This window comes from Ricinus communis, chromosome 4, assembly GCF_019578655.1.
Source record: "Ricinus communis isolate WT05 ecotype wild-type chromosome 4, ASM1957865v1, whole genome shotgun sequence".
Lineage (NCBI taxonomy): Eukaryota > Viridiplantae > Streptophyta > Magnoliopsida > Malpighiales > Euphorbiaceae > Ricinus > Ricinus communis.
Window position 1 is genome coordinate 1,975,973 of NC_063259.1, and position 72,089 is coordinate 2,048,061.

At 34.0% G+C, this 72,089-nt stretch overlaps 1 long non-coding RNA gene and 2 other non-coding genes across 3 annotated transcripts; 2 read left to right on the top strand and 1 right to left on the bottom strand.

Moving 5' to 3' along the window:
- The first annotated feature begins 4,869 nt into the window (after window positions 1-4,869).
- On the top strand, window positions 4,870-8,611 carry LOC125369755. The gene is made up of 2 exons (XR_007215456.1): window positions 4,870-5,004; window positions 8,254-8,611. It is a non-coding gene; the product is annotated as an uncharacterized LOC125369755 (long non-coding RNA).
- Window positions 8,612-24,687: 16,076 nt separating this feature from the next.
- LOC112536517 lies at window positions 24,688-24,794 on the top strand. The gene has a single exon (XR_003080509.1). It is a non-coding gene; the product is annotated as a small nucleolar RNA R71 (small nucleolar RNA).
- A 10,870-nt stretch (window positions 24,795-35,664) lies between these two features.
- Window positions 35,665-35,771, bottom strand: LOC112536516. The gene has a single exon (XR_003080508.1). It is a non-coding gene; the product is annotated as a small nucleolar RNA R71 (small nucleolar RNA).
- Window positions 35,772-72,089: the final 36,318 nt, after the last annotated feature.

Genomic DNA, 72,089 nt, shown 5'->3' on the forward strand with positions numbered 1-72,089 from the left:
TCCATCTTATGAGGTTGTTTTCTCATACTCATAAATATACTCCTCTTACGGGATTATTTTTCATATTCACAAATATACCCCTCTTACAGGGATGTTTTCACACTCACAAATATACTACTCTTACGATGTTGTTTTCTCATATTAATAAATATACCCCCACTTATGGGGTTGTTTTCTTACACTCATAAACATACCTCTTTTGCGGGGTTGTTTTCTAATATTTAAAATGTGCCCCTCCTACCGGGTTATTTTCTCATACTCACAAATATACTCCTATTATTAGGTTGTTTTCTAACATTTACAAATATACCCTCTTATTGTTTCTAATATTTATAAATATACACCTCTTATTATGTTTTTCTATTATTTACAAATATACCCCTCCTACCAGGTCATTTTCTCATACTCATAAATATACTCCTCTTAAGGGGTTGTTTTCTAATATTTACAAATATACACCTTTTACTAGGTTGCTTTCTCACACTTATAAATATACCCCTCCTATGAGGTTGTTTTATAATATTTATAAATATACCCCTCTTATGGGGTGTTTTTCTAATATTCATAAATATATCCTTCTTACCGGTTGTTTTCTCAAATTTACAACTATACTTGTTTTCTCATACTCACAAATATACCCCCTCTTTTAGGATTATTTTCTCATAGTCACAAATATACCCATCTATTATCATTTGGAATTTAGAGTTATATAAAACATGATGATGAGAAGGTTTGAATGGTTGAAAGTCAAAAAAGGAAAGGACATTTTGGTCCTCAAAACCCTAGAAAGATTACTCATAGAATCAATAAATAGGAAAGGGAAAAGATAGGAGAGAGTCAGAAGCCCCCCAATTTGAAGCTTGAGCTCGCGCGGAACAAAGGTAATCTTACGCGGGTTCCCCATGAACTTACTCGAGTCCTCCTAGACCTCGCACTGTTAGAGTGTTGCCATGAGAGCATGGGCCTCTAGCCCTAGCCTCTCACGGGTCCAAGGATTGCATAGGTTCACGATGAACTTGCGCGAGTCTGCCTAGACCCTATGCAACTAGAGTGTTGTCTTGGGAGCATGGATCTTAGGCCCTAGCCTCACGTGGATCCACACTGAGCCTACGCGAGTCCACCTTCACCTCGTGCGAGGATAGAGTAATGAAATGCTCTAACCCTATGCGTGTTTAGCCAGCGAGGAGGTTAATTTTGGATGATGTGTCAATTATCCATTAAAGAATATTTAGGTAGAAGAATTCCATCCAATCACAATTTGCTAGATGTTAAACTCCCTCTATAAATAGTTGACCTCCTCTATTATGTCAAAGGTTGGTGGGTTATTAAAGAAATTAATATATTTCTAAAGGTAAATATTTATTAAGAAAAAGGAAAAAAAAGAGTAAAACAAGAAAGCACTTTTGATTTTTTGCTTAAGGCAATCAATCTAGGGTTTTCAGAAACACCAATTTTCCTTTTTCTTTTTTCTTTATTCACAAAAACCCATTTGCTTTGGACTCAAAGTCATAAAGATAGCCACTTGAGGGCTCAAATTTAGGCTTAGTTTTTCATTTTTCTCATATTATTCACATTAATTGCATTTACCTTTATTTATTTTATGTTCATTTATTTTTTTATTTTGATTCATATTTATTTTCTATCAATTTTACATAATTGTTTCTTTAATATTTTTAGGCTTGTTGACTCGCACAAGTGGAACCTATACCCATGCGAGATGATCTCATTCCCTTATATTCATATCATTTTAAGCATTTACACCTCGATTTGATTAACACAGTGTCATTTAAAGCTACTGGGACTTGTACCACTGAGCACGTGCGAGGTCAGGGTGCCTGAGGCTTGAAGGGGCGTCATTCTTGCTTGAAATGGTGTTGTTTTGTGTGTTCTAGGCTCTAGACCTTTGAGCTCGCGTGGGGTAACCCTTTACTTGCACAGGTTCATAAGCCACATGAACCCAAATGGCAGGCTTTAGGCAAAAATGACATTGTTCCTCCTACTACTTATGATTTAGGGACTGACCTCGCGCTACTGTACACTATACTCGCGCGAATTCAGTCTTTCACCTCCAAAATGAAAGGCTAGTATTCCAGACGATGTTGTGTGCCTTATGTGTCCTCAAGGGACTATCCTCGTGCAGGTGGACCCTGTACTTGCGCGAAATTAGCCGTAGTAATAAAAATAAAAATTATTTATTTATTTTTAATATTACTTAATTCTATGCCTTACTTAAGTTCTATCAAATTTTAGTTTTGCCATGTTATTTACTTTATTTAAGTTTTGCATTATTTAATTTTTTAAATGCCTCCATTATTTGTGTTATGTCTAATGCTAAGCCGAAAATGCATAGTTGACCATTTTTACAGGATCCCTTCTAAGGACCGGATAGCTTCCTTTTAAGAGAAATCATTATTTATTTTGGTTGTATTAACTTTTATTAAGACCCCTAAGGCCACTTGCATATTTAGGCCCCCAGATTTATCCTTGGTTTCCTTAATCCTTTATGGTTTCTATTATGCTTCCCCCTTTCTGTGGATGTTTAATTATGCCTAGGATATCATCTCACATGTAATAAAAGGGTAAAACTGGACTTAGTAATTGTTATGATCACCTCACATGTGCAAAAATATGTAAAATAAGTTAAGGTTTATGATAGTAAGTTCTTGCGCTTCATTATGTGCTCACCTTAAATACTAAGGCTAAATATGAACCCGATACTTCGAATAGGATCGAATCACAAAACGTTGTCGACACTTTGGCATGATAAGATAGAAATCTAAGGCACCAAAGTGCCTCTTGGCTAAGACTAGTAAAAGCACCAATGTGAATCCTTTTAGGAAATAGTCAAGGTACTCAAGTACCGCACTTAGATTAGCCGTTCGATTGCCCACCTCACATGCTAAATAAGATGAAAAAGGTTGATGTGTAAAATAAATAAAGGGTAAAATAGGCTAGGGCAATGTTATTATGAGAGGCAAAGGCTCATTTATTAAAGTGGAGGTTGGGCTTCACAGCCTAGGTGGATAGGGGTGCTTTCATAAACCTCCCCTATTCGTACCTAGTTTTCAAACCTAGAATCTCTAATCTTAGGGAGGGAAAACTTAGGCTCTTACAGGGGATAGAAAGTCGTCATCCAATTGGTCTTAAGGCCTTTTGTAATCCTTTAGGACCCTTAACTAAATGACTCATTTTAAAATGGGCCTAGTACGAAGAATGATACCTTAACATAATGGCGACATCACGCATCACTTTAGGTAGGCCCCAAAAACCCATGCTCACAGTGGCAACTATTAAGGACTCGAGAAGTTCATTCTGAGGAGTGGATGAATTTTTGCCTTTCCTAACATTATTAGCTTATGTTAAAGTATGCCCTAAAGATAAGAAGTTGTCAAATGATTTGTGTTAATTTATACATCATATTGATGGCCTACAATTATACCAAAGGTACTATTCAACTCTTAGTGGTACGAGTACTCATGGTATTATCAAAGAATAATCCACACCATTAGCGATGGACACCATGGAATATAAACGCAAAGTAAGAGAACTTATAAAGCAAGTTTATAATGATAAGATTCTCATTACATACGTTCCTAAATTTTGTTAATAGTCGTTGTTTGATAAAGAATTAGATATTACACATTGGATATTGATCAAATGTTTAAACTACCATAATATGTTATCACTTACTTATGAAGTAAGCAATATGTCTCATAAGATTTAAGCAATAGGGATTCTGGGATAAGTATGTGGGTGCTTGTTATAAGAACAAGTTCATTGAACATGACCCTACTGAGTGGTCCATATGAAAATTACCCAAAGTGTTTATGGACAATACTCTTGTCACAATCATGTAAGGCATGATCCATAGACTTGAGATAATAGTATATTATCTTATATCATGATTACTATACTTTGATACTATCTTATGTCTTCTTATCCATGGAGTGCTTAAGGGATCATCTTTGGGTGTAGTAAGAGTGATATGGAGATAATAAGTTATCAATAAAGAATTTATTGCCTAAGGTAATATGTCATGGGACATTATCCCAATGATTCTTGATATGATTTACATGAAAATCCTTGGCCAAGGTTTGTACAAATGAAGATTATGAAAAAGTGTTTCATAAATCTTATTCAAAATATTTTATGCAAATATCAAGAACAAATATGGTTAGTTCAATTATAGAGTTGATACTTGTATCCATACTCTATGAATCAGTTAGGATGAAAGTACAATGAAAGGATTGAATTATATTATAATATTATTCACTACAAAGGTTGATTAAAGCACTTTAACTATTCCTACACATTTTAATGGTCATGATGCATTACTAAATACCAATTTTGATTTATGAATATATGTAGTTAAATTAGAGAATTAAAATTGAATTAAAGTAGTTTAATTCATAACCCATATTTATTACCAACATGTTAGGAACCTTTTAGGTCATATATAGATAGTGTTTAATTGAGGCTTTAAGCATTGGGCTTAAGCTCATATATGTTGGGCCTAATTGAAGGTTAATTGATTAAAAGTTAATGGAACTTTTATAATGGGCCTATGATGAGTCTATTATCCATAGATTAGATTTTAATTAATCTAAGTCCAATTAGGAAAACAAAAGCCTAACTTAATATAAGTTAGGGTTGTGTGAAAATTCTAACCCTTTAAGGACTTTGATTAGAAGGTCATATATATAGAAAGAGATGCTAAGGGCAATAACAAATTGATGAGAAACATGTTTTTTGGAGAAGAATACCCTACATGAATCAATTAGTAAGATTAATTGATTCATCCCCTTACTTGGAACTAACAATTAATCTCCTACATCTCTTCTCAATCTCATAAAAGTTTTTTAGTGAGATCTTTGCTTAGAAGCTTATGTGGATTACCAAAAGAGGATGGTTAATTGAGTGGCTTTGAAGTGCATCAATCATCCTTGAAGAATTAAGTATCAACAAAGCTAGAGCACTCATTGGAATTGGCGGCATACTCCCTTTGTAAGCCTTCTCCATCTTTTGCTTGTTTTATGTTTTATGACCATTTTACATCAATGAGATCTTTGGTGGGAATTGAAATTTTTTTGTTTTGTTTCCGTTGCACCTTTCCTTATGTTTTAATATCAATTTCCAATAATGGTATCAAAGCCTCCTTCGATTAATTAGTCATAATGTTTGCATAATGTTAATTGATCATAGGCTGTTTTAGAGTCGCCTTAGTTTCCATAGCTATAATTCAAATGTTTTGGTGATTCTTGTTGCATATGAGCCCTAACGGATATAAATTATGATATGTAAGTCCTTATAATTTTTGGATCTCGTTTGATTATGATTTGGGTGTTGGGAGTCCATACCATGCGCATAGACAGCTTTGATGTGATCAATACACCCTATCTCTAATCAAATCTGGATTGGCAAATTAATTGCAATAAATGCATGGGAAATTGTTATAACATATTTTATTATATATTTGATGTTCAATATTAATTCAAAATAAATTTAAAATAATTTAGAATTGGATTCTTTATGAGTAAAGCAAAACTATGCACATACTATAAATCTTAGGGTTTTGGTATGTGCATGTTTGTATGGGTTTTGATTTTATTTTATTTTGGACAGCAATGAATATGATTCAAAAGATGAATAATGAACATTTAGATTTCTGAAAATTTAAGGTTTATCTTCATGAACACTATATATCCACACAACATTCAAATCAAGTGTTGATTTGATGAGTTATACACATTGTGTGGGTTTGCTTGATGAATTCAGCATATGCATGTGTTCTTAGTATAATGGCAAGCCTTTTAAGGAAGAACATCTAGATCATGCATAAGATGAGTTCATAATGCAATCTTGAAGGTTGATTTAAGTCTTGATCATGTTACTTGCATAGTTGCCTTGTTTCTTGATGATTACCTTCTGAATCTTGATTATCTTTGTTTAATAGAAAATTTGATTTTCTTGATGATGGATCTTTATGAGTCATGATTAACTTAGTTAATTCTGGAAGTAATATGATTAATTAGCCTTGTTAGATTTTTAAATCTTGTTAAATAAGGAGTTTCCTTGTTTGTGGAGATTTCTAAATAAGATATCCTAGTTAGCATGTGACTCCTCGTCTTAAAGACATATCCTAGTTGTCTTAGGAATATAATTACTTGTCCTAATATGATTAGGAGATTAATTAAAATTTATTTTAATTAATACAAGTATTATTAGTCCTTTAGGATATAGACATATAATTTTAGAATTCTAGTTGGACTAGGTAATTGTCTAGATTAAGACAAGAGTTAGACCCTTATCCAAATCCTAGAAATGTCAGAAATTATGTAAATTATTAGAATTCTTATTTTTTAAATTTGATTCAATTAATTTAACTTTCATTAATTTATGTTATCGTAGGGCTTATGTCTTAGTATCCTAGTATGACTAGGTTGTTTTCTCTTAATTAAGAAATAAGTTTAACTTTATGTCTTAATATTTGACTTTGTATCCTAAAAGGAAATTCAATTAAAATTTAGGTATTTTATAAGAAATTAGTTATTAATTAAATTTGATTTAATTAATTTTAATTCTCTACAACTTTCCTCAACTAAGATCAGATCTTGGTTTTCTAGTGTGACTAGGATTAGTAAAGTTTGTTTGGGCAAACGTTGACTTTATGTCCTAATTTTTATTTTGGCTGAAAATTACACTTTAAAATAAAGATAAACTTTATTTTTTAATATGATTCAATTATTTTAATTCTCCATACCCATTGAGTCATAATTTCATGTAATGATAAAATAACTTGAATTATGTTTTGTTGATTTTTTTTTATACTTTATATAATACGATTATATTTGACATGATGGATGGTTACAGACTATGAAGACAATGTGATTATGTTGAATGATTGAATCTTTTGATTTAGTATTTTGAAAATAAAGACTATATTCCTTGCCTTTCTCTAATTTTATCTGGTTGTAAAATTCTTTTCTCGTATAATTTTCTACAAATCCAACACAAGGTTTCTCTAAATCTTATTTAATTGTTATATAGTTTTAGAATAGTTAGATAGAATTTTAATTTGTAATCTGGATGGAGATATGGCGCCAAATAGAGATGAAGGGGATATTGCTTCAAGACTTAGAGATCATGAAGGTAATACCTAGGTTTTGACCATCTAGTTATCTTTGGTGGCTCGAGATAACTAGTTTAGAAAGTCCATAATAATGCATAGTAGTTTGGCATGCTTAGCTTATATAATGTATGATCTTATAATATATGCAAGATCAAGCCAAAATATGAAACCCTTATATTTGATATTTGCATGTTCATGCAAAAGCATGACACCTTAATCATCATTTAAAAACAATCCCTCCAATATTAAGTCACATATTAATAATATGATTAAGTTGCCTTCCATAATTAATATAGGAACAAAAGCCTTGTTCATAGGTCAATTTGTTGAGTGACGCAAGATTGCCTATTACTTGGGCATGTTCTCTATATTAATTAATAGGTCTTACTTAACTATCTTATATAAATTAGATGAGGCACTCATGTATATATGAAGCTAGAGGCATAAATTAGGTAAAACATATATGATGTTTGAAACATCATAAAATATATTTAGAAAAATTTCATTATTGCCTAATTGATCTATAAGTTGTATAGAGATACAGTTGACAAATAGTTGTCTATCTAATTTATTTTAATATAGTTTGTTCAGTCATTCAAGTGTTAGATGTATGTCCTAAAAGCCAATTGGACTTTTGCTTTTTAGTTCATACATTGTGATATTATTATGCAATAAATATGTTTTTATTTAATGGTAGTTGTTTATCATTCATTTTTGTAGTAATATAATTATTGAATGAGTCCATTCTCAAGAGTTGAGAATATGAGTGACAGATAATCCTTAGAATAAATATTATAAAATAGTTCTTGGTCGTAGGATTAAATATTGGACATCTTTAATTCAGAAGACCAACATAATGTATTTAATCCTATGATTAGTATGAGATACTAATATATATATAAAATAGTGAGTCTCATGCCATTTAGTATGAGTTACTAAGTTAATCATTATGGGTCACTTGTAAGACGAGTGGACTGAACATGACTTCAAGAAATAATAAATTACATGGATGATTTATTTAAGTCACTGATTCATTATTAAGTTGTGAAGGTGTAACTAATCCTCAGACCTGAGGTGACAGAGTTGTCTTATGAATATGTAATTGGAATTTGCTTATGCTTTAGGTATCTGTTCATACCTATAATGGGTACTTGCAAATAGTGGCTCCAGTTGCATATGTATGGAGGCAGGTGTTCATCAATAAGCAATCCATTGCCTTGAGTAAAGAAGGAGAATATCTTATGCGATTCGATAGCATCTTGATTAAGAAATTCTTGGCCGAGGTAATTATAATTAATGAAAAAAGGGTTTTCGCATTAATCATATTTAGTCGAGATGTATCTTGGATTTGGTCATAGAATTAAGTTAATGGATTTTACTATTCCATGATCCTAATTTCATCGGGATATTGTTCAATGGAAGGACTTAATTACACAATGATCATAAATAAAGGGTTCATGGATGATCAATGCCTTTATTATTAATTGGGTAATTATAATATGTTGCTAGACGTCACTTATAATTTATGGGAACGATTGAGTGACAAATTATTTAATTATTCCCTTAGCTGATTAAAGTGTTTTAATTAATATTAAAAAGTTTAATATTAAATTTTCATTGCCAATTAATAATGAACCTAAAAAGTTACACACGTTAAGATCAACTAAAGCATGACAATGGACTTGACTTGTACCTCGAGTAGGAATACTAGCATCTTCCGAAGTTAAAGTTTGTAAATGTCTAATTAATGATAATGTATAATATATAAGTGTTATATATTGAAAGAGCTTAATACATGTCATCACAAAAGAGTTTGTAATGACATGTATTTGTACAGCAGCTAGACACTTGTCATCACAAAAGAATTTTGATGACATGTGTTAGGAAAGCAGCTTGACATGTGTCATCACAACAGAGTCTTATGATGACATATGTCAATACTGCTTGACACATTCATCACAAAAGAGCTTTGTAATGACATGTGTTTATATAATTGTATTAAGGATTATGAATCCTTAACACTATATAAGGGAGTTTCTTACTCCTATTATCATGAGAAGAAAAGAGATAATCGACATACTTACTATCATAACAACCTTATCACAGTAGGAAACTTGAGAGGAGAAGGAGTTCTTCATCTTCAAAGATTGAATAGCATTGCTTGAGGTTGGTTGCGTGAGATAATCTAGAGGATTTGCAATTGCGAATTTCTATTTGATTCTCTAACAGAAACATCATCAACAATCAAGAATCAGATTCTACTCCTCAAAGGCTGTAATCTTTTTCTTTGTGTTCTTCACGTTCATAAAAGAAAAGTTATTTTCTTTTCTCAACTTAAATCCTCAATTACAACTTGTAACCTTAATTTCCATGAGATGTGAAATGTTTAGAGCTTCCGTTATGCCACTTCATGTGTTTTTCCAACATCAAGGTCATATTAAAATCAATGGGCTTCTAGACAACTAGGATAGCTCAATTGTTAGCATTTTGAATTGATAATGAGGGCTATTAATTTGTATCGAAAAATAATTTGGGTTAAGTAACTAGTTGCAGACTTTTACTACTTACTTGTATAAATTAACTTGTACTCATTTATCTTTATATTGGAAGGTTGTAAGAAAAGATGAGTGACAATCTATCTTTGCATAGTATCCTTAACACTAACAAGCTTACTAGGCTAGATTTTTTTTATTGGCATCGCATTGCGTCCCCTTGTCGCATATGCACTTGAGGAGGTGGTAAAAAAGTATAAAAGGCGTCAAGAAGACTATGACCAAGTTGTTTGTGTAATATTAGGAAGTTTGACTTCTGAACTATAAAGACAACATGAGAATATGGATGCTCAAACTATCATCTTATATTTGAAGGAAGTGTTTGATGAGCAGTCAAGGATTGGAAGGTATAAGACCTCAAAGAAATTATTCTAATGCAAGATGGCCAAAGGTGCATCTGTAAAAATGCACATAGATTAAAGATGCTTGGATATATTGAACATCTAAGGTATCTTGGTTTTGTGATGGACCATGACTTAAGTATAGACTTAATTTTGCAATCTTTACTTTATAGTTTTTCACAGTTTCTTATGAGCTTTCATATGAATAAGTTAGATACTATAATACTTGAGCTTATTAATATAATAAAGACTACGGAGGACATTATAAAGGAGAGAGTTGTTCTAATGGTAGAATCTTCTAAAGCTACTAAGAGTAAGTCTAAGAAGAAAAAGGGAAAGAAAGTCTATAACTCCAAGAAAGCCTTAAAGGTTATTAGAGGTGTCAACGAGGATAAAGGAAAGTGTCACCATTATGTGAAGGATGGACATTGGAGAAGGAATTGCAAGTTTATCCCGCTACTTTGAAGGATAAAAAGTAAGAACAAGCTTCTAACTTTTTAGAAGAAGGAATAGACTAGCTTGAAGGCAATTATTGTCATTTAGTTTATTTATTAGTTTTTCTATTCTTATTTAGAATTTGATAATTGTTATTTAATTCTTTATCTAGAACAATTGTTGGTTTATTTCATTTAATAATATTTGGCATTGTTGCCTTATCTAGTTAAATGATTTATGTTTCTATAATATCATATAAAGGGTTATATGAAAGCAAGAAAATACAATCCTATTGCACAAAACCTAAAATAATCCTAAATTGGCATAAGGATTATATTATTGATATCAAGATAAATAACATAAAAAAGTCATGTAACTTATAACCTTATGAAATTAATATTATAATCAAGTTTTTTTCAGAAAGACATATATGTCGAATTCCTAATCTATACATAAGATGTATGCTTACTTTTAGGAAGAGTTATGATAAAGTATCATAGCAAGATTAGATTGTGATATGAAATACTTGAATAATCACTAGAATGTCTAAAACTTACAATTACTCAAATTGATAAAGTTTCATAAGATGATAAAACTTGACTTTGTGAAACATAGCTAGATTAAGAAAGTTGCAAGCCTTCTCATAGGATGTATACTCTTATAACCATTAACTCTAATATGTTCCATTTATGATATGATCATAATAAAGTCTATATAAGATATAGACTACTTTGTGATGTTTAAGAGAAACATGCACAATTAGATAATCAAGAAAGCTTAATCTAATAAATGTAAGTTTGCACAACACTATCATACTCTTGAAATAAAAGTGTTTATTTGGGATATGTTGTCTTTCTAGAAAAGGAGTTTTCTCAAAGAAATAGTGGGAGTTTGATAAATCTAGATAGAGATCAAGATAAACAAACTAACATTAAAATGGAACAAAGTGTCAAGGTGCTTAACATAAGATGCATAACCCTAAGCTAATCATATACACAATTTCAGATATTTTAGTAGGGTTCAACATATTTATAAGAAATGGAAATCTTTTATGGAATATGCAATTATATCTCATTGTTGGTAAAATTACTACATTAAAAACTAATATTTAACATTAATTCTTAAAGTTGGCATCAAGCCATAAAATTCTATTGCAGATACCATATTGTTTAACCAAGTAAAAACTATGATGGACCCATCTAAATGGATAAGATCCATTAAGGTGCAAGTGAATTTTTTGAGAAAAACTAATATAAAAGTTTTGGCACAAAACCTGAGCAAAGATGACTTAATAAGTTACATACTTAATCAAATGGTTGATTAATGATGTAGTTATAAATATCAATCCAAATAGAATAAACAAGTGTAAATGAAATGGTTAGTAGGAGTATAATAATGTTTTCTAATATTGTATATTGTAGACATATAGATAAAAGAAAAGTGACAAATCATTTATCATGAGTCTACCAAGACTTATAAATCCATAAAGAGTTAGAGTATGCAGTTTACTTTCTAGGATTAGGATCTATAGACATATATGCTTTCAACTACATGAATGTTCTACATTTCGAATACATAGACATATATGTTAAAAGGTTTAACATGGAAGAATTAAAGAAAGATTCTTGGCGATGTCTTATGACATATCTCTTTCTAAAAATGTGTTGTCATAAATACTCATTGAGAAAGAGGTTATTCATAGAATGATTTATGTGAAAGCATAATATTCTATAATGTATATATATATCATGTTATGTACTATAATTTATGGTTATTTTAGATGTTGATTGTGAATTACAGAGATTAAACTCACAAGATAGATTCAATTCATTTTAAAAGGAAAGCATGAGTTTTAGAACGAGTTCTAAAAAGGTCATTCTTACAACTTAAGCTCAATACATCTTAATATATTTGAAACAATATATGAGAGATATTTGGATCTTTTTCAAGAATAAGGTGTGGGTTCTTAAGTATTTTCGATCTAAAGAATTAGGCAGATAATAGAGCCATTTTCAAAGAACTACGATCTCATATGCAATCCAAAATATTATATTGGAGCATTACCAATAAATGACTTATTAGAAAATATAAAAATAAAATAAATGCCCATTGAGGATAACAAACTTGATCCTCCAACAAAGCCATTTGACCTAGCAAGAACAAGATCATCATAAGAAAGAGTTCGGTATTGGATACCATCATGAGTGGCTTTGATAGTGCTTTAGTGCAAGTGGAAGATTGTTAGAGTATGCCCTAAAGACAAGGAGTTGTTAGATAATTTGTCTTAATTTATACATCACAATTGATGGCATACAATTATACCAAAGGCATTATTCAACTCTTAATAGTATGAGTAGTCGTGGAATTATCAAAGAATGATCCAAACTGTTAGAGATGAACACTATGGAATGTAAAATCAAAGTAAAAGAAATTATAAAGTGAGTTTTTAATGATGAGGCTCTTAATACATATGTTCCTAAACTTTTTTCATAGTCGATGTTTGATCAAGAATTAGATATTGATTGTTGAATATTAATCAAATGCTCGAGACTACCATAATTTGTTATCATTTACTTATGAAGTAAGAAATATGTCTCAAAAGGGTGAGGAATAAGGATACTGAGATAAGCATATGGGTGTTTGTTATAAGAACAAGTTCATTGAACACGACCCCACTGAGTTGTCCATTTGGGATTTACCTTAAGCATCTATGGACAATACTCTTATGATAATCATGTAAGACATGATCCTTAAACTTGAGATAATAGTATAATACCTTATATGAGGATTACTATACTTTGATACTATTTTTTGTATCCTCAGATCTATGGAGTACTTAAGGATAGTCATTAGATGTAGTAAGAGTCATATGAAGATAATAAGTTATCAATAAAAAATTCATTGCCCAAGGAAATATGTCATGGGACCTTATCCTAATAATTCTTGAAATGATTTAACATGAGAATCCTTGGCCAAGGTTTGCATGCATGATGATTATGAAAAGTGTTTCATAGATCGTATTCAAAATGTTATATGTAATTATTAAGAGCAAATACGATTGGTTCAATTATAGAGTTGACACATGCATCCATACTCTATGAATCAATTAGGGTAAAAGTACAATAATAGGATTGAATTACACTATAATATTGTTCACCATAAAGGTTGATTAAAGCACTTTAATCATAGTTAAATATTTTAGTGGTCATGATGCATTGTTAGATACCAATTTTGATCTACGAATATATGTATTAAGTTAAATTACAAAATTAACATTGAATCAAAGGAATTTAAATTGTAATCCATTTTCATTGACAACATGTTAGGAATCTTTTGGGTCATATATAAATAGGCTTTAAGTGAGGAATAAGGCTTCAAGCATTAGGCTTGAGCTAATATATATTGGGCCTAATTAAAAGTTAATTAATTAGAAGGTAATAAGACTTGTATAATGGGCCTATGATGTGTTTATTATTCATGGATTATATCTTAATTAATCAAATTCCTATTAGGAGAACAAAAGCACAACTTAATGTAAGTTAGGTTTTTTAGTAATCTTAAACTTTTAAGGATTTTGATTAAAAGGCCATATATATATATATATTGATATGCATGGGGTGGCATGGATTGATGTCTTCGATTGGGAGAATTTTTTTCTTGAGAAGATTACCCTAGGTGAATCGATCAGTAAGATTAATTGATTCATCCACCTTACTTGGAAATAGTATTCAATCTTCTACATCTCTTTTCAATCTCTAAAAATTGTTTAAGAGATCTTTGCTTAAAATCTTGTATGGATCACCCAAAAGAGGCTGGTCAATTGAGTAGCTTTGATGTACATTAATCATCCTTATAGAATTAATAATCAACAAAGATAGGAGCACTCCTTAGAATTGGTGGCAAACTCCTGTTGTAAGCCATCTCTATATTTTGCTTGTTTTATGTGTTATGGCTACTTTACATCAATGAGATCCTTGGTGGGAATTGAAATTTTTTTGTTTTGCTTCTATTGTGCCTTTTCTTATGTTTTAATATCATTTTCCAATATTAGCCACATATCCACCTACTTTACGATATTATTCTTTAAGTTTACCCATCGAAGATGTCAATTTAGGATCGTTCTAGAACCAAAGATTCTTATTGTCAGCATCTACAAATTCATACAAGCTATTTGCAGATTGCTTCTCTTTCTCAACCGTTCGGGCAGCAAAATACAAAGTAACGGGCAATGCTAGCACCATTCCCCAGCACTGTCCTACTACTTATAACATGCTTAGAATTCAGCATGGGCAATAACAGCTTTAGCAACTTTCTCTACTGCTTGACTGTTTCCATTAGGTCCTGAACCTGACTTCTCATGGTGGTAACCTCTTCTTATAAGGCTTGAACTTCCGACTGCTGCTCTTCAATCTCGGCCATTTCTTTGACTATTCTTTATCCTCACCTAACCGAAGCAATGATGGAATGGTTGCATCTATACAAGGGGTTAGAAATCTGTGTATGCAAAATTTAGATGCATGCATGTATGCTATCTTCTTGACCTAATAATTATCGAGATGATGCAAAAGAGGATACTCTTTATTACGAAGCAAGTAGTTGCATTGCCATCAACATTCACCTAATGAGAGACTATTAGAATGTTCTCTATTAGAAAATCAATTAGAGTTTGGTGTTGATGGTAGCAATTACAAAAGAAAGGTCACCGTGGCTGCTTAATCAAAATACTCTGGTGCCTTCCCCTGAAAGATAAAGTCTACAGTGATCAGCTTCTTATCCAAGAGAGACTGGATCTCCATTTTAAGGCGGATGCAATAATCGGTAGCATGGCCAAAGGTGAAATTGTACATAGTGTTGGGCGACCTCACAATCATCGTAAGTGAGCAACTTTTCTAGTCGGAGTAGGTTTTGATAAGCAGCAGCCCTCAATCTTGGAGATCCACCAAGATATTAGAGTAGGACACGAGTGGCGTGCATACCTCTTCTTTTTCTTGCTAGAGAAGGACCAAATCCAATGCTAAATTGAGGTTAAATTTGGCCCCAACTTTAGCGACAAATATACAATGGATTTTACCAACGAATTTGAAATCCGTAGCTAAAATATGGCTACTTAATTTTTCTAGCCAAATTTAGCAACGAATTTTAATTCCATCACTAAAAAAGATTTAGTGATGGTTCTAGCAACAAATTTAGCTATGGATTATCATTTCTTTTATTTTTTGCACTTTTACTTTTCTTGACTCATCTTTTTTCAAATTTAGCGATGAATTTTCAAATTTTTTAACTTTTTGCATTTCCTTCCATTTCCTGCTTATTTTTCTTAACTTTAATGATGAATTAGTGATAGATCTTTAAATTTTTATATTACCGCACCTTTTTTAATTCCCACTATTTTTGTTGAATTTAGCAACGGAATTTTTCGTCCCTAATTTTAACCCATTCGCCCCCTCCGTTCACTATGCTAAGCATGCTAAAGAATTGGTACTTTTAGCTTTCTCTATCATCTTATCTTAGTTTTTAAAATATGGGTTTAGCGTATTCTTGTGTCTCAATTTTGAATTTCAGTGTTGTATTTATTGCTTCTTTGTCTGGTATGATATTTGACATATTTCATGCTTATCTTTTAGCGTAGTGTATAGAGTATATTAGACTTTAGCATAATTCAATTGATTTAATGCACTTGAGGTACGAGCTGCACTTATCTAGTGACTGTATCATCTAGCTAAACACTCGTAAGGCCTAGAGAGTTTCCAAATATTCTACTTTTTTATGGTAGTACAAGTATGTCTTAACTTTAATTGGGATATCCCATAGTTATCATAGTTTATTTAATTTAGTATTTTGAGCAATATTCTTATTATTGATGTTTTTCTTAAATATTGGTAAAGTATATGGGCATGGCACTTGATCCGTTTAAAACTTGTTGCATGTAAATGTTCTTTGTTTTATGCATACTATTTCTAATGTATCAGTTTCTAATACATGCAATAAATCATCATTTGATTGTTGTATCTATTAAAATAAGTCAACTTAACATGAATAGAACTGAAATTTAACATAAAGAAAAACCAAACTGAAACTTAAAATAAACTAAAGATAGCCCAAGCAGAAACTTAATGTTATCATGGAAATCTAGAACTTAGAGTTATATAAAGCCTGATGATGAGAAGGTTTAAATGGCTGAAAGACAAAAGAGAAGAGGGCATTTTGGTCCTCATAAACATAGAAAGATTGCTCAAAGAATTGTGAAATAGAGAGAGGAAAAAAGAGAGACAAAAGAGTCATAAAATCCTTGATCAAAAGCCTGAATGCATATGGATCCAAGGTGACTTTAAGCAGGTTCACAATGAACTTGCACAAGTCCACCTAGACCCCGCACGATTAGAGTGCAGTCTTGGGGGCATGGGCCTCTATCATTGTCCTCGTGCGTATCCACCCTAAGCTTGCGAGAGCTCACCCTCACTTTGTGCAAGGACAAAGCGAAGCACACTCTGACCCCATGCATATCCAGCCTGCATAAAAGTCAACTCTTAATGACATATCGACCATCAAGTGGAGAGTTTTTGAAAAGAAAACTCCCTTTATCACAATGTTGAACATGTATATCTACTTCCCTAGAGTTTCTTAAAAACCTACCTCTATAAATAGAATGTGATGACCTAAGGTTAGGGGGCTAACAACATCGATTAGAAGACTATTATTGAAAACCTACGTTCATTTTAAAGCAAAAAGTGTTTTTGGTAACTGAGGAGCAAGTTCACTAAGAAAGAACCCAAGATTTGGAAACTTTTGTAAAACGACAAAAGCTTTTTCAACACCTCATCCAACACTGAATTCCTAATCAATCTTCGATTGAATTGCGTCATCATCCCCTAAGACTCGCAGAACGATCAACTATGGTGACAACATGAGGGTTCCCATACATCCATTATCATCAACATGACTCATTTATTAAACTAGTTTTACTATTCTTTTATGTTTTCTCTTAGAAACATGATTAGGGTTTCCTTTCTCTTCTTGTTTTCCATGTTTGATATGATTAGATTAGAACTTCTTATGGATTAATATGTTGCTGATTTCATTGGATTCTGATAATAAGAACACTAGGGTTTTAAATATGATAATATGTATGCCTTTGGATTCTAAATTTAATTAGTCAAACGATTAGGATTATATGATTAGATTCGTATTTTCTTTATAGTTTTGTCATCATATTAGTTTATTAGAGTTATATAATTAAAATATGAAATCTACCATGTTTAGACATTTTAGGGTTTGCATGACTTTTTTAGGTTTCTAGTTTAATTTGATGTTATTTATGTATTTTATCTTGCCTTTCTCATGTTCTAATTAATTTTTCTTACCTTCTATGCATATGAATTTGGCTCTAGGACGTGAGAATAGCAAAGGAATTAAAGAAACCAGCCTAGAAAAGCCCTAGAGCCGATTAGCTCTATGCCCTGAGCCGATCAACTTAGGTCCCCTAAGCCTTCATTTTTAGATTTTTATGAATTTATGATGTATTTCTTGAGTTATTCATGTATTGTACTTAGTTTTAGGCCTTTTATTTTTTTTAGTTGTAGGTTGGGTTATAATAGCTAGATTTAATTTATGCACTTTATTTTTATTTATTTTTGGTTTAGTGCATGTCAAATAACTGTGACATGACTGCTTAATTAAAATGGGACACAGATTTTAGGTTAAAATTGACCTAACATGAAAATTGTAGTTCATGAGGCTAATCAAAATCAATGTAGACTTAGTGGGCTTTACCGTGCTTTAGTTGGGTCAGTTGGGCCATATTAGATTTAAGTTCATACAATTGGGCCTTATCATAATAAGTAGTCCTTTTAGGGTTAAAGGCTTAGTAAAACATAACTTATAATTGGGCTAAACTAGGAGGGACTTGTACATAATTAACTAGTAAGTTAGAATAAAAATCTTAACACGAGCTAGGCTTAATAAAAACGGGCTAGACATAAGTGAACTATATGTTTTGTTTGGTATGCTTGTATATGAATTATTGTGTTTATAAGGAATGATTTATTAAACAATAAAATTAAAGACTAAGATACAAAAATTAAGGAAGTTGGCTTCCGGATCCATCTCTGGATTTGTTAGCGTAAGCTTCCTTATGGAATTTGAGAAACGCCACTTATTAGTAAAGGTGTCCCGGTGAATTACCTGGGTAGTGACTCCCATCTCGCGCTAGTCTTAGTGACTAGTTAGCTTGTTCTCGATTAGTTTGAAAAGCGTTGCAGTGCCATAGTCGCTAAAGAGACTTGGGTGCGCGTCCGAAATCACTGCCATAGTGGTGACTCCACTAGGGATAAGACAAGCTGATTCTAGTGTATGTTTTTTTTAATTTTATTATTTAATAGATTATTCTTGCATCACTACATCATTTTCACACATTATGCACTGTGGTCCCTATAGCCCCGATGGCATCGGTTAATGGTTCTTTAGTTCCATTCAAACCTTAGAATTGCGACACTGGCTAACCAACACACACAAGTAATGAGTGAATTTCCTTCGTCGCATGGATCCTTGAGTGGGGAGATGAGCCAAGGAAGACCACTGTTTACTTATGGGAGCCTTTACCCTTACCTAAGACTCAACTAATAGTAATGATTGTAGAAATCTCCCTTAGGAACCCTATTTCTTGCTATATGAAATGTTCATCCTTATAATTGTCTAAAGCTTAAGTATTAAAGGCCTTGGCTCAAAAACATGTGGAATCAGGCTTTAGGCTCGAAATATGCAGGCTTCTATGCTTATATTGAGAAACATTGCCTTGCTTATTTTAAATCTGCTTTGAGAGTTTATGCTATGCGTGTCAGGCTTACTATCCCCTATTGATAGAAAGTCCAAACCTAATATCCTAGGGAAAAAAGACTCAACATAAATTGTGTGCAAGAGTAATAAGGTTGGAAGGATGAATTGTATATTAATGTGTATGCTAACCCTTTTCTTTTTTTGTCTGTATGCATTGCATGTGCATCATGCATCACATGCATCACATTAACCTTTGTTTTTTAGCCATATAGATTCTCTCGTGGGTTGGGACAAGTAAGATAGTGGGAGGCTGGAAAGAGTACCTGATGGGCTACTGATGCAACCTACACCTAAGGCAGTGAACCTATCGATGCGGTCTAGCACAAGTGAGTATCAAGGTCGTATCCCTGGAGATCGGACGAACCTAAAATTACTACTGTTCGTTATGTTATCAAGTCTGAAATAAGGTGTGAGAAGTCTAAATTAATTAACTAATGCTTATGAATGCAAATAAAGGAACAACAACAACTGACAATGGAAAGACAACCATAACAAAGAAGCAAACCCGAAGGGGACCTAAATGATGGAATTCTAAGTTATAAACTACCAATCTTGCTACCCGTGCCTAAATCCTGAATCGAACTCGGCTCCTCTCTCGAGCTCACCAAATTCCTAAACCTGCACTAACCTAATGGAATCTCTTCCTATCAGATTATTACAGATTAGCGTTAAGTGTGATTTAGAACTATTAAAAGTTGTTAATTCTTAATCCGGGGAGTGAATTAACCTTATCTCTAAGTGTTAACTACCAGTTTTTACTATTTAATTTCCAGTTGTTATTACTAAACAGTAAGAAGATTACAAAAATAGCAGATAAAAGTCCAATAATTAAGCACAATCCATCAACAAAGGTGAACCCGAATGGGTTCAGCAGCCCTAGCTATTCATAATGAAAGAAACAAATACAAAAGAAAATAAATAACAGAAGAGAAAATGGAACATGTAACCCCTCTTCTCTTGAATCGGAGTGCAAATGTCGCAAGTGCCAATTCTGAAACCAGCCTCAAGTATGGATCTCGGATGCCTCGGTCAATCGTCTAGAAACTTCAATCTTCGCTTGAATCCTCCAAATCAATCCTTTGAACTGACGTTGGTCTCCCAAAATGTCAAGAACAGAGGTGCAGAAGTGAGGGGCGCGCACGTAGAGAAGTCCAGAAATCAGAAGCGGAACCCTGTCTCATTTTACGTGCGCCTAATTATAGGCAAAAGTGCTCTAGCCCATGTCACGGCCCGTGCAAATGTGCATGGCTGTGCAATTGCCCGTGCAAAGGCCTCAAATTGCGTGCTAATCAAGGAATCGACTCCGACAAACATCTAATATGCGTAAATCATCCATATAGCTTGTTTTCTGCCCGGAAATCAATCAATTTCCCATCAATGAGTACGAAAACCTGAAAAACTCAGAAACATACCAAAGTGCGATAAAACATGAATAAATATGACTCAAATACACAAATAAATCACTGATAAACAATCAATAAATATGCATAGAATCATCTACATTAAACTACCCCACACTTAAGCATTTGCTTGTCCTCAAGCAATCAACAACTCACTCCTCAAACAGATACCAAATAACTCAATCAAATACTTTACAGGAGGTTAGCTCAAAACAAGTCTCAAAATTTCGTGACGAATTTCCTTAAAATCCCCAAATCACTAAATCCTTGAGACAGAGAACAAAGTTAATAAAGATGCTAAAATTAAAATGATAAACCATCCAAACTAAGAATTTGAGAACCATGCCTTACAAGATGTCACTCAAAACACACAAGTGTATATAGGTGAAAGAATATCGTCAAGCTCTCAACACAAAATTACAGAAAAAGGTGCTTAACATAAGCTTGCTTATAGATCCGATCTCCACTACTGTGAAATAGTCAATAAATATGATCAAAGGGTCTTGAGCCAGGTTGTAATGGGGTTAAGGTATGGTACGGAGAAATGTGGAAAGTGAGCTGAAAGTTGCTGGAAATTTATGCAGGTAATGCAAGAATATAGCCAAGGATCAGATGCTGTACCAAAATTGAACACTAAGTTGCTCTAATAATAAGATAATGCTCGAAATTTATTTATTTATTTATTTATTATTATTATTATTATCATTATTATTATTATTTTTACTCCTGCAACACAGATAATGCAGGATGAAGTAATACAATGCTCGATCAAAGTAGTAACATGATATGTACCATTTGGATTGAAGGGAGCATCTACGAAAAATCTAGTAACTTAGTGAATATATGCAAATTGATCCAAAATGAAATGCAGCATAAACATACATAATTTCCAGCAATAATGGTAGAAAGAAAGGTAAAATGAATAGAAGTGTGATAAAATGAGTGTCAGAGGTAAATTACAATGAAAGAAAAAGGCTAAGGCTCAAAATGGGTTTACTAAGGGAAAAACAGGGTTAGGCTTTTAGCCAAATTTTGTAATTCCTAAGTGCCCAAATCATCTCATGACTATCCAAAATTCATGTAATCTCAAAATTCATCACAAAGCAAGTTCTAGAAACAAAACATTTTGTACAATGGTCACTAATCAAAAACAGAAGGAGCATAAAAGCCTCACCATTTGAGTGGGATAAAATTGCATGAATTCTCAAACAAAAGTTCAAACAATCAAACAATCTAATAAGCATCAATATTAATAGTGTTCTATATCCAAGATAAAGTAAAATGAAAAAATTAAGGAAAAACACCAGTTTTACCTGGCTTGATTGAAATTAAGAGATTCGTTCATTGCCTTCTTTCAACAAGATTCGATAAAAAGCTATACGGGTATCCATTCAAAAGAGAAAATTATCAGCTACTTGATTAAAACAAAACTCAAGATAAGGACAGTAAGAATGAATGGATTCAATCAATAAGGGAAATGAAAACAAGATAAAAACAATAGAAACAAAATTGGTACCTACACAAAACTAAGGTACCTACCCCACACTTGAGAAAAACACTGTCGTCAGTGTGAACAAGGTAGGCACTCCAAAATAAAAGGAATAAAATAACACAATGAAGCTAATTATGTGAGTCCACAAAAAAAAAACTGGAAAACTAAAAGAAAAACAAGACAACGGAAAGAGATAAAAACTAGAAAGTCTACTGGATACTGCCCTTGATGTGTGCTTTAACACTCCAAAATATGTTACTCCTCAAAATTACGTATGAGCATCGAGTAGGCTAACTCCTGCAAAACTTAAGAATAAACACATCCCAAGCAACATATAGTAAAAGGTTTAATAAAATAAAATCTCCTCAAAATAAAACAAACTAAAAAAGAACTGAAGTATCTAACTAAAAAAAAATAACTACATAAATAAGAAGATGTCCAAGAATTCAAAAAGCATAAATAGATTCGGGAATGCCTCCCAAAGGCGCTTCTTTTTGTTCGAGTCGTCTAGCTGGACTCTGGAGCAGCATTCCTGATCGCGGGCAAATTGAGAAGGTGGGCTCAATGTAAGTTGGGGCTAGAGGCATATAAGGGCAATGAGAAGGTTTGATGTGTGCGGTAGATGACCAAAGAGGTGCTCTCCGCACCGATTTGGGATGCCCATTCATCCACTCCGAATTCTAGCTAAGTGACCTGTAAAAAAAAAAAACTTGTAACTACCCTTCTCGAGTCTATCATAGCACAAAGTCTCAAATTGATACAAGTTGTTTTCTTCAGATGAATAACACCTATCAATAAGGAAAGAGACATGTATAGCATCATCCATTTGTACATCATGTGGTTGTTTATTACATGCAGGACCAATCCCATCAATACTACAAATGGCATGAACATTGTCGGTGGAAGAACTATCAAATGGGGGTAAACTAAAAGTAACATAGTCATCCCCTACATTAAGTTCTAACTTTCCCTCAAATACATTTATTTTTGCTCTAGTTGTGGCAAGGAAAGGTCTCCCCAAAATCAACGGTACACCATGCTCATTATCCATATCCATAACCATAAAGTCCATTGGAAATATGAACTTATCTACCTTGACTAGCACATTCTCTACAATCCCCCTAGGAAGCTTAACAGAACGGTCAGCTAATTGAATGCACATCCTAGTGGATTTTTCCTCCCCCAAACCTAGCTTATTGAACAAACTAGTGGGCATGATATTTATGCTAGCCCCCAAATCAGCTAATGCATCATCAACACACAAATTACCTAAAGTGCAAAGAATAGTGAAACTCCCTGGATCGTGACGTTTCTCTGGCAACTTGCTCTGAAACACCGCTGAGCACTCCTTGTTAAGCTGAACATAGGCTACCTCCTCCAACTTCCTTTTTCTGCCAAGTATCTCCTTTAAGAACTTGGCATACTTCGGCATCTACTCCAATGCATCAATAAAAGGCAAGTTAATATGCAGTTGTCTAAAAATATCTAGAAACTTACTGAACTGCTCCTGCGCCTCTACTTGTTTGACTCTAGCAGGATAAGGAATTTAGGTTGATATTCCCTGACTGGAATTGATTTCACCTTTTCTCCCCCAGGTTCTTTAACCTTACTGCTCGCCTCAACCTGCACATCAATAGTGGAGTCGTTAAAAACAGGCTTAGAAGGAGCTGAAACTAACTTACCTGAATGCAAAGTGATGACATTCACATGCTTCCTCGGGTTAGACTCAATGGTGCTAGGGAGCGCTCCTTGCTGCCTCTCAGACAACATCTTAGAGATTTGGCCAATCTGGGTCTCCAAGTTCTGAATCGAGGCCTGCTGGTTCCTAAGTGCACTATCAGTTTGCTGGAACCTCATCTCTGTAGACGTCACAAACTTCATCATAAGCTCCTCTAAATTTGATTTCTTTTCTAGTGGAGGAGGAGCTTGTGTAGGCCCAACTGGCTGTTGCTGTGGCTACTGATGAAGTCTCTGAAAACCAGGTGGACCCTGAGCATTTTTGTTCCTCCAACTAAAGTTGGGATGATTGCGCCACCCAGGGTTGTAAGTGTTGCTGTAAGGATCGTTCTACTGCCTTAGGGCATTCCCCATATAGTCAACCTGCTCAACATCAGAAGACACAGCAGAAACAGATGGAAAAGTAGAGAAAGATGAAGCAAACATACCTCCCGCAGTACAGTTTGCAGTGTAGTACAGCTCACCACAAAACTCGCAGCCAACATTCACTGCATGAACCGACATCTGGAGTTGGTTAATCTTCTTGGTCAAAAGCTCCACCTGAGCTGCCAAGGCTGCTGTAGAATCTACTTGGTTGACCACTCCCTGTCTTCCTGGTCGACTCCTAGAGGATTGCCACTGATAATTGTTCATGGCCATTTCCTCTATCAAATTCTGAGCCTGCTCGGGCGTCTTACTGTTTAGCGCCCCACCTACTGCAGCATCCACCATCTGCCTCGTCGTAAGGTTCAACCCGCTGTAGAAGGTTTGCACCTGCATCCATATTGGCAATCCGTGATGTGGGTAGCATCTCAAAAGATCCTTGAACCTCTCCCATGCATCGTACATGCTTTCATCATCAAACTGCACAAAAGAAGATATGTCATTTCTAAGTTTAGCAATTTTAGCGGGAGGAAAATACATATAAAAATTTTTCGGCCAATGCCTTCCAGGTAGTAATTGTCTGCTGTGGAAGAGATTGCAACCATCTCTTAGCTCTGTCCCTCAAGGAAAATGGAAACAATCTCAGTCGAATGGCGTCATCGGTTGTTCCATTTATCTTGAATGTGTCACAAATCTCCAAAAAGTTGGAGATATGAGCATTAGGATCCTCGCTTGGCAATCCTCCAAACTGCACGCTCTACTGGATCATCTGGATAATATTGGCTTTTATTTCAAAGTTGTTAGCCGCTACAGTAGGTCTGACTATACTAGTTTTCATCCCATCCAAAGATGGTTGAGCAAACTCGTACATCGTCCTCTGATCATCATCGGCCTGGGGGTTGAGGTTCTCCATCGTGTCAGCTCCTTGAACCTGAACTGTAACTCCGTCCTCCTCCTCAATTGCCTACAAACGTCGTCTCAATAATCTGAGAGAGCGCCCCGGGTCAGGTAAGGGTGCTATGGGATCAAGGTTAGAGCTCCTGGTCATAAACTACCTGAAACCGACAACCAAACAACCACCAATCAATAAAAATAATAAAATAAAGAATAAAGAATAAATAAATAAACAGATAATGACTAAATTAACACAAACACAATTCACTCTAGGTCACCGTTACTTATCCCCGGCAACGGCGCCAAAAACTTGATGGGCTACTGATGCAACCTACACCTAAGGCAGTGAACCTATCAATGCGATCTAGCACAAGTGAGTATCAAGGTCGTATCCCTGGAGATCGGGTGAACCTAAAATTACTACTGTTCGTTATGTTATCAAGTCTGAAATAAGGTGTGAGAAGTCTAAATTAATTAACTAATGCTTATGAATGCAAATAAAGAAACACTGACAATCGAAAGACAACCGTAACAAAGAAGCAAACCCGAAGGGGACCGAAATGATGGAATTCTAAGGTTGATTTTATAAACTTCCAATCTTGCTACCCGTGCCTAAATCCTGAATCGAACTCGGCTCCTCTCTCGAGCTCACCAAATTCCTAAACCTGCACTAACCTAATGGAATCTCTTCCTATCAGATTATTACAGATTAGCGTTAAGCCTGATTTAAAACTATTAAGAGTTGTTAATTCTTAATCCGACGAGTGAATTAACCTTATCTCTAAGTGTTAACTACCAGTTTTTACTATTTAATTTCTAGTTGTAACAAGCATTTCTCAATGTCAAGAAACAACCCAAAAGACAATTAATTCAACGTCTCAAATTAATTGAATCAAACTTTATTACTAAACAGTAAGAAGATTATAAAAATAACAGATAAAATCCTAATAATTAAGCACAATCCATCAACAAAGGTGAACCCCAATGGGTTCAGCAGCCCTAGCTACTCATAATGAAAGAAACAAATACAAAAGAAAATAAATAACAGAAGAGAAAATGGAACATGTAACCCCTCTTCTCTCGAATTGGAGTGCAAATGTCGCAAGTGCCAATTTCGAAACCAGCCTCAAGTATGGATCTCAAATGTCTCGGTCAATCGTCTAGAAATTTCAATCTTTGCTTGAATCCTCCAAATCAATCCTTTGAACTGACGTTGATCTCCCAAAATGTCAAGAACAGAGGTGCAAAAGTGAAGGGTCGCGCGCGTAGAGAAGTCTAGAAATCAGAAGCGGAACCCTGTCTCATTTTACGTGCACTTACTTATAGGCAGAAGTGCCCTAGCCCGTGCCACAGCCCATGCTAATATGCACTGCCCGTGCAACGGGCAAGGGAGGCCATGCAACGGGCCGTGCAAATGTGCATGGTCGTGCAATTGCCCGTGCAAAGGCCTCAAATTGCATGCTAATCAAGGAATCGACTCCCACAAACATCTAATATACGTAAATCATCCATATAGCTTGGTTTCTGCCCGAAAATCAATCAATTTCCCATCTATGAGTCCGAAAACCTAAAAAACTCAAAATATACCAAAGTGCGATCAAACAGGAATAAATATGACTCAAATACATGAATAAACGATTGATAAATAATCAATAAATATGCATAGAATCATCTACATCAATACCCATTTCTCCGAGAAATCGACCTATGTTAGAACATTTTGAAAGACTAAGGCATTAAGAGACTGAAGTTACATATGAAATGGCTAATGAAAGAGCTAACAAGTAAGACTTTGAGATCCTCAAGAATGCCGTCATCGGCAACTTATGGGGTGTGATTTCGAAAGAGCTCCAACAACTCTTGGTTGGGATGGCTACAAATCAAGGCCCATCTGTTGCTCCCATTACACCAGCTAATCCCCCTATTATTGTTAACTCGGTTATAGTTGTCGTCGTAATTACTGTTGTCATTACAACTAATACTACTATTGTTGCTAATGCCAATGCTAAGGACCCAACTAGGAGGGGAGTACCTTAGAATTTTTGGAACTTCGATGCATTTATGCTAGACCAGGCTAAGAGGGAGACTGTCTTTACTACCAATGAAGTTGTAAGCAGCTTGAGCGCTAGGCTTGACAAAATGCAAGGCATGTTGGAAATCAAGGGTTTGGACCCTAGCTATGATTTTGAAGAGATGGTTTTGACAAGTGAAGACAAGCTGCCTGCGAATTTCAGAATGCCCAAAATGATCAAGTTCAACGGGATTAGTGATTTGAAAGTTCATATGAAATAGTATATGACAATTATGGGAACTACTCAGTTGAGTACAACCCAAATTGTCAAGCTATTTGTGCTGTCTCTTGAAGGACTTGTTGTAAAATGGTACCATGGTTTGGAAAAATCCACCAAAGTTGAATGACGTAACTTATGTAATTCTTTTGTTAAGAAATAAAATTATAATACTCATTTGGAAGTGTCAATTAGAGATCTCTAGTCCACCAAGCAAAAGCTAGATGAGTCTTTCTCTAATATCTTGACCAGATGGAGGAAAAAGGCTGGATTAATAAAGAACAGGTCCTCTGAAAAGGACCAAGTTCGCATGGTGGTCTGAAAAGTTCTTCCAGGATGGGTTGAAAGGTTGCAGATGATGAACTCGAAGACCTTAATAGATTTGTATAGCGATAGGCTACGAGTCAAAGAGATCGAAAATGACAAAAGAAAAATTGTAAGAACTACTGGAAGGGCCAATAACCAAGGTGGAGGGAGAAGACCCTAGATGTGAACGTTGTGCAACACTGGAGGAAGTTCTCCAACTTCAAGCAACCTCTGTTTAAAATCTTCGAGAGGTTAGTAAAGAATGGCATGCTCCAACCTACAACCCTTGAGAACCCACCTAACCCTAACGCACCCAGCTATAAACCCAACACCTACTGCAAATTCAAGACCTTATTGATGTTGGAAAACTGACCAACCTTGACCAATCCAACACCAAAAGAAGTCCATTACCAAATTACAGGGCCACACCACCCCTAAACCAAGTGACCATGATCAATTCTGACTTCAGCGAATAGGAGGTCATGAACTCTTTCGAAGACATATCCCAGCCCGAGCCAAAACCAGAACCAAACCACACACAAAAAGCCTTCACTGAGCTAAAAGTGCCACTGTCTGGGGTGTTCTGTCATCTAAAATAGAGCAAAAAACTCAAGCTTCAATTGTCGAATGGTAGTCCTTGGCCTCAGAATGGCTAGTGTTGTGAGTATCACTAGGCTTTCGGGCATGTGATGGACCAGTGCAATTGTCTCAGGCACGATATTTAAGACTTGATGGACTATGGGGAATGGCAAGCTGAGCAACTTCCTCGGAATGAGTGTGAAGCCTAAGATTCGATATTTGAGGCCTCCTTCGACCAACATTCGAATTGAGGATATTGTGCCAAGTGGTTGGGGGTCAGATGGTGATCAAGCAAATTGTGAGACTTGTATTTTAGAGGTTTAGAAAGAAGGGGAAATGAAGTCAGTCATGGTTATCGACATCTGGTATAGCTCTTAGGATGAATGTGAAATCCAAGACACTAAGGCCAAGGACGTTTAGGCAAATAGTGAATAGGGATACCGAGCCAATAGGTAAGGGTAATAAAGCCGGGGTACAAGAATTGAAGCAAGATAAGTATGCATTTGAAGAGGGGGATACTAATTTATTAGAGCAATTGAAGAAAGAGAAGAAGACAACCAACATGTGGGAGTTTCTAATGCATTCATCTGATCATAGAAAGGTTCTAATCCAAGCCTTGTCTAGTATAAACATTAGCAAAATAACTACCATAAGGAAATTATCAAAACGGTAACTAACAAAGACCAGCAAGATGATCACTTTCTTATATGAGAACCTACCACTTGAGGGAAGAGACCACAACAAGACTTTCCACATAGCATTAGAGGTTAAAGGGAAGAGAACCCAATATGTGATGGTGGATGATGGGTTAGCTATTAACGTGTGTCCTTCTCGCATACTCCTTAAGCCAGGAATGACTATGAAAGAGCTGAAACCATCAGATATGGTTATAAGGCCCTGCAATAAGACGAAGAGAGATGTGGAAGGAACATCTTTAGCACTGCTATGGGTCCTATGAAATCCTAGGTGGAGTTACTATCTTGGACATCCAGTAACTTTTGCACTGTTATTGGGAAGGACATGGTTCCATGCCCTAGGAGGAGTTCCTTCCATTATGCATTAGAAGGTAAAGTTCCCTCATGAAGGCGAGATTGTCACTATCAACACTAAAGGTGGTAAGGTTGTCTCGACTATCCAAGAAGCTGTCAAGGAGCTGGATGCCCCCACTAGATTTCAAGTTACTGTTCTCTATGAGGACTACATGGATCCTAAAGTAGCCAGCATAGTCAAGAAGATGAACATCATGCTTGGAATAGGGCAGGGAAAGAATCAACAAGGTATCGCAAAGTTTTTGGACTTCAAAGGTTAGAAGACTCGGCATGGATTAAGTTATCCTAAAAACAAAGACGAGGGCAAAACAAAGGGTAAAAATCCAAAAGACGTATTCATCCAGGAGTACAAGCCCTAATCTAGGGAACCTGAACCTGTCACTATAGTTGGGACTGAGGTATCGGGGTTCAAGGTCTTCAAGAACCTGATCATCAATAGGATGGTCAAGCTAAGTATCAAGGAAGTCCGAGAGAGGGTCACCACTAAGATAAAGGAGCTGAAGCTAGAAGAGTTCTCGATCTCGCCGGAGAAAATGAGTCAAGAGAAGCTAGCTACTCTTATAGAAGATAATATTATTCATATCTTTTATGATTATATAATAACGTCTGAAATTTATGAGCACGATGTTTCTTTCATTTCTAAGATTAGTGATATGAATGATTTGCTTACTGGTGTGATGTTTTTCCTGATGGTAGTGTGCATTTTGATAATCATGATATGTGCATATTTGACATCAATTTTGTACAAATTGATTCATTTAATTTAGGCACAGATGCAATTCAATAGAATATTTTGATAGCTCATGATATAACTCCTAAGGAGAGGAGAGAACTCGAAAGAACAATACAAAAAAGAAAAATGAGATTTGTTTGGTTATATGATGACATTCTAGGTCTAGACAGGAAAATAGTAAAGCACCATATTCCGACTCATCTGCACATCAGATCGGTCAAGCAAAAGCTGAGAAGATTAAGACTGAAATGGCAGAGAAAATATAAGAAGAGGTTGCTAAGTAGGTTAAAGCCAATATCCTTGACATGGTAGACTACCCTGATTGATTGGCAAACATTGTCCTAGTCCTGAAGAAGGATGGTAAGGTCTGGATGTGCGTGGACTACTGGGATTTGAATAAGGCATGCCCTAAGGATGACTTTCCTCTTCCTCGTATAGATGTAATAGTCGAAAGTACCGCCTCGAATGTGATGTACTCCTTTACGGGTAGGTTCTTTGGGTACAATTAGATCATAGCGACAATAGTGGACAAGCTAAAGACGTCATTTATCACCGGATGGAAAATGTACTGCTATAAAGTTATGCATTTTAGACTAAAGAACGCAAGAGCAACTTTTCAAAGAGCAACCATCACCTTGTTTAATGACATGATGCATAAGGAGGTGGAGGCATATGTGGATGACATGATGGTAAGGTTCGAAATAAAGGAAGGGCACTTCTAGGTTCTTGATAAGTTTTTAAGACGAGTGGAAAGATATAACTTGAGACTCTACCCTAAGAAGAGTGTGTTCAGAGTTACATCAGCGAAGCTGTTAGGGCATATAGTAAGTAAGCGAGGCATAGAGATCGATGTGGACAAGGTCAAGGCTATTCAAGAGATGACAGTGCCAAACACGGAGAAAGAAGTCAGAGGTCTTCTGGGACGCTTGCAATACATTAGTAGATTCAAAGCTCACAATGATCCTATCTTCAAGCTGTCGAGGAAGCATGAACCCGTTGTATGGGATGAACATTGTCAAAAGGCCTTCGATAAAATGAAAGAGTATCTGATGAAGCTATCGTTACTGAAGCTGCCAAAGGATGGCAAGATGCTAATTCTATACTTAGCCTTGGAAGAAGAAGCCATAAGAGCAATGGTAGCATAGTGCAGGCCCAATGAAATAGAGCATGCGATCTATTATCTCAATAAGAAGTTATTGCCTAATGAGGCAAAGTATAACCTCGTGGAAAAGATGTGTCTAGCCATGATATGGGCTCTAAGAAAGTTAAGGCACTATTTTCAATCTTATAGAGTGCAGAAAATTTTAAAAATAGACCCACTGAAGTATCTGTTTGAAGCTCCATCTCTTACAGGGAAGCAGATAGATGGTTAGTACTCTTGACAGAGTTTGACATTAAGTACATCACTAACAAGGTGGTCAAAGGTAGGGCCAAGGTGGAGTATTTAGTTGAGAATGCGATTGAAGAAGATGACCCTTGGGATCTAGAGTTTCCTGATGAAAATCTAGGGCAATCAAGATCCAAGAGTGGAAGATGTACTTTGATGGAGCTGTAAACGCAAGAAGTGTAGGGTTAGAAGTAGTTCTGATCATGCCAGAAGGAGAAATGCTGCCAATAGCCAAGAGATTAGACTATATTAGACTTTAGAGTGACCAATAACATGGTGGAGTACGAAGCATATTTATTCAGACTAGAAACGATCGTGGTATTGGGAGCTAAGTAGTTGATGGTCTGTGGGACTCCATGCTGGTAATCCAACAAGTCCTTAAGGAATGAGAAGTAGAAGAAGAGAGATTGAAGCCATATGTAATTTCTCCAAGTGTTCCTTTGTACAGTTGCCTCGAGATGAGAATCAGATGTCGAGTGCATTAGCTACCCTATAGTCTATGTGCATCAATCCCTTGCAGCTTTCGATGAAACCATTAGTGACTATGAAATCGGGTATGCCTTGCTATTAAGGGGATCAGGTAATGCAAGTTTAGATGGGATCAGAAGAGAAACCAAGGTTCTACGATCTGAAGAGGTTTATAGAAAATATAGAATATCAAGAGGAAGGGCGACTGCTAAGGAAAGGTGTTCGCTACAGATTTAAGCCAGGAATTACATTAGCCATGAGAGAGTCCTATATAACAGGATGGTGTCGGGTGTACAGCTCTGATGTGTAACTAAAATAAAAGCTTAAGTAGTTACCCAACATAGTATTAACCATGAAGATCATGCATCAAGGATATTATTGGTTAATAATGGAAAAGCATTGCATAGCATTGGTAAGGAAATGTTGTGAATGCCGGTTGTATAATGACTTGAGTCACATACCTAAAACCAAGTTGCATAACTTAATGTTTCCCTGGCCCTTTACAGCTTGGGGGATCGACATCATTGCAGAAATAAAACCTTTCTCGAGTGGTCACCTAAACTAGTTGACAATCAAAGAAAATATAACAGATTGATGAGTCCAATTATGGTACCTGTGGATGAATTCTTAACTGAATTCGGTCTCCCTCTTAAGATAACAGAATTCCAAAACCTAAGAACCTAAAGTTGGAATCTCTTTCTAACGATCGATTATTAAGTTAGTTTTAAGCTTTAATCTGCCTCTATTAAGCTTTGTTAATTCTTAATCCGGCTAATTAATTACACTTATCTCTAAGTGATTATTAACCAGTTCGCTATTCAAATTTCTAATTACTTAATGAATTTCTCAATTAAAGAAAGCAATCTAAGGAACAAAATTCACAATGTCTCATGAATAATGCGATATCTTATTAATACTTAAAGCAAGAAGAATACAAAAAGGAACTCAAACAATCTAACATAGTAACGATCCCAATAGGTTTAATCGATCTAGCTACACATGTTCATGTCTAAAACAACTAGGAATTCAATTACAATGAAAGAATAAAGAAAATGAAATAGATAGACCCTTTTCTCTCGAATTGGATGAACAACTTAAAATTCGAATCTACACTACGGTTGATCTCTCGAATTGCCTCTTGATTTGCCTCCAAATCCACTCTTGATCTTCAATATGATGATTAAACCACTGAAATTCGTCCTTTAATATGCGAAATGGTCTCCCAAAGTCGAACGCCAAAGTCTAGAAAAAGGTGGCTCACGCGCGTATATGAGATCTAAAGTCAGAAAACTGAACTCTAGCAAAATAAATCGATCTTGCCTATATAAATGTCCTAGCACGGCTGTGGTCAAGCTCGTGCTAGTCAGCACGAGCGGAGTCTAGGCCGTGCTGGACCTTCGAGTCTGGAAAAGCAGCCTCTTCTCCATGACCGTGCCCTCGCCGGTGTTGAGCCACTACAGGCCGTGATGGAGACTGTGGTGGCCTCAGAAACCGTGCCGAAAGGCCACCTTTGAGGATCAAATGTTGATGGTTCATGATGTAGATGATTCTATGCATATTTATTAATTGTTTATCAGTTGTTTATTCGTGTATTTGATTCATATTTATTCCTGTTTGATCGCACTTTGGTATGTTTATGAGTTTTTCAGGTTTTCGGACTCATTGATGGGAAATTGATTGATTTTCGGGCAGAAACCAAGCTATATGGACAATTTACGCATATTAGATGTTTGTCGGAGTCGATTCCTTGATTAGCGCACAATTCAAGGCCTTCGCAAGGGCAATTACACAGCCATGCACATTTTCACGGCCTCCCTTGCCTGTTGCACGGGCCATGCATATTGGCACGGGCCATTGCATGGGCCATTGCACGGGCCATCCATATTAGCATGGGCCAAGGCACGGGCCGTGCATATTTGCACGGGCCGTGGCATGGGCTAGGGCAGTTATGCCTATAAGTAGGCGCACGTAAAATGAGACAGGGTTCCGCTTATAATTTCTGGACTTCTTTACGCGCGCGACCCCTCACTTTTGCACCTCTGTTCTTGACATTTTGGGAGACCAATGTCAGTTCAAAGGAGTGAATTGGAGGATTCAAGCAAAGATTGAAGTTTCTAGATGATTGACCAAGACATCCAAGATCCATACTTGAGGCTGGTTTCAGAATTGGCACTTGTGACATTCCCACTCCGATTCGAGAGAAGAGCGGTTACATGTTCCATTTTCTTTTCTGTTATTTATTTCCTTTTGTATTTGTTTCTTTCATTATGAGTAGCTAGGACTGCCGAACCCATTGGGGTTCACCTTTGTTGATGGATTATGTTTAATGATTGGATTTTTATCTGCCATTTTTGTAATCTTCTTACTGTTTAGTAATTAAATTTGATTCAATTAATTTGAGACGTTAAATTAATTGTCTTTTGGGTTGTTTCTTGACATTGAGAAATGCTTTTTACAACTGGAAATTAAATAGTAAGAATTGGTAGTTAACACTTAGAGATAAGGTTAATTCACTCACCGGATTAAGAATTAACAACTCTTAATAGTTCTAAATCACGCTTAACGCTAATCTGTAATAATCTGATAAGAAGAGATTCCATTAGGTTAGTGCAGATTTAGGAACTTAGTGAGCTCGAGAAAGGAGCCGAGTTCGATTCAGGGTTTAGGCACGGGTAGCAAGATTGGCAGTTTATAAAATCAACCTTAGAATTCCATCACTTAGGTCCCCTTTGTGTTTGCTTCTTTGTTACGGTTGTCTTTCGATTGTCAGTTGCTGTTGTTCCTTTATTTGCATTCATAAGCATTAGTTAATTAATTTAGACTTCTCACACCTTATTTCAGACTAAATAATATAACGAATAGTAGTAACTTTAGGTTTACCCAATCTCCAGGGATACGACCTTGATACTCACTAGTGCTAGACCGCATCGATAGGTTCACTGCCTTAGATGTAGGTTGCATAAGTAGCCTATCAAGTTTTTGGCACTGTTGCCGGGGAATTAACGGTGAACTAGAGTGAATTGTTTTTGTGTTAATTTAGTCATTATCTATTTATTTATTTATTCTTTATTTTGTTTATTTATTTATTATTTTATTATTTTTGTTGATTGGTGGTTGTTTGGTTCTCGGTTTCAGGTAGTTTATGACCAGAAGCTCTAACCCTGATCCCAAAGCACCCTTATCTGACCCGGAGCACTCTCTCAGATTATTGAGATGACGTTTGCAGGCAGTTGAGGAGGAGGACGGAGTTACAGTTCAGGTTCAAGGAGTTGACGCGATGGAGAACCTCAACCCCCAAGCTGATGACGATCAGAGGACGATGTACAAGTTTGCTCGACCATCTTTGGATGGAACGAAAACTAGTATAGTTAGACCTGCTATAGTGGCCAACAATTTTAAAATAAAAGCCAACGTTATCCAGATGATCCAGCAGAGTGTGCAGTTTGGAGGATTGCCCAGCGAGGATCCCAATGCTCATATATCTAACTTCTTAGAGATTTGTGACACATTCAAGATAAATGGAACAGCCGATGACGCCATTCGGCTGAGATTGTTTCCATTTTCCTTGAGGGACAGAGCTAAGAGATGGTTGCAATCTCTTCCGCAGTAGACGATTACTACTTGGAAGGCGTTGGCCGAAAATTTTTTATATAAGTATTTTCCTCCCGCTAAAACTGCAAAACTTAGAAATGACATATCTTCTTTTGTGCAGTTTGATGATGAAAGCATGTACGATGCATGGGAGAGGTTTAAGGATCTTTTGAGATGCTGCCCACATCACGGATTGCCAGTGTGGATGCAAGTTCAAACCTTCTACAGCGGGTTAAACCTTACGATGAGGCAGATGGTGGATGCTGCAACAGGTGGGGCGCTAAACAGTAAGATGCCCAAGCAGGCTCAGAATTTGATAGAGGAAATGGCCATGAACAATTATCAATGGCAATCCTCTAGGAGCCGACCAGGAAGACAAGGAGTGGTTAACCAAATAGATTATACAGCAGCCTTGGCAGCTTAACCAACTCCAGATGTCGGTTCATGTAGTAAACGTTGGCTGCGAGTTTTATGGTGGCCCGCACTACAGTGCGAACTGTACTGCAGGAGGTATGTTTGCTTCATCTTCCTCTACTTTTCCATCTGTTTCTGCTGTGTCTGCTGATGTTGAGCAGGTTGACTATGTGGGGAATGCCCCAAGGCAGCAAAACGATCCTTACAGCAACACATACAACCCTAGGTGGAGCAATCATCCCAACTTCAGTTGGAGGAATAATAATGCTCAGGGTCCACCTGGTTTTCAAAGACTTCATCAGCAGCCGTAGTAATAGCCAGCTGGGCCTGCACAAGCTCCTCCTCCACGGGAAAAGAAGTCAAATTTAGAGGAGCTTATAATGAAGTTTGTAACGTCTACGGAGATGAGGTTCCAACAAACTGATAGTGCACTTAGGAACCATCAGGCCTCGATTCAGAACTTGGAGACCCAGATTGGCTAAATCTCTAAGATGTTGTCTGAGAGGCAGCAAGGAGCGCTCCCTAGCACCACTGATTCTAACCCGAGGGCGCACGTGAACGCCATCACTTTGCGTTCAGGTAAGTTAGTTTCAGCTCCTTCTAAGCCTATTTTTTATGACTCCACTATTGATGTGCAGGTTGAGGCGAGCAGTAAGGTTAGGGAACTTGAGGGATAAAAGGTGAAATCAATTCTAGTAAGGGAATATCAACCTAGGATTCCTTATCCTGCTAGAGTCAAACAAGACGAGGCAAAAGAGTAGTTCAGCAAGTTTTTAGATATTTTTAGACAACTGCATATTAACTTGCCTTTTATTGATGCATTGGAGCAGATGCCTAAGTATGCCAAGTTCTTAAAGGACATACTTAGCAAAAAAAGGAAGTTGGAGGAGGTAGCCTATGTTCAGCTTAACGAGGAGTGGTCAGTGGTGTTTCAAAGCAAGTTGCCAGAGAAACGTCAGGATCCAGGGAGTTTCACTATTCCTTGCACTTTAGGTAATTTATGTGTTAATGATGCATTAGCTGATTTGGGGGTTAGCATAAATGTCATGCCTACTAGTTGGTTCAATAAGCTAGGTTTGGGGGAGGCAAAATCCACTAGGATGTGCATTCAATTAGCTGACCGTTCTGTTAAGCTTCCTAGGGGAATTATGGAGAATGTTCTAGTCAAGGTAGATAAGTTCATATTTCCTGTGGACTTTGTGGTTATGGATATGGATAATGAGCATGGTGTACCATTGATTTTGGGGAGACCTTTCCTTGCCACAGCTAGAGCTAAAATAGACGTATTTGAGAGGAAGTTAGAACTTAATGTAGGGGATGACTGTGTTACTTTTAGTTTACCCCCATTTAACAGTTCTTCCACCGACCATGTTCATGCCATTTGTAGTATTGATGGAATTGGTCCAGCATGTAATAAACAACCACATGATGTACAAATGGATGATGCTATACATGTTTCTTTCCTTGTTAATATGTGTTATTCATATGAAGAAAACAACTTGTATCAATTTGAGACTTTGTGCCATGATAGACCCGAGAAGGGTAGTTGCAAGTTTGTTTTTGACAGGTCACTTAGCCAGAATTCAGAGTGGATGAATGGACATCCTAAATCGGTGCAGAGAGCACCTCCTTGATCATCTACCGCACACATCGGACCTTCTCATTGTGCTTATATGCCTCGAGCCCCAACTTACATTGAGCCCACCTTCTCAATTTGCCCGCGATGCAAGAATGCTGCTGCAGAGTCCAGCTAGACGACTCGAACAAAATGAAGCGCCTTCGGGAGGCATTCCCGAATCTATTTATGCTTTTTGAATTTTTGGACATCTTTTTATTTATGTAGTTATTTTTTTTAGTTAGATACTTCAGTTTGTTTTAGTTTGAGGAGATTTTATTTTATTGAACCTTTTACTAGATGTTGCTTGGAATGTGTTTATTCTTGAGTTTTGCATGAGTTAGCTTACTCGATGCTCATGCGTAATTTTGAGGACTAACATATTTTGGAGTGTTAAAGCACACATCAAGGGTAGTATCCAGTAGACTTTCTAGTTTTTATCTCTTTCTATTGTCTTGTTTTTCTTTTAGTTTTCCAGTTCTTTTTTGTTTTGTTTTGTGGACTCCCATAATTTGTTTCTTTGTGCGTATTTTATTTCTTTTCAGTTTTTGTGCGGGTACCAATTTTGTTTTTGTTGTTTTTATCTTGCTTTCATTTCCCTTATTGATTGAGTCCATTCATTCTTATTTTCTTTATCTTGAGTTTTTTTTTAATCAAGTAGTTGATAATTTTTCTCTTTTGAATGGATACCCGTATAGTTTTTTATCGAATCTTGTTGAAAGAAGGCAATGAATGAATCTCTTAATTTCAATCAAGCCAGGTAAAACTGGTGTTTTTCCTTAATTTTTTTCATTTTACTTTATCTCGGATATAAAACACTATTAATATTGATGCTTATTAGATTGTTTGATTATTTAAACTTTGGTTTGAGAATTTATGCAATTTTATCCCACTCAAATGGTGAGGCTTTTGTGCTCCTTTTATTTTCTATTTGTGAGCATTGTGGAGAATTTTTGCTGCTAGAACTTGCTCTGTGATGACTTTTGAGATTACATGAATTTTTATAGTCATGAGATGATTTGGGCACTTAGGAATTATACAATTTGGCCAAAAGCCTAACCCTGTTTTTCCTTAGTGAACCCATTTTGAGCCTTAGCCTTTTTCTTTCATTGTAATTTACCTCTCACACTCATTTTATCACTTCTATTCATTCTACCATTCTTTCTACCATTATTGCTAGAAATTATGTACGTTTATGCTGCATTTCATTTTGGATCAATTTGCATATACTCACTAAATTACTAGATTTTTCGTAGATGCTCCCTTCAATCCAAATGGCACATATCATTTTAGTACTTTGATTGAGCATTGTATTACTTCATCCTGCATTATCTGTTGTTGCAGGATTAAAAAAAAAGAAGAAGAAAGAAAAATATATAAAAGAATATATATATATAATAAAATAAAATAAAAATAAAATAATAATAATAAATTTCGAGCATCATCTTATTATTAGAGCAACTTAGTATTCAATTTTGGTACAACATCTGATCCTTGGCTATATTCTTGCATTACCTGCATAATTTTTTAGCAATTTTCAGCTCAGTTTCCATATTTCTCCGTACCCTACCTTAACCCCATTACAACCTGGCTCAAGACCCTTTGATCATGTTTATTGATTATTTCACAGTAGTGGAGATCGGATCTATAAGCAAGCTTATGGTAAGCACCTTTTTCTGTACTTTTGCGTTCAGAGCTTAGCGATATTCTTTTCACCTATATAGACTTGTGTGTTTCGAGTGAAATCTTGTAAGGCATGGTTCTCGAATTCTCAGGTTTGGATGATTTATCATTTTAATTTTAGCATCTTTATTAACTTTGTTCTCTGTCTCAAGGATTTAGTGATTTGGGGATTTTAAGGAAATTCGTCACCGAGTCTTAAGACTTGTTTGAGCTAACCTCCTGCAAAGTATTTGATTAAGTTATTTGGTATCTGTTTGAGGAGTGAGTTATTGATTGCTTGAGGACAAGCAAATGCTTAAGTTGGGGTAGTTTGATGTAGATGATTCTATGCATATTTATTGATTGTTTATTAGTCGTTTATTCGTGTATTTGAGTCATCTTTATTCCTGTTTGATCGCACTTTCGTATGTTTATGAGTTTTTCAGGTTTTTGGACTCATTCATGGGAAATTGATTGATTTCCGGGCAGAAACCAAGCTATATGGATGATTTACGCATATTAGATGTTTGTCAGAGTCAATTTCTTGATTAGCGTGCAATTCGAGGCCTTCGCACAGGCAATTGCACGGCCTCCCTTGCCCGTTGCATGGGCCATGCATATTGGCACAAGCCATTGCACGGGCTGTGCATATTAGCATGGGCCATGGCACGGGCTAGGGCAGTTCTGCCTAAGTAAGCGCACGTAAAATGAGACAGGGTTCCACTTCTGATTTCTAGACTTCTTTACGCGCGTGACCCCTCACTTCTACATCTCTGTTCTTGACATTTTGGGAGACCAACGTTAGTTCAAAGGATTGAATTGGAGGATTCAAGCAAAGATTGAAGTTTCTAGAGGATTGACCGAGATATCCGAGATCCATACTTGAGGCTGGTTTCAGAATTGGCACTTGCGACATTCCCACTCCGATTCGAGAGAAGAGCGGTTACATGTTCCATTTTCTTTTCTATTATTTATTTCCTTTCGTATTTGTTTCTTTCATTATGAGTAGCTAGGACTGCCGAACCCATTGGGGTTCACCTTTGTTGATGGATTGTGTTTAATGATTGGATTTTTATCTGCCATTTTTGTAATTTTCTTACTGTTTAGTAATTAAATTTGATTTAATTAATTTGAGACGTTAAATTAATTGTCTTTTGGCTTGTTTCTTGACATTGAGAAATGCTTTTTACAACTGGAAATTAAATAGTAAGAACTGGTAGTTAACACTTAGAAATAAGGTTAATTCACTCGTCGGATTAAGAATTGACAACTCTTAATAATTCTAAATCACGCTTAACACTAATCTATAATAATCTGATAAGAAGAGATTTTATTAGGTTAGTCCAGATTTAGGAACTTAGTGAGCTCGAGAGAGGAGCCGAGTTCGATTCAGGATTTAGGCACGGTGGCAGTTTATAAAATCAACCTTAGAATTCCATCACTTCGGTCCCCTTTGGGTTTGCTTCTTTGTTACGGTTGTCTTTTGATTGTCAGTTGTTGTTGTTCCTTTATTTGCATTCATAAGCCTTAGTTAATTAATTTAGACTTCTCACACCTTATTTCAGACTACATAACGAACAGTAGTAACTTTACGTTTACCCGATCTCTAGGGATACGACCTTGATACTCACTAGTGCTAGATTGCATCGATAGGTTCATTGCCTTAGGTGTAGGTTGCATAAGTAGCCTATCAGTTCAGCACCGTTAGAGTCTAGGCCGTGCTCAACCTTGAAATGCTAGCCTTTGCTCAATTTTGATGGATTCTGGTCCGTATTCGCACGTATCTGCCTCAAATATTGATAATGTCCATCGATGATCACCTGAAACATGAAAAGAACCAAAACACAGGTGATTCTAGCATAAAACAAGATAATTAAGCACAAAAATGGAAGTAATTGGGCATATAAATATGTGTAACACAATGCATATCAAATCACCCCACACTTAAGCTTTTGCCTATCCTCAAGCAATCAATAACTCAATACATATACAAGCAACAATCACCCCTCAAAATCCATGCTAAGGTTCACAACTTAACCTTATTCAACATATAAAGAATGAAACTCAAGTAGCTAAACAAATCATACACCTTCAAAAAAGAACTATAATAATACCATCTCGAAGTACAACTTATATAACAACTCAACATTAAAGACCAAGAACCATTACCTCACAGGGATCTCTCAAATCACTCACAGTGTTTACAGGTAAACAAAAAGATTCCCTCAGTGCACCTACACAAAATCTGTTTACCATAAGCTTGCTCATAAACCCCATCTTCACTACTGCGAATAAATGAATACCAAAATCAAAGGGTCTTTACAAGGGTTGAAATATGGCTAAGGTAAAGGTAAGAAGATTTGGATAGAAGTGTAAAGTATACTGAAAAATCATATAATTATATAAAATGAATGCTTCAGGAGCTGAATGCGAAACTAACAAAAGTACTCACTAAGCCTTCTTTGAAGTAGAGGATGCTCAAAGAATTGAATCCAAAAGAGAAAATAGCTAAGAAAGAAGCACAATAAACACTTAATTAAATTTTTCTTTCTTTTTCTTTATATGCCACAACAGCTTACACAGGGGCTGCATGGTTAATGATACAAACAAAGAGAATAGTTATACAATTTGGATTGGAAGGAGCATCAAAGAATGATTAAAAGGACTAAGTGAATTTATAATAAAATTAGGCACTATAATTCTATAAAAGAAGAAGCATATCACATAATTATTTAGTATACAGGGTGAAAGAAAAGACAAATATAGAGAATTGTATAGACGTAGTGTATAGGTGTAAATCATGAAGAAAAGGTTAAGGCTCAAAACTAGCTGATTAATGGAAACAAAGGATAGGCTTTTGGCCAAATGTGGTGAATCCTAAGTTGCCCAAATCATTTAATGGTATTCAAAAATTTATGTAACCTCAACAAGCATTACAGAGTAAGTTGTAGAAACAAAATTAAGTACAGCACACACTCAAACAAGAAAAATCATGAGCATAATTGCAATGGATGCTCAATTTTTGGTTCAAAAACTCACGTTTGAAGTAGCTAAAATTTGCAATTAGTTCCCAAACTTATCAATTGAATCATCACATAAATGGTATAAGAGATTGGCATAATCAAAGTTCAAAGATAAAGGCTAGAAATTTGCAAAGAACTCAAGCAGCACCGGTTTAACCCAGCCAAAGTAACATATTGAACAAAGTGAAATTGCTTTTCAAGAACAAAAATCAAGAGCGATAATCAATTACAAGTATGTGAATTAAATCATTAATTATGAAAGAACAAACTAAGCTTAAGCGACATGAAGAACATAGGTCCTAACATTCTAACAATATATAACATTAGTGATAGCAATTTCAGACACATCCAAAAGTCATAGGAAAGAGAAGAGAAAACACGGTTTACCCACACCCACCCCACACTTGAAGAACACACTGTCCTCAATGTAAAACAAAGTGGGTACCCAGCATAGGATGTACAAATAAAAAAAGCAAAATCAATGATATCTAGGTACATGACATGTATGAAAAATAAAGTTAATCAACGCAGAAAAGAAAAAGAAGATCTAGGGGGACTGTCCTAATCATCCGTCGAGGCTGGTGGAGTGGAAATTCTATTGGTCCACGGCAGGAGCTAAAAATGAAAAATAAAGAAATAATAGAAATTGAAAATAAAAATTAAATAAAATATGAAAACTACAACTAAAAAAAATGTTCCAAAACTAAACAGAAGTTGGGGTGCCTCCTAAAAGCGTGTCTTTTTGTCTCAAGTCATTTAACTAGATTTGATAGCCCCTCCTTTTGTGTGGGGGTTTAGCTTGCTCTGTGGTCCAATCGCCAGGTTATTAATGCCTTCTATAAGAATGTGGGTTGAGCAATAAGTGAGGCTAATGCTTGGAATGTCAACATTTTTCCAAGTGAACCCCTGTAGTTACTCCCTTAGGAAGGGTAAAGGCATCTCCCTCTCCTCAGGTGTCAACTAGACTGACAAGCAACCTAATATCCTCATCCATATATGCATAGTTGAGATACTGTGGAAGATCTTTCAGCTCGAGGACTGGTGGTTCCTCAAGTGATGGTCTCAACTGATGCACACCTACCCTATCAATCTTACGAAACTTCCTAGTATTTTTGTTGAAGGATTTTCAATCATTGCTAAACCGTTAACAAACTTGCTGAAGAAGAATGTCATATTTAAATGGGATTCTAAATGTGAGAAAGGTTTTGAAGAATTGAAGAAAAACTTATTTCTGCACCAGTTCTAACGTTACCATCAAGAAGTGGTGGATATGTAATTTTTACAGATGCATCACAATAGGGATTGGGGTGTGTGTTAATGCAAAATGGAAAAGTCATTGCTTATGCTTCTCGACAGTTAAGGAGTCATGAACTGAATTATCTGACTCATGATCTAGAATTGGCAGCAATTGGGCATGCTCTAAAAATCTAGAGGCATTATCTGTATGGAGAAACATTTCAGATTTTCACTGACCATAAAAGTTTGAAATATATCCCAACACAAAAAGAGGTAAACTTAAGACAAAGAAGGTGGATGGAGTTGTTAAAGGATTATGATTGTACTGTAGATTACCATCCGGGAAAAGCCAACAAAGTTGCTAATGCTTTGAGTAGGAAAACCATTGTGAGAAGTGCTAGAATGACTTGTCATGCAGTACAATCATTAATAGAGCTTAGAACATTGCATGTAGAAATTGTACTTTTGGATGATATACTTCTTGCAAGTATGCATGTCAAGCCTTTATTGGACAGTAAAATTCAAGAAAAGTAGATGAGTGATCCACATTTAAGAAAAATGAAGGATAAAGTACAACAAGGAATGAATGAACAGTTTGCATTGAGAAACGATGGGATGCTGTTGATTAATGGACGTATTTGTGTTCCAAATATAAGAGAATTGAAAGAAGAAATTCTAAATGAAGCCCATTATGCACCATACGCAATGCATCCAGGAAGTAGTAAAATGTACAGGGATTTACGATCTTTTTATTGATGGCCTAGAATGAAGAAAGATACAACTGAATGTGTAGCAAAATGTTTGACATGTCAGCAAGTAAAAGCTGAACATCAGGCACCAGCTGGTAAGCTTCATCCATTGTCTATTCCAGAGTGGAAATGGAAAAAAATAACGATGGATTTTGTTCTGGGATTGCCTCAAACCTTCAGGAAGCATGATGCCATATGGGTAATTGTTGATCGACTTACGAAATCAGCTCATTTTCTACCTGTGCAACAAAGTGATTCACTAGACAAATTGGCAGGAATATATGTGTCAAAAATTGTAAGATTACATGGAGTGCCAACATCAATTGTGTTAGACAGAGATCCACGAATTACATCTTATTTTTGGGGAAGTTTGCAAAGAGCTTTAGGGACAAAATTACATTTCAGTACAGCATTTCACCCCCAAACAGAATAAACTAATTAAATTCAATTTTTTTTTTTGCCCTATTTTTTATTAGAAGATTGAGCTTGTATAAATTGTTATTGGTTTGACACCCTCTTATTAAGTTTCTTTTTAATAATTACAAATATAACCTCTTATGGGGTTGTTATTGTATATTAAAAAATGTACCCCTGTTTAAGGGCTTATTTTCTCATACTTATAGATATACCCATTTGACGAGGTTGATTTCACATACTCACAAATATATCACAGTTACGAGGTTATTTCTTAATATTTCCAAATATATGCCTGGTAGGAGGTTGTGTTCTCATATTCATAAACATACCCTTTTTATTAGATTCTTTTCTCAAATATACCACCTTACGGGGTAGTTTTCTAATATTTTAAAATATATCTCTTTCACGGGGTTATTTTCTCATATTTAAAAAAATACCCCTTTTACGAGGTTGTTTCTTCATATTAAAAATTATACCCCTATTACAGGGTTATTTTCTCATACTTCTAAATATATCCCTTTTATAGGGTTGTTTTCTCATACTCATAAATATACCATTTTACGAGGTTATTTTCTCATACTCACAAAATATACCCCCATCACAGTTTTGTTTTCTAATATGTCGAAATACGCCCCTTTTACAGGGTTGTTTTTTCATATTAAAAATATACCCTTTTTATGAAGTTATTTTCTCATAATTACAAATATATCCCTCTTATGGGGTTATTTTCTCATACTCATAAATTTACCCCTGTAACGAGGACGTTTTCTAATTTCTACAAATATACCCCTCCTACAGGATTATTTTCTTATACTCACAAATATATCCCTCTTACAGGGTTGTCTTCTCATACTCATAAATAAACCCCTTTTAGGAGATTGTTTTCTCATACTAAAAAATCTACACCTGTTATATGGGGTTGTTTTCTAATATTTACATATATACTGCTTCTATAAGGTTGTTTTCTCATACTCATAAATATACCATTTTTACTTGTTTGTTTTCTCATACTCATAATTATATACCTATTACGGGGTTGTTTTCTAATATTTAAAAAAAATAACCCTTTTACTGGTTGTTTTCTCATATTCATAAATATAGTCCTTTTCACGGGATCGCTTTCTTATATTGATAAATATATCCTGTTTACATGGTTGTTCGCTCATACTAATAAATATGCCCCTCTTACGGGGTTATTTTCTAATATTTATAAATATACCACTCTTACGACGTTGTTTCTCATATTCATAAATTTACTCCTGTTACGTGTATGTTTTTTCATACTCATAAATGTACCCACTTGCGGGGTTGTTTTCTTATGTTGACAAATATACCCCTGTTCCAAGGTTGTTTGCTCATGCTCACAAATACACCCCCTGTAATGGGGATATTTTCCAACATTTACAAATATATCCCTCTTACGGGATTGTTTTCTAATATTTATAATTGTACTACTCTTACGAGGTTATTTTCTCATATAAAATAGTGTATCCCTTTCACGGGGTTGTTTTCTCATATTCACCAATATACCCCTCTTACGGGATTGTTTTCTCATATTCATAATGCCTTTTGCAGGGTTGCTTTCTCATAATAAATAATATGCCCCTCGTACTGGGGTAGTTTTCTCGTATTCATAAATATATCCTTTTTACGGGGTTGTTTTCTCTAATATACCCCTCGTACGGCATAGTTTTCTAATATTTAAAAATATACTTTTTTTACGGGGTTAACTTTTCATACTCACAAATATACCCCTTTTACGGGTTTATTTTCTGAAACTCATAAATATACCGATTTTACGAGTTTGTTTTCTCATACTGATAAATATACCCTTCTTACGGGGCTGTTTTCTCATTTTTAAAAATATACCCTTTTTATGGGATTGTTTTCTCATACTCACAAATATGACTCTCTCATGGGGTTGTTTTCTCACAGTTATAGATATACCCTTTTATGAAGTTGTTTTCTCATACTCACAAATATACCCCCGTTACGGGTTCGTTTTCTAATATTTCAAAATGTGCCTCTCTTGCGGGCTTGTTTTCTGATAATAAAAAATATACCCTTTTTACAGGGCTGTTTTCTCATAATCACAAATATGTCCCTCTTACGGGGTTATTTTCTGATACTCTTAATATATCCCTTTTACGAGGGTGTTTTCTAATATTCATAAATACACTAATGGGGATGTTTTCTAATACTTACAAATATACCCCTCTTGCGGGATTATTTTCTCAACTCATAAATATATCCCTCTTACGAGATTATTTTCTCATACTCACAAATATATCCCTCTTACAGGATTGTTTTCTCATACTCATAAATTTATCCCTTTTACGAAGTTCTTTTCTTATACTCACAAATCTACCCCTGTTATGAGGTTATTTTCTAATATTTTCAGATATACCCCTCTTACGAGGCTATTTTCTTATTTTTAAAAGTATACGCTTTTTATGGGATTCATTTCTCATAATTACAAATATGACCTTCTTACAAAGTTGTTTTCTCATATTCATAAATATACCCCTTTTATGAGGATGTTTTCTCATACTCACAAATATACCCCATTTACAGGTTCGTTTTTTATATTTTCAAATATATCCCACTTACGGGTTTGTTTTCTCATATTTAAAAATACACCCCTTTTATGGGGTTATTTTCTTATACTTACAAATATATCCCTCTTACGGAGTTATTTTCTCATACTAAAAAATATACCCCTTTTATGAGGTTATTTTATAATATTTATAAATATATCCCTTAGAACGGGAATGTTTTCTAATATTTAAAAAAATACCCCTTATGGGGTTCTTTTCTCATACTCACAAATATATCCCTCTTATGGGGTTATTTTCTCATACTTATAAATACACCCCTTTTATGATGTTGTTTTCTCACACTCAAAAAATATACCCTGTTAAGTTATTACTTTTTAATATTACACATATACCGCTCTTACAAAATTGTTTTCTCATAATCATAAATATATTTCTCTTACGGTTTTTTTTTTTTTCACATATTCATTAATATATATTTTTATGGGGATGTTATCTCATACTTACAATTATATACCTCTTACATGGTTATCTTTTCATACTCATAACTATACTCCTCTTATGAGTTTGTTTAATCATACTTATAAATATAGTACTACTATGAGATTTTGTTCTCATAGTCACAAGTATATCCCTCTTACGAAGTTGTTTTTTAATATTTATAAATATACCCCTTTTATGATTTTATTTTGTCATACTTATAAATATACCCCTTCTACGAGGTTGTTCTCTAATATTCACAAATATACTCATCTTACGATGTTGTTTTCTAATATTTTTAAAAATACCCCTCTTATGGGGTTGTTTTTGTATATTCATAAATATACCCCTTTTATGGGGTTGTTTTCTCATACTCACAAATGTACCCCACTTTCGGGGTGTTTTCTTATATTGACAAATACACCCATTCTCCGAGGTTGTTTTCTCACACATACAAATATACCCCCCCTATGCGGTTGTTTTCTTATATTGACAAATATTCTCCTTTTACGGGGTTGTGTTCTCATACTCATAAATATACCCCTCTTATAGAGTTATTTTCTAATATTTACAAATATACCCCTCTTACAGGGTTGCTTTTTCATATTAAAGAATGTACCCCTTTTTATGGGGTTGTTTCTCATACTCATAAATATACCCTTTTCACGAGGTTATTTGCTCATACTCACAAATATACCGCTGTTACGGTGTTATTTTCTATTATTTCCGAATGTACAACTCGTACTGGGTATTTTTTCATATCCACAAAATATACCATTTTTACAGGGTTGTTTATTTTAATATACCCCTCTTATAGTGTAGTTTTCTAATATTTAATAATATACGTCTTTTACAGGGTCGTTTTCTTATATTAAATAATATACTCCTTTTTAGGGGTTTTTTTCTCATACTCATAAATATACTCTTTTTACGGACTTGTTTTCTCATATTCATAAATATACCCCTTTTACGAGTTTGTTTTCTCATACTCACAAATATACCCTTATTAGTGGGTTGTTTTCTAATATTTTCAAATATACCCCTCTTACAGTCATACTCATAAATATACTCCTTTTACGAGTTTGTTTTCTCATACTCATAAATAAACCCCTTTTACAAGGTTATTTTCTCATATTCATAAATATACCATTTTTACGTGTTTGTTTTTTCATACTCACAATTATACACTTGTTACGGGGTTATTTTCTTATATTTATAAAAATACTACTTTTACTCGTTGTTTTCTCATATTCATAATATAGCCCTTTTCACGGGGTCATTTTCTTATATTGACAAATATACCTTTTTAACGTGGTTGTTTTCTTAAACTCACAAATATGCCCCTATAACGGGGTTGTTTTCTAATATTTACAAGTATAGCCCTCTTACGGGGTTGTTTTCTCATATTCATAAATATACCAGTGTTACGTGCTTATTTTCTCATATTCATAAATATACCAGTGTTACGAGGTTGTCTTCTCATGCTCAGAAATTTACCATTTATTAGGGGATTGTTTTCTCATATTAAAAAATATATCCCTTTTACGAGGTTATATTGTCATACTCATAAATATACCTCTTACAGGGTTGCTTTCTCATATTCATAAATATATCCATTTTAAGGAGTTATTTTCTCATATTAAAAAACATACGCCTCTAACGGGGTAGTTTTCTAACATTCACAAATACACCCATTGTTATTCGGTCATTTTCTAATATTTTAAAATATAGCCATCTTACGGGATTGTTTTCTCATATTAAAAAAAATCCTAATTGCGGGGTTATTTTCTCATACTTGCAAATATAATCCTCTTACGGGGTTGTTTTCTCATCTCGTAAATATACCCCTTTAACGAGGTATTTTTTTCATGATCATAAACATACCCCTATTAGGGGTTTATTTTTTAATATTTTCAAATATATCCCTCTTATGGGGTTTTTTTTCATGTTAAAAATATACCCCATTTATGGGGTTCTTTTCTTATACTGACAAATGTACCCATTTTACGAGGTTATTTTCTCATACTAAAAAATGTATTTCCCTTTTTACGAGGTCATTTTCTCATGCTCATTAATATACCCCTGTTACGGGGTTGTTTTGTAATATTTACAAATATACTCCTTTTATGGGGTTGTTTTCTCATACTCACAAATGTATCCTTCTTACAGGGTTGTTTTCTCATACTCCAAAATATACCCCTGTTACAGGGTTGTTTTCTAATATTTTCAAATATACCGGTCTTACGGGGTTGGTTTCTCATATTCATAAATATACCCCTTTTATGGGGTTGTTTTCTCATACTCACAAATGAACCCCGCTTATGGGGTTGTTTTCTTATATTGATAAATATACCACTTTTACAGGGTTGTTTTCTCATATTCACAAATATACGCCTTTTGCGAGTTTTCTTTTCATATTCATAAATATACCCCTTTTTTCGGGGTTATTTTCTTATACTCTTAAATATACCCTTTTTACGAGGTTGCTTTCTCATACTCACAAATATACTCTTGTTGTGGGGTTATTTTCTAATATTTCCAAATATACACCTCGTACTAGGTTGCTTTCTCAACTATACGCCTCTTACGGTGTAGTTTTCTAATATTTAAAATATACCTCTTTTACGGGGTTATTTTCTCATATTAAAAATTATATCACTTTTATGAGGTTATTTTCTCATACTCATAAATATACCCCTCTTATGGGGTTATTTTGTCAAACCCATAAATATAACGATTTTACGAGGTTATTTTCTCATACTGATAAATATATCCTTGTTACGGGTTTATTTTCTAATATTTTCAGATATACACCTCTTATGGGGCTGTTTTCTCATTTTTAAAAATATATCCCTTTTACGGGATTGTTTTCTCATACTCACAAATATGACCCTCTTATGGGGTTATTTTATTACACTCACAAATATACCCTTTTACGAGGTTGTTTTCTCATACTCACAAATATACCCCTTTTACGGGTTCGTTTTCTAATATTTCTAAATATACCCCTCTTACGGGGTTATTTTCTTATAAAAACATACCCTTTTTACGGTGTTGTTTTCTCATACTCACAAATATATTCCTCTTAGGGGGTTATTTTGTCATACTCTTAAATATATCCCTTTTACGAGGGTGTTTTCTCATATTCAAAAATATACCCTTGTAATGGGGGATGTTTTCTAATACTTACAAATATACCCCTCTTATGGGATTGTTTTCTCAACTCACAAATATATCACTCTTACGAGATTATTTTCTCATACTCATAGATATATCCCTCTTACAAGAATGTTTTCTCATACTCACAAATATATCCCCCTTATAGGATTATTTTCTCATACTCTTAATTTTATCCTTTTTACAAATTTCTTTTCTCATACTCATAAATCTACCCCTGTTACGAGGTTATTTTCTAATATTCTTAAATATACATCTCGTATGCGGTTATCTTCTTATATTCATAAATATACCTTTTTTACAAATATTCACAAATACACATATAGACATGTTGTTTTGAGGTTATTTTCTAATGTTTCAAAATATACCTCTCTTACAGGGTTATTTTCTTATACTCACAAATAGACCCCACTTACAGGGTTGTTTTCTCATACTCATAAATATACTCTTTTTACGAGGTTGTTTTCTCATACTCACAAATATACCCCTCTTACGGGTTTGTTTTCTAATATTTTCAAATATATCCCTCTTATGGGTTTGTTTTCTCATATTAAAAAATATACCCCTTTTATGGAGTTATTTTCTCATACTCACAAATATATCTCTCTTACAGGGTTGTTTTCTCAAACTAAAACATATACCCCCCTTTTACGAGGTTGTTTTCTCACACTCATAAATATACCATAATTTTGAGGTTGTTTTATAATATTTATAAATAGACCCCTCTTATGGGGTTGTTTTCTCTTATTCATAAATGTACCCCTTTTCTAGAGTTGTTTTTTCACATTCACAGATATATAACCCTTGGAACGGGAATGTTTTCTAATATTTAAAAATATACCCCTTGTAGGGTTCTTTTCTCATACTCACAAATATATCCTTCTTACGGGGTTACTTTCTCATACTTATAAACATACCGCTTTTACGAGGTTATTTTCTCACAGTCAAAAAATAAACCTTGTTACGGGATAATTTTTTAATATTACACATATATCGCTCTTACAAGATTATTTTCTCATACTCACAAATATATTCCTTGTATGGAGTTTTTTTCACATATTCATTAATATATATTTTTACGGGGATGTTTTCTCATACTCATAATTATATACCTTTTACAAGGTTGTTTTCTATTTTTATAAATATACCTCTTTTACGTTGTTGTTTGCTCATATTAAAAAATATACCACTGTTACGGGGTTATTTTTCATACTCACGACTATACTCCTCTTACAGGTTTATTTAATCATACTTATAAATATAACACTACTATGAGATTCTGTTCTAACATTCACAAGTATATTACTCTTACAAGGTTGTTTTTTAACATTTATAAATATACCCCTTTTATGATTTTGTTTTATCATACTTATAAATATACACCTTCTACGAGGTTGTTCTCTGATACTCTATACTCCTCTTATGGTGTTGTTTTCTAATATTTACAAAAATACTCCTTTCATGGGGTTGTTTTTGCATATTCATAAATATACCCCTTTTATGGGGTTATTTTCTCATACTCACAGATGTACCCCACTTTTCCTGTGTTTTCTTATATTGACAAATATACTCATTCTCCGAGGTTGTTTTCTCATACATACAAATATACTCCTCCTACGGGGTTGTTTTCTTACATTAATAAATATTCTCCTTTTACAGGGTTGTGTTCTAGTACTCATAAATATACCCCTCTCACAGGGTTGCTTTTTCATATTAGAAAAAATGTACCCTTTTTATGGGGTTGTTTTCTCATACTCATAAATATACCCCTTTCACGAGTTTGTTTTCTCATACTCATAAATATACTGCTGTTACAGGGTTATTTTCTAATATTTTTGAATATACAACTCATACAGGATATTTTTTCATATTCATAAATATACCCTTTTTATGGGTTGTTTATTCTACTATACCCTTCTTATAGGGTAGTTTTCTAATATTTAAAAATACATGTCTTTTACAGGGTTGTTTTCTCATATTAAAAAATATACCCCTTTTTAGGGGTTCTTTTCTCATACTCATAAATATACCCATTTTACGTAGTTTTTTTCATATTCATAAATATATCCTTTTTACGAAGCTACTTTCTCATACTCATAAATATACCCTTATTATTGGGTTATTTTCTAATATTTTCAAACATACACCTCTTACAGTCATACTCATAAATATACTCATAAATATACTCCTTTTATGAGTTTGTTTTCTCGTACTCATCAATATAACCTTTTTACGGGGTTGTTTTCTAATATTTACAGATATACCCCTCTTACGAGGTTATTTTCTCATATTCATAATTTACCCTTTTTACGGGGTTATTTTCTCATGCTCACAAATGTACCCATACTTTCCGGATTGTTTTCTTATATTGACAAACATATCTCTTTTCTGAGGTTGTTTACTGGTATGTTTTCTTCCATGGACAAATATTCTCCTTTTTTCAGGGTGGTATTCTCATACTCATAAATATACCCCTCTTACAAAGTTATTTTCTAATAATTACAAATATACCCCTCTTACGGGGTTTTTTATATTAAAAAATATACCCCTATTTAACGGCTTGTTTTCTCTTACTCATAAATATACCTCTTTTACGAGATTGTTTTCACATACTCACAAATATACCCTAGTTATAAGGTTATTTTTGAATATTCCAAATATACGCCTCGTACGGGTTGCTTTCTCATATTCATAAATATACCCTTTTTATGAGGTTGTTTTCTCAAATATACTCCTCTTATGGGGTAGTTTTCTAATATTTAAAAATATACCTCTTTTACAGCGTTGTTGTTTTCTCATATTAAAAATATACCCCGTTTATGGAGTTGTTTTCTCATATTAAAAATTATACCCCTTTTATGGGGTTATTTTCTCATACTCCCAAATATATCCATTTTACATGGTTGTTTTCTCATACTTATAAATATACCCCTTTTACGAGGTTATTTTCTCATACTCACAAATATACCCCTGTTACGGTTTTGTTTTCTGATATTTTCAAATATGCCGCTTTTATGGAGTTGTTTTTTTTATATTTATAAATATACTCCTATTACAGGATTGTTTTCTTATACATACAAGTATACCCCTTTTACGAGTTTATTTTCTCATACTCACAAATATAATCTTATTAGGGTTTTTTTTCTAATATTTATAAATATACCCCTCTTACGGGATTCTTTTCTCATATTCATAAAAGTACCCCTTTTTACAGGGTTGTTTTTCCATACTCACAAATGTATCGCACTTGCGAGATTATTTACATGTATTGACAAATATACCCCTTTTCCGAGGTTATTTTCTTACACTCTTAAATATACTCCCATTACGGGGGTCGCTTTCTAATATTTATAAATATAGAACTCTTATGGAGTTCTTCTCTCATATGAAAAAATGTACCCCTCGTACTCATAAATATACCCCTTTTACGAGGTTATTTTTACATACTCTTAAATATACCCCTGTTATGAGGTTGTTTTCTAATATTTCCAAATATACCCTTCTTACGGGATTGTTTTCTCTTATTAAAAAATGTAACCCTTTTTACGAGGTTGTTTTCTCATACCTATAAATATACGGCTCTTACGAGATTGTTTTCTCATATTCATAAAAGATTTTTTTTTCTAATAGATTCTTTTATTTTTGAATTTTAAAGATTATTGAAAATATAAAAAGAAAATAAACTTTTTTTATATTTTTTTATGTTTATGTAAAATAAACATTTTATGGAATTATTTTCTCATATTAAAAAATACACTCTTTTTACATGGTTATTTTCTCAAACTCAAATATATATCCCTCTTCTGTGGTTGTGTTATCATACACATAAATATACCCCTGTTATAAGATTGTTGTCTCATACTCACAAATACACCACAGTTGCGGGGTTGTTTTCTTAAATTTACAAATATAATCCTCTTACAAGGTTGTTTTCATATATGCATAAATATACCTAATGTTATGGAGTTGTTTTCTAATATTCATAAGTATACCCTTGTTACGTGGTTGTCTTCTCATACCTCACATAGGTACTCTAGTTACGGGGTTGTTTTCTTATATTAATAAATATACTCATGTTCCGAAGTTGTTTTCTCACACTCATAAATATACCCCTCGTATGGGATCGTCTTCTACATTTTATAAATATACCTCTCTTTACGGAGATGTTTACTCAAACTCATAAATGTACCCCTCTTACGGGCTTATTGTCTAATATTTATATATGTACCCCTCTTACTGGGCTGTCTTCTCATATTAAATAATATACCCCTTTTACAGGGTTATTTTCTCATACCCACAAATATACCACTCTTATGGGATTGTTTACTCATCCTTATAAAGATACCCCTTTTACGAGGTTGTTTTCTCCTACTCACAAATGTATCCCTATTACGGGCTTATTTATTAATATTTTCGAATATACCCCTCTTACGAGGTTGTTTACTCATATTAAAAAATTTGCCCCTTTTATTGGGTTATTTTCTCATACACACAAATATATCCCTATTACAGGGTTGTTTTCTTATATTCATAAATATATCCCTTTTCTACGAGGTTGTTTTCTCACACACAAATATACCCCTGTTACGGGGTTGTTTCCTTATATTTACAAATATACCCCTATTACAGGGTTGTTTTCTCATACACATAAACATACCCCTTTTACGAGTTCTTTTTTCATACTAAAAAATATAACCTTGTTACGGGTTGAAATATACACCTCTTACGGGGTTGTTTTCTCAATATTTAGAAATATACACCTCTTACGGGGTTGTTTTCTCATATTTATAAATATACCCCTCTTACAGGATTGTTTTCTCATACACACAAATGTACCCCACTTATGGGATTATTTTCTTATATTGACAAATATACCCCTTCTCCGGGGTTATTTTCTCACACTCACAAATATACCCCTTTTACGGAGTTGTTTTCTAAAAGTTACAAATAATACCCCCTCTAAAGGGGTTTTTCTCTCATATTAAAAAATGAGCCCCTTTTTATGAGGTTGTATTCTCATACCTATACATATACCCCTAGTATGGGGTTATTTTTCTCATATTCTTAAATATACCCCTTTTATCCTTAAAAAATATACCCCTCGTACGGGGTTGTTTTCTCATATTCAGACACTCTTTTTATGTGGTTGTTTTCTCATACTCAGAAATATACCCTTCTTTCGATGTTGTTTTCTAATATTAAAAAATATACCCCTCTTACTAGGTTATTTACTCATATTAAAAAATATACCACTTTTACAGGGTTATTTTTCCATACTCACAAATATATCCCTCTTACAGGGTTGTCTTCTCATACTCATAAATATACCAATTTTATGAGGTTGTTTTCTCAAACTCACAAATACACTCCTTTTACACAGTTGTTTTCTCCTATTGACAAATATAAGCCTCGTACAAAGTTGATCTCTCATACTCATAAATGAACCCCTTTTACGATGTTATTTTCTCATACTCACAAATGTACCCCTATTACGGGTTGTTTTCTAATATTTATAAATATACCCCTATTATAGGGTTCTTTTTTCAAGCACATAAATATTTTCTTTCTACCAGATTGTTTTCTCAAACTCATAAATGTACCCCACTTACAGGGTTGTGTTCTCATATTCCTAAATATGCCCCTTTTACAGGATCGCTTTCTCATACTCATAAATATATCCATCGTACGTGGTTGTTTTCTCATAATCATGAATATAGTCTTTTCCTGGGGTTATTTTCTCACACTCACAAATATACCCCTCTTATGTAATTATTTTCTAATATTTATAAATATACCCCTCTTATGGGTTTGATTTCTCATATTAAAATTCTACCTCTTTTATGAGGTTTTTTTCTCATACTCACAAATATACCGCTGTTAGGGATTATTTTTCAATAGTTACAAATATAACCCTAATACAGGGTTGTTTTCTCATACACATAAATATATCCTCTTTACCGGGCTATTTTCTCAAACCCACAAATGTAACCTACTTACGGAGTTGTTTTCTCATACTCATAAAATAGCTCTTTTACGGGTTGCTTTCTCATACTCACAAATATATTCCTCGTACGGGGTTATTTTCTCATATTCATAAATATAGTCTTTTCCTGGGGTTGTTTTCTCATACTCATAAATATACCCCTCTTATGTGGTTGTTTTCTAATATTTCTAGTTCAAATTAAAAATTCTACCCTTTATATGGGGTTATTTTCTCATACTCACAAATATACCCCTCTTACGGGGTTATTTTTTTATACTCATACATACACCACTTTTACGGGGTTACTTTCTCATACTCACAAATATACCTCTCGAACCGGGTCGTTTTTCTCATGTCCATACATATAACCTTATTATGGGGTTGTTTTCTCATACTCACAAATATACCCCTCTTATAGGGTTGTTTTCTAATGTTTACAAATATACCCCTCTTACAAGATTGTCTTCTCATACTCACAAATATACCACTCTTACAGGGTTGTTTACTAATAAATATATCCCTTTTACAAGGTTGTTTTTCCATATTCACAAATATATCCCTTTTACAAAGTCTTTCCTAAGATTTATAAATATACCCCTCTTTTGGGGATCTTGTCTCATATTAAAAATTGTAGCCTTTTTACGGGGTTGTTTTCTCATACTCATAAATATGCCCCTCTTATGTCGTTGTTTTCTCATATTCATAAACATGCCCTTTTTATCGAGTTGCTTTCTCATACTCCTAAATATACCCGTCGTACGGGGTCATTTTCTCATGTTCACAAATATATCATCTTTATGGGGTTGATTTCTCATACTCACAAATACACCCCTCTCACGTAGTTATTTTCTAATATTTAAAAATATATCCCTCTTACGGGATTATTTTTTGATACTCATAAACATACTCCTTCTAAGAGGTTGTTTTCTAATATTTTCAAATATACCACTCTTACAGGATTGTTTTTTCTTATTAAAAAACATATCTCTTTTATAGGGTTGTTTTCTCGTACTCACAATTATATCCCTCTTACGGGTTTGTTTTCTCACACTCATAAATATACCCCTTTTACGAGGTTATTTTTTTATATTAATAGATATACTCCTGTTACGGGGTTGTTTTGTAATATTTACAAATATACCCCATTCACAAGGTTGTTTCCTCATACAAATAAATATACAACTCTTAAGGGGTTGTTTTCACATAGACACAAATATACACCTCTTACAGGGTTGTTTTCCGATATTCATAAATATACCCCTCTTACGGGGTTATTCTCTCAAACTCACAAATATCCCTGTACGAGGTCGTGCTCTCATATTCATAAATATACCCTTGTTATTTGATTGTTTTCTCATAGTAAAAAATATACCACTGTTACGGGGTTGTTGTCTAATATTTAAAATATACCGCTTTTACGGGATTGTTTTCTCATATTAAAAAACATACCCCATTTATGGGGTTATTTTCTTATATTGACAAATATACCCCTTTTACGGGATTGTTTTCTCATACTCACAAATATACCCCTCTTACTGGGTTGTTTTCTCAGACTCATATATTTACCCCTTTTACATGGTTGCTTTTTCATACTCATAAAAATATACCTTGTATGGTGTTGTTTTCTCATATTCATAAACATACAATTTTTACAGGGTTGTTTTTTTATACTCACATATATACCCTCTTATGGGGTTTTTTCTAATATTTAAGAATATACCTCTTTTACGGGGTTGTTTCATCATATTAAAAAATATAGCTCTTTTACGGGGTTGTTTTCTCATACTCACAAATATACTCCTATTACGGGATTGTTTTCTAATATTTTCAAATATACCACTCTTACTTGGTTGTTTTCTCATATTAAAAAATATACCCCTTTCATTGGGTTGTTTTTTCATACTCATATATATATCCCGCTTGTGGAGTTGTTATCTGATACTTATAAATATACCCCTTTAACGAGGTTGTTTTCCCACTCACAAAAATACCCGTTACAGGATTATTTTCGTATATTTATAAATATACTCCTATTTAGGGTTATTTTCTCATACATATAAATATGCCCCTTTTATGAGTTTATTTTCTCATACTCACAAATATAACCCTATTAGGGGGTTATTTTCTAATATTTATAAATATACCCCTCTTACAGGGTTGTTTTCTCATATTCATAAAAATACTCCTTTTATAGGGTTGTTTTCCCATACTCACAAATGCACCGCACTTGGGGGATTGCTTTCATGTAGTGACAAATATACCCCTCTTATAGGGTTGTTTTCTCACTCTCTAATATACCCCTGTAACGTGTGTCGCTTTCTAATATTTACAAATACAAAACTCTTATAGGGTTCTTCTCTCATATGAAAAAGTGTACCATTCATAGTCATAAATATACCCATTTTATGAGGTTATTATTACATATTCCCAAATATACCCCTGTTACGAGGTTGTTTTCTAATATTTCTAAATATACCCCTCTTACGGGGTTGTTTTCTCATATTAAAAAATATACTCCTTTTATGGGATTGTTTTCTCATACTCATAAATATATCGCTCTTATGGGTTGTTTTCACGTACTCATAAATATACCCCTTTCACGAGGTTGTTTCTTATACTCACAAATATAACCCTATTACGAGGTTGTTTTCCAATATTTAGAAATATACCCCTATTACGCGGTTATTTTATCATATTCATAAATATACCCTTTTTACAGGGTTGTTATCTCATACTCACAATTGTACCCCACTTACGGGGTTGTTTTCTTATATTGACAAATATACCCCTTTCCAGGGTTGTTTTCTCACACTCACATATATACCCCTCTCACGGTATCGTTTTCTAAGATTTACAAATATACCCCTCCGACGGGGTTCTTTTCTCATATTAAAAAAGTAACCCTTTTGATGAAGTTGTTTTCTCATACCTTTAAATATACTCCTCTTACGGAATTGTTTTCTCATATTCATAAATATACACTTTTTACGGGATTATTTTTTTATATTAAACTAATATACACCCTTTTTACATGGTTGATTTCTAAAACTCAAATATATATCCCTCTTCTGGGGTTGTGTTATCATACACATAAATGTACTACTTTTCTGAGGTTGTTTTCTCATACTCATAAATATGCCCCTGTTACGGGGATGTTTTCTTAAATTTATAAATATAATCCTCTTACAGGGTTGTTTTCACATACGTATAATTATACCCCTTTTACAGTTTTATTTTCTCGTACTCACAAATATACCCATGTTATGAAGTGGTTTTCTAATATTCATAAGTATACCTTTGTTACGTGGTTGTCTTCTCATACTCACAAAGGTACTCTAGTTACGGGGTTGCTTTTTTATATTAACAAATATACTCTTGTTCCAAAGTTGTTTTCTCAAACTCACAAATATACCCCTCTTACAGGGTCGTCTTCTACATTTTATAAATATACCTCTCTTACAGAGTTTTTTCTCATATTAAAAAATATAGCCCTCTTTACGGAGCTGTTTTCTCAAACTCACAAATCTACCCTTCTTACAGGCTTATTTTCTTATATTAAATGATGTATCCCTTTTACGGGGCTATTTTCTCATATTAAATAATATAACCCTTTTACGGGGTTATTTTCTCATATCCATAAATATACCACTCTTACAGGATTGTTTACTTATCCTTATAAAGATATCCCTTTTACGAGGTTGTTTTCTCATACTCACAAATGTACCCCTATTACGGGCTTGTTTATTAATATTTCCCAATATACCTCTCTTACGGGGTTGTTTACTCATATTATAAAATATACTTCTTTTACCAGGTTATTTTCTCATACACACAAATATATCCCTATTACGGGGATGATTTCTAATATTTACAAATATACCCTACTTAACTGGTTGTCTTCTCTATTCATAAATATACCCCGTTTATGGGGTTGTTTTCTCATACTCTCAAATCTACCATACTTATGGAATTGTTTTCTTATATTGACAAATATACTCCTTTTCCACGATTGTTCTCACACATTTTCAAATATACCTCACTTACAGGGTCATTTTCTAAAAATTACAAATATACCCCTCTTACGAGGTTCTTTCCTCATATTAAAATGTACCCCTTTTATATAATAATTTTTCTATACTTATAAATATACCCCTCTTACGGGGTTGTTTTCTTATAGTCATAAATATACCCCTTTTATGGGGTTATTTTCTCACACTCATAAATATACCTCTTTTTTGGAGTTGTTTTCTCGCACTCTCAAATATACCCTTCTTATTAGGTATTTTCTGATATTTAAAAATACACCCCTCTTACAGGGTTATTTTCTCATATTAAAAAATACAACGCTTTTATGGGGTTCTTTTCTTATACTCATGAATATACCCCTCTCACAGGGATGTTTTTCCATACTCACAAATATATCTAGTTTATGAGTTTGTTCTCTCATACTTACAAATGTACCACACTTAGGGGGGTTCTTTCCTTATATTGATAAATATAGCCCTTTTTGGGATTGCTTTCTCATACTCACAAATATACCCCTTTTACGTGGTTGTTTTATACCGAGCTAAAAATTCGAAATCCTGCGTATCTGGAAAACACCAGGGTCCGAAAGTCGGTACACCAACGGTGTCAGATTTTGAATCCAAAAGCGCCTATATGAAGTTTGAGTTGCTGGGAGTTTGAAAATGTAAATGCTTTGGTGGCTGGTCGGAAGCCACAGAGCCAGGAAGTCTCGCTCCGTGATCACGATTCTGTGGGTGGAGGAAAAACGTCGAGGGAAGCTCGGCTCGAGGGTTTTTGCCTATGGGCAGCTCGTTTCCGGCGTCGGATTTGCGAAATAAGGGCGACAGACAATTGTTTCGACTGCGAAAGCTCCTTTTCCCACCTTGTCGGCCGCGGGGAGGAAGGAAGGTGGTCTTGTGAGAGGGAAGAGGAGAGTGTCGGTGGGTGGAAGGGTGGTAGCGGAAGAGAGGAATAGGAAGAGAAGAAGAAGGGGGGAAAGAAGAAATTTTCTTTTTCTTTATTATTATTTATTTATTTATTATTATTTTATTTAATTAATTTTTTTAGGGTATCACAATACTGCTTTCACGGGTTTGTTTCTTACACTCATAAATATACCTACTTTTCGGGAGTATTTTCTCGTACTTACAAATATACAGCTCTTCTGGGGTTTTTTTTCTAATATTTATAAATATACCACTCTTATTGGGATTTTTTTTCTAATATTTACAAATATACCCCTATTACGGAGATGTTTTCTCATACTTATAAATATACCCCTTTTATGAATTTGTTTTCTTATATTTACAAATGTACCACACTTATGCGGTTGTTTTCTTATATTGACATATATAGCCCTTTTCGGGGTTGCTTTCTAACGCTTACAAATATACTAGTCTTATGGGGTTATTTTCTAATGTTTATAATTATTACCCCTCTTATGGGATTCTTTTCTCATATTAAAGAATTTATCACTTTTTACGTGTTGTTTTCTCATACTCATAAATATACTCCTCTTACGGGGTTATTTTCTCATATTCATAAATATACCCACTTTCCAAAGTTACAAATATCCCTCGTTCAAGATTATTTTCTCATGTCTGTAAATATACCCTTTTCATGGGATTATTTTCTCATATTCACAAATATACCTCTCTTACGAGGTTATTTCCTAATATTTACAAATATACCGTCTTATGGGGTTCTCTTATATTAAAAAATACAACCTTTTTACGGGATTGTTTTCTCATACTCACAAATATATCCCTCTTATGGGTTTGTATTCTTATATTTACAAATATACCCCTATTACAGGGTTGTTTTCTCATACTCATAAATATATCCATTTTACGAGATTGTTTTCTCACACACACAAATATATCCCTGTTATGGAGCAATTTTTAATATTTATAAATATACTTGCTTTTACGAGTTTGTCTTCTAATATTCACAAATATACTCCTGTTGCATGGTTGTTTTCTAATATTTACAAATATATCCATCTTACGGGGTTGTTTTATCATATTCATAATTATACCCCTATTACGTGGTTGTTTTCTCATACTCACAAACGTACAACACATACGGGGTTATTTTCTTATATTGATAAATAATATCCTTTTTTGGGAATTTTTTCTCACACTCATAAATATATCCCTCTTACGGGGTCGTTTGCTTAGATTTACACATATACCCCTCTTACAGGGTTCTATTCTCGTACTAAAACATGTACCACTTTTAACCGGTTGGACTCTCATATTCATAAGTACACTCTTCTTATTGGGTTATTTTATCCTATTTATAAACATACCCCTTTTACGGGGTTGCTTTCTCATACACACAAATATACCTCCCTTGTACGGCGTTATTTTTTCATGTTCATAAATATACCCTCTTTACGAGGTTATTTTCTCATACTCACAAATATGCTCCTCTTACAGTTTTATTTTACCATATAACGACAAATGTACCACTTTTGCGAGGTTGTTTACTCATACTCATAAATATACCCCTTATACGGGGTTGGTATTTCATACTCACAAATGTACACCACTTAAGGGGTTTTTTCTTATATTAACAAATACACCCCTTTTCCAGGATTGTGTTCTCACACTCACAAACATACCCCTCTTACGAGGTCGTTGTCTAATATTTAAGAATATACCCCTCTTACAAGGCTCTTTTCTCAAATTGATAAATGTATCCATTTTACAGGTTTGGTTTCCCACACTCAGAAATATACCCCTCTTACGGGATTGTTTTCTCATATTCATAAATATACCCCTATTATGAGGTTGCTTTCTCATACTCACAAATATACCCCTCGTACGGGGTTATTTTCTCATATTCATAAATATACCCTTTTTATGAATTTTTTTTTCTCATACTCATAAATATATTCCTCTTATAGGGTTGTTTTCTCTTACTCATAAATATACCCATTTTTGGGGTTGTTTTTTGACACTCGCAAATATACCCCTCTCACGTGGTCGTTTAATAATATTTACAAATAATACCTCTCTTGCGGGGTTCTTTTATCATATTAAATAATGTACCATCTTTTATGGAGTTGTTTTCTCATACTCATAAACATACCCCTCTTACGGGGTTGTTTTCTCTTATTCATTAATGTACCCCTTTTACGGGATCTCTTTCTCATACTCGCAAATATCTATCGTATGGGGTTCTTTTCTCACATTCATAAATGTACCCCTTTTACGAGTTTGTTTTCTCACACTCACAAATATACCTTTTTTACAGGGTTGTTCTCTCACATTCATAAATATATACGTTTTATGGGGTTGCTTTCTCATACTCACAGGTATACCCCTCGTACGGGATTGTTTTCTCAAATTCATAAATATATCTCTATTTACGCGGTTGTTTTCTCATACTCACAAATATACCCCTCTTATAGGGTTGTTTTCTCATATTAAAAAATATACCTATTTTACGGGTTATTTCTCATAATCATAAATATACCCCTCTTACGGGGTTGATTTCTCATACTCATAAATACACCCCTTTTACGAGTTTGTTTTCTCATACTCATAGATATACCCTTGTTACAGTGTTGTTTTATAATATTTTCAAATATACCCTTCATACAGGGTTGTTTTTTCATATTAAAAAATATACCCGTTTTACGAGGTTGTGTTCTCATACTCACAAATATATCCCTCTTACAGGGTTGTTTTCTCATACTCATAAATATACCCATTTTACGAGTTTGTTTTCATATACTCATAAATATACCCTTGTTACGGGTTTATTTTCTAATATTTCAAAAAATAACCCTTTTACGGGGTTATTTTCTCATATTAAAAAATTTACCCCCTTTACAGGGTTGTTTTCTCATAATCACAAATATATCCTTCTTATGGGGTTGTTTTCTCATACTCATAAATATACCCATTCTACGAGGTTGTTTTCTCTTACTCATAAATATACGCCTGTTACAGAGCAGTTTTCTAATATTTAGAAATATAACCCTCTTACAAGGTTATTTTTTATACTCATAAATTTACCGGTTTACGAGTTTATCTTTTGATATTCATAAATATACCCTTGTTACGGGGTTGTTTTCTAATATTTACTAATATACCCCTCTTACGGGGTTGTTTTCTCGTATTCATAAATATATCCCTGTTATGTGGTTTTTTTTCTCATACTCGCAAACGTACCCCACTAACGGGGTTGTTTTCTTATATTGAAAAATATATTCCTTTCTCGGATTTTTTTCTCATGCTTATAAATATAATCCTTTTACAAGATCATTTTCTTAGATTTATAGATATACCCCTCTACAAGGTTTTTCTCTGATATTAAAAAAGGTACCCCTTTGACGGGGTTGTTTTCTCATTCTCATAAATATACCCGACTTAAGGTGTTGTTTTCTCATATTCATATATATATATATATATATATCCCTTTTACGGGGTTGCTTTCTCAAACTCACAAATATACCCATCGTATGTGTTGGTTTCCTCACATTCATAAATATACCCCTTTTACGGGGTTGCTTTCTCATACTCACAAATATACCCCTTGAACAAGGTTGTTTTCTCATGCTGATAACAATAACATCTTTACGGTATTGTTTTCTCATATTTATAAATATACCCCTCTTACGGGGTTGTTTCCTAATATTTACAAATATACACATCTTACAAGGTTCTTCTCTTATATTAAAAAATATAGCCCTTTTATGGAGTTATCTTCTCATACTTACAAATGTACCCCTCTTACGGGGTTATTTTCTAATACTCACAGATATACCCCTATTACGGGGTTATTTTAAAATATTTCCAAATATACCCCTCTTACGAGGCTTTTTTCTCATATTGAAATATATATCCTTTTTATGGCATTATTTTCTTAAACTCAAAGATATATCCCTCTTATGGGGTTGCTTTCTTATATTTACAAATATATCCCTCCTACAGGATTGTTTTCTCATACTTTTAAATGTACCCTTGTTACGGGGTTGTTTTATAATATTTACAAATATACTCCTCTTATAAGGTTGTCTTCTCATGTTCAAAAATACCCCTTTTATGGGATTGTTTTCTCAAACTCAGAAATATCCCTCATACAGGGTCATCCTCTCATATTCATAGATATACCACTATCATGTGGTTGTTTTCTCATACTAAAAAATATATCCCTCTTACGGGGTTGTATTCTAATATTTAAAAATATTTTTTTATGGGGTTATTTTCTCATATTAAAAAATACACCCCGTTTATGCTGTTATTTTCTTATATTGATAAATATACCTTTTTTACGGGGTTGTTTTCTCATACTAACAAATATACCCTTCTTAGGGGGTTGTTTTCTCAGACTCATACATATACCTATTTTATAGAGTTGCTTTGTCATACTCACAAAAATACACCTCGAACAGGGTTGTTTTCTCATATTCATAAACATACCATTTTTACAGGGCTATTTTCTTAAACTCACATATGTACCCTTGTTATGGGGTTGTCTTCTAATATTTAAAAATATACCTCTTTTATTGGTTGTTTCCTTAAATTAAAAAATATACCCCTTTACGTGGTTGTTTTTTAATATTTCAAAATATACCACTCTTATGGAGTTATTTTTTATAAAAATATATCACTGGGTTGTTTTCTCATACTCACAAATATATCATTACGGGATTATTTTCTAATATTTATAAATATACCCCTCTTATAGGGTTGTTTCTCATACTTATAAATATACCCCTTTTAGATTTTTTTTCATATTCACCAATATAATCCAGTTACGAGGTTGTTCTTTAATATTTATAAATGTAGCCCTCTTACAGTTTATTTTCTCACATTTATAAATATACCACTGCTACGGGGTTATTTTATTATATTGGCAAATATACCCCTTTTTCGGGGTTGTTTTCTCACACTCACAAATATATCATTACGGGGTTATTTTCTAATATTTATAAATATAGCCCTCTTATAGGGTTGTTTCTCATACTTATAAATATACCCCTTTTAGATTGTTTTTTCATATTCACCAATATAATCCAGTTACGAGGTTGTTCTTTAATATTTATAAATGTAGCCCTCTTACAGTGTTATTTTCTCACATTTATAAATATACCACTGCTACGGGGTTATTTTATTATATTGGCAAATATACCCCTTTTTCGGGGTTGTTTTCTCACACTCACAATTATACCCCTCTTGCAGGTTCATTTTCTAATATTTAGAAATATACCCCTCTTAACATGTTATTTTCTCATATTCATAAATATACCCCTTTTACGGGGTTATTTTCTCATACTCATAAATCTACCCCACTTATAGGGTTATTTTCTTATATTGACAAATATACCCCGCTTATGGGGTCTTTTCTAATATTTACAAATATACCCCTCTTACGGGGTTCTTTTCTCATATTAAAATATGTACCTCTTTTACAGGATTATTTTTTCCATACCTATAAATATACTCCTCATATGGGGTAGTTTTCTCATATTCTTAAATATACCCCTTTTACGGGGTTGTTTCTCACACTCATAAATATACCTTCTTTTCGGGGTTATTTTCTCGTACTCACAAATATACCCCTCTTATGGGGTTGTTTTCTAATATTTAAAAATATTCCCCTCTTACAAGGTTGTTTTCTCATATTAAAGAATATACCTCTTTTACGGGGTTATTTTCTCAAATATACCCCTGTTACGGGTTTATTTTTGAATATTGCCAAATATACCCCTCTTATGGGGTTGTTTTCTCATATTCAAATATATACTCCTTTTACGAGATTGTTTTCTTAAACTCACAGATATATCCTTCTTATGGGGTTATTTTATTATATTCACGAATATACCCCTCTTACAGGATTATTTTCTCATACTCATAAATGTACCCCTATTACGGGTTTGTTTTCTAATATTTACAAATATGCCCTCTTATAGGGTTGTTTTCTTATACTAATAAATATATCCCTTTTACGAGTTTGTTTTCTCATACTCATAAATATACCCCTATTACAGGGTTGTTTTTTAATATTAACAAATATACCCCTCTTATGGAGTTATATTCTCACAAATGTACCCCACATACGCAGTTATTTTCTTATATTGACAAATACACCCCTTTGATAGGATTATTTTCTCATACTCACAAATATAACCCTCTTATAGGGTTGTTTTGACATACTAATATATATACCCTTTTTACAAGGTTGTTTTCCCAAATTCATAAATATACTCCTTTTACGGGGTTGTTTTATAACATTTCTAAACATACCCCACTTATAGGGTTATTTTATAATATTTCCAAGTATACCCCACTTATAGGGTTGTTTTCTCATATTTACAAATATAACCCTCTTACAAGGTTGTTTTCTCATACTCATAAATATACCGCTTTATGAGTTCGTCTTTTGATACTTACAAATATACCCTTGTTACAGGGTTATTTTCTAATATTTACTAATGTACCACTCTTACAGGGTTGTTTTCACATATTCATAAATATATTCTTGTTACGTAGTTGTTTTCTCATACTTGCAAACGTACTCCACTTACGGGGATGCATTCTTATATTGACAAATATACCCTTTTCTTAGGTTTTTTTCCTTATACTCACAAATATAATCCTCTTGCGGGATTGTTTTCTTAGATTTACAGATATACCCCTCTTACAAGGTTTTTCTCTCATATTAAAAAATGTATCCCTTTGATGGGGTTGTTTTCTCCTACTCATTAATATACCCCACTTAAGGTGTTTTATTCTCATATTCATAAATATATCCCTTTTACAAGGCTGCTTTCTTAAACTCACAAATATACCCCTTGTACCACATTCTTAAACTCTCATATTCACAAAAATACCCCTCGAATGGGGTTGTTTTCTCATCTTCATAAACATAACCTCTTTACGGGGTTGTTTTCTCATACTCACAGATATACCCCTTTTACGAGGTTGTTTCTGATGTTTAGAAATATACCCCTCTAATAGGGTTGTTTCTTCATACTCGCAAACATACCATTCTTACGAGGTTATTTACAAGTAAATATACCTCTTTTACGAGGTTGTTTTCCTATATTCACAAACATACTCTTACGGGGTTGTATTTTAAGATTTACATATATACCCCTCTTACAGGGATCTTTTCTTATATTAAAAAATGTAGCCATTTTACTTAGTTTCTCTCTTATACTCATAAATATACCTCTCTTATGGGGTTATTTTCTCATATTCATAAACATACATTTTTTACCGGGCTACTCTCTCAAACTCACAAATATACCATTCGTACGATGTTATTTTCTCATGATCATAAATATATCGTCTTTACTTGGTTATTTTCTCATACTCACAAATATACCCCTCTTATGGAGTTATTTTCTAATATTTACAAATATACCCCTCTTACACGGTTGTTTTCTCATCCAAATAAGTATACACCTTTTAAGGGGTTGTTATCTCATAGACACAAATATACTCCTCTTAGGTTGTCTACTTATGCTCATAAATATACTACTCTTATGGGGTCGTTTCTCATACTCACAACTATACCACTCTAATAGGGTTGTTTTCCAATATTCATAAATATATCCCTCTTACGGGATTGTTTTCTCAAACTCATAAATATCCCTCGTATAAGGTCATCCTCTCATATCATAAATATACCTCTCTTGTGTGGTTGTTCTATCATACTAAAAAATATAGCCTCCTTATAGGGTAGTTTTCTAATATTTAAAAATATACCTTTTTTACGGGGTTGTTTTCTCATATTAAAAAGTACACCCCTTTTACGGGGTTATTTTTCTTATGTTTACAAATATACCCCTATTACGGGGTTATTTTCTCATAATCACAAATATACCCCTCTTACGGGGTTGTTTTCTCACACTCATACATATAGCCTTTTAACAGGGTTACTTTGTCATACTCACAAAAATACATCTCATACGAGGTTATTTTCACATATTCACAAACATCCCATTTTTACGGGGCTATTTTCTTATACTCATATATACTACTCTTAAGGGGTTGTTTTCTAATATTTAAAAATATACATCTTTTACGAGGTTGTTTCCTCATATTAAAAAATATACCCCTTTTACGGGGTTGTTTTCTCATACTCACAAATATATCTATCTTATGGGGTTGTTATCTCATACTCACAAATACATCCTTGTTACGAGGTTATTTTCTAATATTTCCAAATATATTACTCTTACGAGGTTGTTTTCTTATATTAAAAAATATACCACTTTGTCGTTTTTCATACTTACAAATATATCCATCTTACGGGGTTGTTTTCTCATGCTCATAAATATACCATTTTACAAGGTTGTTTTCTCGTACTCACAAATATACCATTACGGGGTTATTTTCTAATATTTATAAATATACCCCTCTTACAAGGTTGTTTTCTTATACTCTTAAATATGCCCTTTCTACGATTGTTTTCTCATACTCATAAATATAACTTGATTCTGAGGGTTGTTTTTTGTTTAAATATCTTCTTTTTAGTGTTGGTTTCTCGCATTCATAAATATACCCCTGTTACGGGGTTGTTTTCTTATATTGACAAATATACTCATTTTTCGGGGTTTTCTTCTCACACACAAATATACCCCTCTTGCGGAGTCATTTTCTAATATTTATAAATATACCCCTCTTACGGGTTTCTTTTCTCATAATGTACCACTTCTTGCAGGATTATTTTTTCATACCCATAAATATATCATTCTTACGGGGTTATTTTCTCTTATTCATAAATGTACCCCTTTGAGTTGCTTTCTCATACCATGAAATATCACGGCGTGGGTTCTTTTTCTCACATTCGTAAATATACCCTTTTTACGAGGCTATTTTCTCACACTCACAAATATACCATTCTTATAGGGTTGTTTCCTAATATTTACAAATATACCACTTTTACGGAGTTATTTTCTCATACTCACAAATATATCCCTCTTATGGGGTTGTTTTCTCACATTCATAAATATACCCATTTTATGGGGTTGCTTTCTCATACTCTTAAATGTGCCCTGTGCATAAATAGACTATTTTTTGCGGTTGTTTTCTCGTACTCGTGAAACCACCCTCTTTATATTGTCGTTTTCTCATATTAAAAAATAGAATCCTTTTACGGGGTTATTTCTTATACTGACAAATATATCCCCTTTACAGGGTTGATTTCTCATACTCATAACTACACCCCTTTTATGAGTTTATTTTCTCATACTCACAAATATACCCCTGTTACATGGTTGTTTTATAATATTTTCAAATATATCCCTGTTACAGAGTTATTTCTCATATTAAAAAATATACACCTTTACGGTTGTGTTGTCATACTCATAAATATATCCCTCTTACGTTGTTTTCTTATGCTAAATATACCCATTTTGACGTTGTTTTCTCGAGTCTGATATACCTTGTTCGTAGTAGTTTTCTATGTTACAAATATAACCCTCTTACGGTTGTTTTCATACTCATAAATTCGCTTTACAAGTTTGTCTTCTAATACTCATAAATATACCCTAATACGGGTTTATTTTCTAATATTTACTAATATATCCCTCTTGGGGTTGTTTCGTATTAATAAATATATCACATTATGTGCTTATTTTCTCATACCATGAATATAAGTGGGTTGTTTTCTTATATTTACAAATATACTCCTTTCTCAAATTATTTTCACACTCATAAATATAATCCTCTTACGGGATCGTTTTCTTAGATTCTGATATACCCCTCTTACAAGGTTTTCTCATATTAAAAATGTACCCTTTTGACGGGGTTATTTTCTTATTCTCATAAATATACCCTACTTAAGGTGTTGTTTTCCATTCATAAATATATCCCCTTTATGGGTTGCTTTCTCAAACTCAAATATAACCCTCGTGTCGGTTGTTTCTCACATTCATAAATATACCCCTTTTACGGGGTTGCTTTCTCATACTCACCAACATAACTCTCGGGCAGGGTTTTCTCATGTTCATAAACATAACCTCTTTCTGAGGTTGTTTTCTTATAATCGTAAATATACCCCTCTTGCAGGTTGTTTTCAATATTTACAAATATACCCTCTTACACGGTTGTTTTCTCATACTCACAAATATACCATTCTTACGGGGTTGTTTACTCATAAATACATCCCCTTTTATGAGGTTGTTTTCCCATACTCAACAATATACCCCTCTTACGGGGTCATTTTTAAG